The following is a 63,321-nucleotide window of genomic DNA, read 5'->3' on the forward strand; positions in this document are numbered from 1 at the left end:
CCTGCGCCCGCTGGGCGGCGGCTCCGCGCTCTCGTCTCCGTCCTCGTGCCTCAGCGTCACCTGCGAAGGAGAGGAGGAAAGGCTGCTGACGCGGCTCCTGCAGGCACCACCGGCCCTCACGCCCAGGCTTTAAAAATTAACTGATCTCAACAGGATTCACTCTTACTAGCATTCCTATAGCTAGCCCTGCATGTTGCTGACTGTCCATTCGCATTCATACGGCTATCTTCTTGTTGCCATCAGTCTCGCTATTCTGGTAATTCTTACCAGATATGACTTCAACAAAACAAGGCAGGGATAAGTGTGATAACTCTGCTTAGGGTACAAAATCTGTTCCAGTTGGGAAGAAGAGATTCTTCAGATAAAGAACAGCACTGGCACCAAAAAGAAAGAATATGCATAGGCCCGTCTAAATTTAGTCAGGTCATCAAGAGAAGGCTGGTACGCAACTAAGGCAACTGCTAATTTTGCAATTAAGTATTTCAGTTGGTGCAGCACGCTAAAACGCCCTGCTTTTAAGATTAACAATTGTATTTTTAAAAGCATTGTATGAGCTGATGCCTCTGACAATAGCAAAAGACAGAAGAATGTGGAGCCCTGCCATTCGCAGCATCCTATTTCGGCCTGACTCTTCCTGCAAACTGCTACATATAAAACTTAATTCTGTGGAAGTCAGTGAAGTGACATGGGTGCAGAGTTGATAAAGAAAATGGAGAATCAAATCTAGCAAATCCATTGCTGGACTTAGCCAAAGATAAAGTTGTTTCATTTCATCACACCAGAACATGAATTCACGTTTACATTACATTAACTTAATCCAAAACCTCCCCAAGTCCAGCAATTCTCAAAGTCTGAAAAGAGGCTAATTATTAAGAAATTGCATATCCTACCCTTATACATAAATACTTCACAAGTAGTAATGTTATACCTAGGTGGTGAATGTGGAGTCACTCCTTACTCCACTGCTGTGAACTGTGCACTGGTCCGGTGTAAATTCATAAACAGGGACTTTCTGGGTATTCGGCTGCAGAGCAAGTGGAATTTCTGAATTTGAGTTCAGCTGAACCTTTTTCATGAGCCGAATACTTCTGCATATGGAAAGAACTTCTACTTACTTCAGGATATGTAACTTACAGTCTAAGAAGTTTTAATTGCAGGCAGAACGGTCTCTAAGGAGGCTAGTAAATGTGCTGGTTTGCTTTGGAGTATGCCCCAGCTTTGGTATGAAATCCATTTGCGAGAAATGCAGCCATGTGCCACAGCAGGTCACTTATATGATGGCGTATAATACTTCTAGCAACCAGATGTTTCTCTTTTAAAATAAAATAGATAACCAAATTTCACCTAGGTTACATTCCCCTCCTCCTCTCGGCTTTGAAGTCTGCACAAGCTGTAAGATGCATAAAACAGGACATGTTATGTTACCTCATAAATGTTAAATTGCTCCACTAAGTCCAAGTCTGTTCCTTTCTTGTTCAAGTGTCTCTGTGAAATAGCTTCAATGCCTAGCTCTTCCAGACAGTCCACCACGTCGTAGAAGGAGTCTTGATCTGGCAACCCCAACAGCGTCTAAGAATCAAAGGAAAAATATTTAAATCTGTTTGTTTTGAAAAGAATTAAACAAAGGTTTTTAAAAGCAGGTGGCAAGTGGTGCTATGTATGATTTCAATAAAGTAAAACCCATAACGTGGGATTAGAGACACCGCTAGAAAATAAAAAACAAGTGTCACAGCTTTTAACAAACAACTCTGTGCCCTATGTAGAAAAATGAATAATTGGCAAAACAAATCAATGTTGTTATTTCATACAAAGAAGTATGGAAAAAGTGGGTCTTTAAATACACAGTTGGATTCTTTCTGGCTTCATTCAAGTACAGATTTAAAGAACTGTGAATGTTACAGCATCAAACACAGGGATGAAAGCAAAGAGAGAGGAAAAAAAATGGTTTGGCTAAAACTAGTGAAGCTGATTTCCTACTGATTTCTGTAAGTTAGGCCTTTAGGAGAAAAAGTCCAATGCACAGCTGTGTGAAGTCAGGACAGCAGGAAATATCCTGCACTATGTGCCTACTGTCCTCCACACCTGCAGCAGAGGTCAATCTCCCAGTGCACAGATTGTTTTATATGTCACAGATATTGGCTCCTCTCTTCCCTTTCTCCCTTTCAACTTCAAAAGTCTTAAAAAAGGTTCACTCCTTAACTCCTATAAAATGTTAAAAGAGTAACTAATTCCTGATTGTGGGATAAGTTGTTACCAGTGACACTGGACAGGAGCTTTTGCAGACTAGAAAAAAAAGAATGACAATAATAACAGCTATTGAAAATTACCTGTTTGAGTTCTGGACTTTCTATGGCACCTGCTCGATAGCCAAGAGACAGCACTTTTCTTACCACTTCCTATTTTTTTTGTGAATTCAGAAGACAGAGAAAAGGATGGAGGTCTTTCACAGTATACCATGTATACCATAGCTTGCCAATGCAGTGTATGCAGCAGGAGGGACTGAATCAAGCAACTTAAAGCTTTATTGTAGAGAGATGCATGGGAAGAGGACATGAGCACTGGACAACTTTGCTCAGAGCACAAGTGAACTTCACCCACCAGAGTCCTGCAGACATCCACAGAGGTAACAGAAAACACTACTATTCTGGCTTGCCACTGATTTCTACCCAGCTCGTGCTGACTTTTTACTGCTCCTTATGGATGATGCAGGAACATGACCGTAATCCTGTGCACGTGGAGCAGAAGCTGCTGAACATACTGTCCAGCCTACTTGCAGAGGAACACACCCCTCATCATAAGAATCAGTCTATACAGAGCTGTTTCTACTACATACCTGAGTGCAGACTGGAAGCAACACAGTTATTCTGGATTAGCTCACCAGAGAGACACTTACTCTGAAATAGTTTTCTCTCTCCTATTTAATTAGCTAAGAAACTTATCTATACTCCTAGCAGAGGTGAAAAAGAGCAAGAGATGAAGACAGCACATGCAAAAGGCCCTCTCCAGAAAGTTTCATCTTCTCATGCACTCTGAGAATACTGGTTTTTCAGAGCCTGGCTTTTCCAAAATGGCTCTGAGCATGCAAGTGCAGAAGAGAGCAGCCACTCTGGGGTGCATCCCTACGCCCAGCAGCTTTACACTCAGGAAAACTGGTCTGAATTATGTGACTAAAAAGAGAGAGGAATAGAGACCTCACATATTCTGCCTTGTTGAAGCACCTCCTTTCGATGAAATAAAGCACTGGAAAAAAAAAGCCATTGAGGTATTTTTAATTTTTTTTTTTCTTTATTTTTAACCAAACATAACATGGCAACATTTTCTTATTCAGTCACTTACAGGACTATTGTTTGATGTCTCATGAGGTCCACTGCAACAGGGATGTTTAGCACAAAAAGTAATGAACTTTGAGGGCTGTATGTTCAGGGTTACACATTCAGGCTCCAACTAAGAATTTATCTCTGCCCAGGACAGTATATAAGCCTCTGTTTAAAATCCACTGAAGATCATGAAACAAACTTTTTCCAAACAGTGTTGAAAATGGATACCACGCACATTTTGTTCCTTCCTAAACTGGTGCTCAGCATTGAGTAAAAAATTGAGAATTCAGTAAATGAAGATATAAATTCACTGTAAATTCAATGGAGCTTTAACAAGGATATGGAAATATTATAACATAAAATGATGTTTGATTATCAGGCTTACTTTTGCTTATGGAAGAAGTAGACAGCAACTACACTGACCTGAGTGTCTTCATGCACATTAAGATGTGATGTCTCATGTACAAAAAAGTAAACAAAAAAAATCAGACTAAGCATTTGCTTCCTAAAATATCAGAAAATGGTCTTAATGTTGATATGCAGATAACCCACACTCAAGTATAGCTTTTTTAAACTCGGAGGTGAGGCAGGCTGTAGACAGGGAAAACAGCATCACAAGGCAGTACTTACGAGCCACCTTGCTTTTGTCAGTAGCCTTTTATTGGTTAATATAATTTCAGATCATGCAGCAATGGAAATTCCATTTTTACTGCATGCTACCAGCCAGAACTGGGCAATTGAATGCTGAAGTACAGAAATTAAATATTTTTCCTCTGTTTAATGACAGTTTGTCATTAAACTCACAGATCCATTTTCAGATCCTAATGCATATAAAATTAAATTTCTAACATTACAAAATGAGATGCAAAAGGGCGCCACTGGTGTCACAACAAGGTCAGCTCAGTGTAGAACAGGAGAAAGATTTTTGCAGCAAGTAAACACAAGGGACACAAAGTACTTTCATAAATGAATGCTTAATTCTGAGTTGTGATATTAGAAAACAAGAGTGGGCCCCCATTGTCTTAGTGGTTTCATAAAAGAAACAAAAGCTGCAAACAGCAAAGCAGAGGCTGTAAATCGGGCAGGTCCTTTCAAGGTCCTTGCTCCCTCCCAAGTACCTAGTTAGGCTGAAAATGATAATCCAGTATTAAAATACACATACAAGTCCCAAATAGTTCCTCCTGCTCCGAACACTGAATTGTACAAAGTGAAAACCTGTCTAGAGAATTAAAATTTAGCCACTTGGAGAAGCATGTTTAAACCATACTCTGTCATTTGCTTGCTGAATTTTGTTACAGTCTCGCTGCTCAAACGAAAGCTGGGTTTTTAAATCTGAAACTCTTCAGAACTCAGGTGTACAAAGAAAGCATGAACATGAATATCAAGACTCATTCCTATGCCTCTATCCAGTTTTGGTTTGAGGAAACACCCCTGAATTAAGATTTGTATTTGTTAGTTGTGTGATTTTCCCAAATGCTTTCCCAAGCCCTTGCAGGAAAGCCAGTGCAGCTTTGAGTTTTTCCCTCTCAAGCATCTTCCCTCTCAAGCTTTTGGAATGGTGAACTAAATTAAAACCAAAACCCCAGCCTGAGAGTTTTGAGCTTGATATATCTTCTTAACAACATTTTTAGCAAAGTCTAAACAATGCATTTTACCTACCACGAGCTCTAACAATCCTGATAGAGAGGTAAGGAAATGAATGAAGTTTTATCGGGGGAAAAAAAAGTTTTATGGGAATGTAACAGCCAAATGTTTTACTAGATAATAAAACCTATTAGACAACATACTCAACTGGTCATAGCACAATAGTCTTATCACTACATAGCCTTAGTTATGTTTCTGAACAAAACCTGACATAAATCAGCGCTAGGCTATGCCTGGCTTCAGACTGAAAGTTTCTCTTTATTTGTAGTTTTTAAAAAGCATAGCCCTGGATGATACTAGCTAGCAAAACTAGCATGTATGGTGCCTTGTGTTATGTACAGAACAATCACAGTATAAAGCAGTGAGGCAGAGAGGACACAGGCAACAGAAAGTCCATTTGATGTGCAATGCCACACACGCAAGTCCAACCAATACAAGAGAATTGCTCTGGTTAGGCAACATCCAACAGACTGAACTTCACAAGAGGGCCCATGCACTAGACAGAGGGACATAAGCTAGACCTTTCATGCTATGGTGAGAAGCACTATATGGTAAATAACACATTACAGGGCACTAGCTAAGTTTTCAATTGCTTTGGGCTAGGAAGAAGCCAGCTGCCATGCTAACACCACATTGGCATGAAACAGCATTTTTTCAACTGCAGATGATGGACTGCTGGTGGGTGGTCCTCTAGGCTCCCACCAGTAGCCACTGGTGTGGAAAGTGGTGCTTAAATTCTAGTCTTATACTGGACCTGCTGAAAAACATTCGGTGCTTAAACTGACTATTCTAAGGTATCTTAATTTTTCTCTACCTTGTAATTATTTTACCTATTTTTTTTAAAAAAAATGTATGGTATGAGAGAATAAGCAAAATTAAATACAACTAAAAAGAAAATCAACAGCAATCTTCTAAGTACAAAGCTTCCAGTGTAATTGCAATAACGAGGAGGGTTTATAGCAGTTAATTAGAAAGTTAATTAAGCACAACAGAGAATTTTCTTTCTGTATTTGATAAGTAGGCTGGCTTTTTTTTTTCCTATACAAAGCAAATACAGAGGCTTTAATCCATCTGGAGTTCAGTAATAAAAATGAAGTAAGTAGAGCTTAGAATAAGATCTAACAGATCATAGGAAGCAACCAAAGGAAGATAACAAAGCTTATACCGGAAGTATCTGCATTGACATCAGTCTCGTTTAAGAGAGTCATTAATGCCTAAATCCCTCCAAATTGAGAGGGTTAATGAAAAGTTAGTGTAAGTAAACTGGTTATGCATCAACAAAAGAGAGGAAGAGGATAAAAGGATTGGAGCAATTCTTAGATCTGGGCAGATGTGTTTTCTGCTCTTGAGCAGGAAGGAAAAGAGTCTCTAAATGTATACATGGATAAAGAAAAAGGAACAGAAGTATGCTTCCTTAAGAGAAATCCCTCATGAGGACTCTGCCTGCACTGAAAACTTGGACACTTCCTTGCCTAGAGAAGCTGAAACCATCTGAGGCTTCTCTGTATTCTCTGTGGGGGAAAAAAATTACAACTGTGACATGCTGCTTGCTGTTTGCTCTATAATCACAAAAAAAATCCCATTAAAAACATCATAAAGCTGTCCATAAGCCAACTCATAATTATAAGTGTGGCACTGTGGGATTCCTCCCTTCCTTGATCTTCATAACTGCCTTGTTCCTTTGACTGCAAGATGCTTTTTCTTTTTGTGTGTTTTTAAAGAACTACCTCCTCCTAAAATAACTTTATTTGTAGTGAAAAACTCAGACTAAGGGAATCAACGATAGGATAACATAGCGTCAAGACAGAACAAAATTTCTGAAGAAGCCAAACACCAGGTAGATTACAACTGTGCAAATGATGAACCGAATTATTTCAGAAAGAGAAATCTGTACACAAAACAATGAGGAATAAGACAGAGACATTAAAAACTAGTCACCTTGGCTTTAGTAGCAGCTACAGACAGAAATAAAACTGGTGATGTCTTTCAGAAAGAGGACATCAATAAGATAAGGTGGTCTTTTAAAGTCAAGAGGAACCTTGCTGCCATGTGAGCAGGAGCAGGGGTGGCTCTAAGTAAGAGCTCAGTACCATCAGTGATGTTACCTGGAGAGGTTAGACCCTCTCAGGCATCTTTGATGGACAGTATCTGCCACTGAGAAATCATTTCATTAAAAAAAAGCAAAGCAACCCACGGCCCCAGGTGTGTAGCCATGAGCCCAATGAGCTGGCAGCTTGATTTATGACCAGCCTGGAATAAACTCAGGACCTGTAAATTAATATAATGACTAATAATAATATTCCATAGTACTCTGGCCAATTAAGTATAATCATAAAGCACATGGTTATTTTGATTTTCTAATAGTTATAATGACCTTCTGTGCTTTTTGGAAAAAAATCCATTTTTAATTTTAGTCATCCTAAGTTTTGTCTAGGACTAGACACTATTTTTTTAATGAATTTACACTAAAAAATTTCTAAATTCTGCAGGCCTTTCACTTTCTCCCTCCTCATAGCACAAGTACTTCAGATAACACTTGATTTTACTGCAAAACTACTACTTGCAATACAGGACACAGAAACTATAAAGAAAGAAGCAAAAAATACAACTTTTTATTTTTAAGCAGAAACACTCTTACTAGTACTCAGACATGTTAAATTCATCATATTTCATTTGCAGTAAAAAAAAAAAAACTAAACCAACTGAACTAGAAAACTGTGCACAATGTAAGCTTTTGTGAGCAAGTGATCTTTTCACCAGCACTTGCTTTCTCTCTCCCCTTGGATAACGGGTTGAGAGAGTTTGTTGAGTTTTGTTTTGCACTGCGTCACCAGCCCTGGGAGAGGAGCCATGTCATAACACATTCCCACACAGATGTAGCAAAACAGCAATTCTGCTCCCATCCTGCCTCTGGGTGACTGCAACACAGGTAACAACAGCGTGCTGATTGCTTACAGCTTGTCCTGCAATGTCTCCGGGACAGGTCTCCTTTGTCATATATTCTCAACAGTGAAGGTGGGTACATAACTGCAAATACTACCAGTATCTCCACCAGTTATGCTAACAAAGTATACTAACCTTGTTAACCAAGGTCATTGCGTAAACCAGTAGCTCAGTATCAACCCCATCCTTCTCCTCCAGGATCTCCATGATGTTAGACCATGGCTTGGCTCCTAGAAGAAAAGGAGAAACCATTGGCAGAGATGATTAAAATGGAAAGCTATAGCATCAACAGTTATCCAAGAAGTAGCACAAGTTGGAGTATATGGCCCATGTGGAATATGAAGCTGAAAGGTTCAGCTTCCTCTACAGTCTCCCCTCCTTCACAGAGGGTGAAGTTAGTGCACACCATGAAAGCTGCAGGGCATCCTAATGCAAGGATCTAAAATACGCCAGGTGGTCTTTCCCCAAAGGTACTGATTTCTCTCCCTTGATGATCAAGGAAACTTTGTTAACCTAGACTGATTGACAGAGAATTTCTAAAAATCAGGTGGGAGGAATTTTACCCTGCCAATCATAGGTTCACATAGGCTTAGATCAATCTTCAAAAACCTGTGTGCTATGCTTTCAATGCACCTGTTACTCACATTCCTAGTACTTACTAGTGAGTTACGCTGCATTAAGGTAAGTCCTGCTACCAAAACAGTGTGTCAGAGTAACACAGTTTTCTCAATTTACAAGCTGCCTCAGATAAAAGAAATCCTCAATGAGGAGAAAAGATTTTTACTGTCAATAATACTCAAATTATTTCACTAAGAATCTCCTCTATAGAACTTTCAGATAACTTTCTCATGTATTTTTACTGAGGTCAAAATTTGTCCTTCTAGTTACGATGTATTTCCTTGACTTGCACGCTGATTTGCATTTGCATGGTTATCTGATCCCTAAATCCAAGTGGCTTAGTGAGTCATTGTGTCAAAAATGTCAGACAGACAATGCCAGTCAGACTCCAGATAACCTCTTGGAAGATACCTTGTAAACCTTTCCATCCTATTTCATTTGGCTAACAGGAAGATGGTTGCATTTACTAAATTAAACAAATAAACGTACGTAACTATTTTATCAAGGAAACTGAAGAAGCAGTGTTTTGTTTGGAGTAAAATTAAAGGTGAGGAGGACAAAGCAGAAAGCCAAACCTAACCTAGAGATACTCAATTCAACTACACAACCATAAATGTGAGTCTCCATTTCAGAAGGAAATGGGCAGTGTATTCCAACAGCCCACATCCCTAAACACTATAGGGATGAAGATAATTTGAGTATAATCAGGCAGTAAAATGCAAACATTTCATCTCAACCACTTGTTGCTGACTGATCAGTGACCTCAAGGCTAAAATTCTTACAGTGGTAAGGATCCTTCCTTATTCATGCTGATACTATGTATATATCCTGGTGCAGAGACATTGAATCTCTGCTAACCAAGGATCTCTGTTTTCAGATGGGCAGTGGCAGTGCACTCTGTGGAAAAACCTGCCTACTAATGAACACAGGGACAGCAGCGTTTCTGCTTTCTCTCCCGCTCTTTTTGAGAGAGTCTGATCTTTACTACTGAATAATAAATCAGAGCTTTCTTATCTCGAGCAAAATCAAAGGAGGGAGGGCATCCAATCTCAGCTCTGCAGACGTATTCATGTGCATTACTAATTAAATACTAATTCAAATACATGGTTGTAAGGAAAATACAGTAGACACCTCATTACCAGATTCTCTATATTACCAGACATTTTGTGCAGTACATGTTCAAAAGACATGTGGAACAAATTCACTTGGCTCACAAATGATATATGATCATCAGGAATGATATCCTCAGTACAAAAATGTCTTCCTGTGGTTTCCAGTGAAAAATAAAAATGGAAGAAAATAAGAAAGAGAAACAAAAAGAGGAAACTATGCAAGTCTGATTTACAACATTACCATAAAATATTAATTACTTAAATCCACTGAATTATTCAGTGAGACTCCTTCTAGGGAAACATGACTTTTATTACACAGGCAGGTTTTATTCTTATTGGAACGATCCTAGTTTGTATTTTAAAGATAGTATCTCCGTGTTTGACTTTTTTACCTGAATATCTTTGATAACTTTGCTATCATCATAAAATAATATCGTCAGGATTATCTTGCTGTTTTCCTGCAAGGATTATATATAATTTTATTCTACCCATGCTGCTTCTGTATTTCAGAATACAATTTTTAAAAATTGTTCATCAGGCACACTTAATAGTAAGGCAGCCTGTAACAGCTCATGTGTCTTTCAAAGGCTTTACTGAAGTTGCAGCTACTAAACCTGGGCAATTTCCAAAATCTAGTCTTAAATTTGAAATGCTTCATCTATTCACTTACTAAAAACAAGAGGAGGCAGTACCATCAATTGTTTTGACAGAACAACTCCAATTTCTACAAGAGTAAACCCTTCTTTTCAAATGCTATTTTCCTCATTTTGATCTCAAGCTGAACAGCTAAAAAGTGAACATGGAAGTAGCCCTAAGGCTGTCTACCCCCTGGGGACAAGACAGTTCTGGTGTGGAAGTTGCGCCATGAACTTACTGCATTACTATACTTTGGTCAATGTCCATTGCTAACACATAAGGACGATCTATAGTTTCCAACCAATGATCTGGACAGCATGGGATACAGGCAGATCTGCTCTCATCCACTCTCACACCCTTAGCTTAGATTTCCAAATAATGCTGTTCCTGAAGAGTCACCACTTATAAAGATGAGACCACATGCTGGACACATCAAAACATCAGGGCAATATTTCTGTAATGATAGAACCACAGTGAAAAATCTTCTTTCAAGCTACATAGAAAAAGCTTTGTGAAAGACACTATGGACACCATACACTAAAAAAATGTTGACATTTCTAAACTCACTGTCTGCAATGATGCTCATATAACAGATATGACAAACATGATGTAAATTTTCGCTTTTCCTTGAAAAGGCTTTTTGTATTGTGAGGCATATTAAAAGCTCTCCGTTTATAGGTGGATAGGAACCTTTGAGGAAACTATTACACAGAGCTTTTTTGTGTAACATTCGGAATATACCACACCCTGAAAAACCTAAACTCAAATCTAGGTTTGGCAACGCATATGTATTTCTAGTAAAAAATGTAAATCCATTTAATATTTGTATATTATGGAGTTTTTTTTTTTAAAAATAGTAAGTAAAATCATTTATGTTTGTCAGTTCTCAAACAGGTTTACTTTCCTGCCCAACTCCTCCACCTGATTGTGATGAAGAAGAATGATGATATGAAAGAAAGATGACGTTGCATTCCAGCGATTCTTCTGGAAGCAGCCTGGGACATTCCCATACGGTTATGAATTCCAAGCAGGACTCGTGGCAAAATAGATGGGAGGGATGAAACAGGCTCACTGAAGTAAAACAGCTGAGGCTGAGCTTTGTGTGTGTTCTCCTGCCTTCTAATGGGTAAAATGAGAACTGCTCGACTGCCTTTCAGAGGCTTCTTGCTGGTCACAGCTCATTATTTTGGCTACTGTGACAGAAAGGCTGGAGCCTGAACCCTGATGCTACTTACAGCACTCTGAGTAGCCACCCATGGTGCATAAACATGCAGAGAACTATGAGGCCACAACAATTAAGCCTATATGAAATTCATAAAGCCTATTTATTGAATAAAGTTTCCTATCATTTTACAGCTCAGTCTTTTCTCAGCTTCCCCTTTAGATGTTTTTATGTATTTAATTTAATGCTGTCATTCATGTCTTACACAAAATCTTGAGATCACAACTACATGGGATGTGCACAGTGTGTATAAAGCATGAAGAACCTTGCATCAGGCCATACATGAAGACTGTCACCAACTTACAGAGTATCTGTCTTTAGTAGCCATAGGATGGAAAGGTAGAAATACTACTGGAAAGGCATGAATATATTGTACTCCTGGATATTTAAAAATGTGAACATCAAAGTTCGCATAGCTCAAAGCCAAGCAGCCCCAGGCAGCAGGAGTGCAAGGCCAGTTCCACTTTTCAGAGCTCCCACAGCCCCAGGTATGCTTAAACTGACAAAAGATAAAATTCCTTTGGGGCTCTGAAAAAAGAAAGGCCAGAAAGAGGGGGGTGGGCTAGACAGAAGTATAATTAGAAGCTTCTTCCTATATGATGAGAGTCATGCAATTATTCACTTACAGTCTGCTTGTATCTGAGAGTTAAGGCTGCAAATGAGCCAGCAGTGTGCACTGGCAGCCCAGAAAGCCAACCAGATCCTGGGCTGCATCAAGAGAAGTGTGGCCAGCAGGTCGAGGGAGGTGATTCTCCCCCTCTACTCTGCTCTGGTGAGACCCCACCTGGAGTACTGCATCCAGTTCTGGAGCCCCCATTACAAGAGGGACGTGGACCTGCTGGAGCGTGTCCAGAGAAGGGCCACGAGAATGATCCGAGGGCTGGAGCAGCTCTCCTAGGAGGACAGACTGAGAGAGTTGGGGCTGTTCAGTCTGGAGAAGAGAAGGCTCCGAGGGGACCTTATTGTGGCCTTCCAGTATCTTAGGGGGGCCTACAAGTAAGCTGGGGAGGGACTTTTTAGGATATCATCAGGTAATGACAGGACTAGGGGGAATGGGGCAAAGTTTCAAGTGAGTAGATTCAGACTGGACATGAGGAAGAAGTTCTTCCCCCTGAGAGTGGTGAGACCCTGGAATGGGGTGCCCAGGATGGTGGTTGAGGCCCCATCCCTGGGGGTCTTTAAGGCCAGGCTGGCTGAGGCTCTGGGCAGCCTGATCTAGTGGGAGGTGTCCCTGCTCATGGCAGAGGGGTTGGAACTGGGGGATCCTTGTGGTCCCCTCCAACCCTGACAGATTCTGATCTGTTTTAGCAGAGGACTTAGTAGTGTTGGCTTAATGGTTGGACTTGATGATCTTAAAGGTCTCTTCCAACCTAAAGGAATCTATGATTCTGTGGATCTCTGTACTGCAGTTTACATATGGATCTATTCTCACATGGAAGCCACAGGTGGGATTGCTTTGAAACCAAGCTGAGTTAATATGGGGGTCCTTCATGTTCATCATGTGTGGTACATATGTGGAGGAATTATGTCATATCTCATCACCTTGTACATACATGAAACGCTGGAATTCTTTCAAAGCAGTGCTAAACTTAATTATATACCTGCAAGACTTAAGATGTTTCAAGTTTCATGCTTTCTTCCTCTATATTTCTGTTCCATTAAATCTGTCATTAAAGGCAGGTATTCCTCAGCTGTAAGCCACTAATTTCAAAACATCAATTAAAATGTAGCACATCTACAGCTAAAAGTGAAGGGCTATTACACTGATGACCTAAAAAAAAAGAACTGCATTAAAAACAGGGTAAAAAAAACCCTTCTCTTGTAGAAAAGCACAGCGGCTTAATAATAATTAAAAAAAAAAAAAAAGAAAGAAAGAAAAATGGATATTTGGGGCTAAGTCATTTGCAAACAATTTGCAATCTGCCAACCCACAGGTATGAGAATTCCCATAAACCCGCTCCTCATGGTGCTAACATGTATCCATCTAACTAGACCCATAACTTTTTTTTCACAAGTTTTATGTTCTTACTTCAGTTGTTTTATTACTTCAGGGCATGTAAATGTTTACCAAAAGCTGTTCTCACAGATACAGAAAGAAATACAGAGTGCATGGTAGTGTGTTTAGGGTCCTCTCTCCTTCTCTTTTTTTGTTAATGAGATTTAGTAGCATGTGAACAGATGGCAATTTGAACATGTTGAGAATACCAGTGAGTTCGGAGAGCTGAGGAAATACTAGGAATGACTATAAAAATAAATCATTGCACTTACAATTACATGAGTATTGTAATCATGTTTCTGCTTATGGCATTGTAACTTTTATCGGTTTTAATTCAAAACAGAAAGCCAACCTGAAGCATCCACCAGTTAAAGTGTTACACTGTTTTTGAAATGCCCCTGCCTGCTCCCCTGCCATAAGAGACAATTCAGGGATTTTTTTGGTCTTTTCAACCCACTCATTCTGACATCTGAAAGCAAAATCTGGCTACTTTCTCCTAGTTCTGGCACCACCTTTTTCCCCATCCCCCAACTTTTTTTGTTTCACTTTTACCATATCAAGTTACTCAAACAAGTTCAGCATGGAGGCAGTTGCTCCACAGAGGGGATCTTGCTTTCAACCTCCATGTGTTTGAGACCACAACAATGGCTCTCTCAACCTCAAAAACTCTCCTTGAGGCAAAGGAATGTTTTGCATCAAGAGAGAATGCCCTGAGAGCTTAGCAATGGCTTTGTGGGAAGAACAAGAAAGAACCATTTCTGTTCTATTTATTTGCAAAAAATACAGCATACATATTCAAGTATTTTTCATGAGCCTGAAGGGTAACAGATTTCATAGTATACTATCTGCTCAAGGGCTTTATTTTAATGTAACAACAGATGGTTTTGCTTTTACTATAAAGCCTGTACTATCACTGACCTCGTATTTCTCTTCAAAAGGATTACACTGATTAGATATCATTTTTCTCTTCTAAATCAGGCTGCTGCTTCTCAGAAGGAAGTGGAAATACAGCCTGGCCCAAAGGAGCCCGCAAGGTCAGAAGATGCAGTAGGGCTTTACTTTGGCAGATGGGTGCAAGGAAGGGGCAATGACTGCAGTGCCCAGGGAGGAAGCTGAGTTCCTCAGCTTTTCGCTCTTCATTTTCCTAATACAATTCATTCCTCAAGACAGTCTTAAAATTCATGAATACTTAAAACATGCTTTTCATCAAGAAATGAAGGCTATTTGCACACGGTGGGCATCAGACAGCAAGGCTAGAACCACTGAAATCAGTGATGAAACGCCACCCTGACCTCAGCGGTGCTGGGATTTGCACCCCCCAGGTAAGGCTACTCACCTCTCTTTTCATCAACAGTGGACACTGCCTGGATTAGAAGCGGCGCGTTGGATTCAGCATACTCCACGAAGACGAGCAGCAGCTTCAGGGCTGTCTTTACCACCAGGCGGAACTGAAAGAAAAGAGTGTGACTTGTCATTCAGATGTGCTAAATGACACTGGGCTAGACACAAGCACCACAATCCAGACCTGGTAAGCATGCATGAACAGAAGAGATTAAGGTGTGTCAGGACCAAAGTAATGAAAGGTAGCTGGTGGCTGAAAATTTCAGTCACCAAACAGTGCTCCCCTAGGGAAGTCTCAAGAGTCAATGAATCCACATAAAAGCTTAATGCTGCTATGTGTACTAAAGGGTTGAATGTTCCACCCCGGTGTGCACCTATACACATCCCCAACACTGCTGACCAAGTGTGATGTACAGAGAACCTACTGAGCTAAGAACACAGATATTCCTCTATTTCTCAGCACATTTATTTCCCCCTTTCCCTGTGAGCTTTTAATGCTGTCGAACTGGTGCATGGTAGGATGATTTTCTTCTCATGCTTTCTTAATTTCTTATAATGTTAATATTTAATGCTTAGACTATTAAACAGATCATTGAACACAATTTCAGAGATAGTGTATTTAATGTCTGACTATCCCACCCTCTTACAAAATGTGTGATTTACCGGAACCTAACATTCTGCCTGGAAGTTTTCAAACTCAGCTTTTTGTACATCCCCAGTAGTGTGAGTTCAGGGAAGACTCAACATGGTAAAATGGACCTACTGGAAATCAATAGCCAGACTCTTATCGGTTTCATCACAGATTACCCATTTCTGAGGGCATCATTTGACAATTAGCTAATTTTCAAAGCACTGAATAACATTTTTTAAGGACTTGCTTGACATAATCCAGTATGTGAAAAATCAAATTTTTATTAAGGGAATATTGGAATTTTTTTAATAAAAGAAGATGTGAAAGATGAAGACTTTAATAGGCAATGCAATACAGGCCCAGCTGGGAAGCCTTTTACTAGAAGAATGGATTCTAGGTCAAATCTGCTATATCCTCCATCTAAAGCATAGAAGTAAAGCCACATAAAAGGTGATACACTGTTGGTCCCAGAAACACAATTTTCAACTTACTAAGATTGAATCAAGCTTCAGAAAAGCAGGTATTGGTAAGCTGATGGTATTCTTCTGCTGCCTTGTTCTGCAACAGATCTATTCAACAACGTGTAAGGTTTTTAATGAGACAGCTACAGTAATGTGGTCACTACTTTCTCCTTTGCCATTGACAAATTTTTAAATTCTGTTCCTGTAGCGATAAGCCATGCTCCAGAAAATCCCTATTTTCTGCCTCATTACCTTAAGTTGGTAGACACTCCGACATACAGTCATGAAAATGTCTCACCCAGGAGGAAAAAATAAAGTAAAACTTATCATACTGTATTGCTAAACTGTTTCAGGAATATATATATGTCGTTTCTGTTAGTATTTCATTCCCATTCCCTTATTTTTTCAAGCCCTCTCAGCACAACTCTTCTAAGAGGCAAATAATCACTATTAATCATTTCCCAGATGTACTCAAAGGCAGTGACTGTGTCTCTTCTAAAAAAGACTGCAACAGGCACAGGCCCAAGCCACTGCACTCACACTGCCACTGACAGAGCTGTACTAGAGCTCTCTTCAAGATAACGAGTGAAAATGCAGCTTGCTGCTACAGTCTAGTGACCCGGGTATTTCCCCAGCTTCTTGGGTTTTACCCACTTGTGCTGAACTGAGCTTAATGCACTGCAATGATACCACTAACAACGCACAATGTTCTGGTGTTGAATCTAGGCTCTTTTAGCCTTGATGTTATCATCAAATCAGTTACTTTCAAGGCTGACAGCCAGGAAATCCCAGTGACAGTCTTGACCAGGTCCCTTAAGATACTCAGCCTGATCTGCAGTTGTACTGCTGCAGTGATGCTTCACGGATAAATGGGGTAGTCGTATTAAAGGAAATTTAAATCTGATTACATACCAACAAATCACTTTCCCACAACTGCACTGGCCATCTGTGTATTTGCCTGTCAGGTCAATATCACAGTTTCTGCTCCTCAATGACACTTCTCTTAGCAATTGAAACCAATTGTTTCATAGACTTACTACAAGAATTTCTGACTAGTCTCCACTTATTTTGTAAAGCTGCTTTGTAAAATAGGAGTTACCAGATTACTGTAAACAATTCCAGCATTATAACATACTTCCCAGATAAGCACTTGGGTGCTGCGTCCTAACGTGATCAGAATTCCTTCCCTAGGGAGGAAATCCTAGATATTACTTTTGACAGTTCTCAAAACCTTAAAGCTTGGCCACTTGGTGACAACAGGATGCATTTACAAATAAGCACCCCATGGCAAAGTTTCCATGCATTTCCACTTGACAGAAATCAGCGTGGGACATGCTGGGTTTCTGTCTATTTTTGCAAATCTCTTTTTCTTCCAGAAAGAAGGACCTTTTGCAATACCTTTGGCTCTAACCATTGGCCGCTGGCCATGGCAGGTGCTGTACTAAGGAGCTATTACATTTTGGACCCGCCATGCTGCAAATCCTGTGAAGCCTCATGGCAGCCCACTGCAGTTGCACCAGACCAGTACTCAAGCTGGATGATTATTCAGGTGCTATCTGCAGGTGTCAACCTCCTGTGCTTAACAAGCTAACAGATGACAGCATAAGGAATAAACACCACCCAGAAGCAGTCCCAGAGAAAAGGAGTGATTAGTGAAGCCACATTTTGCTTACTGTTTGGCTAGCAGAAGGACACTGTCAGTTGAGTTCCTCACTTTATGGAAAATTCTGCAAATTTTCCTCACAAAATAGTCAATCAGCCCTGGGAAGTGGAGGTGTCTGTAGATGAAAGCACATACCATAGCAGCTTTCTGCTGGTAGTCAGCATGGCCACTAGCTTTGAGAAAGACTGTGTTTAAAACACACTGTTTGCTGCTCAATAGAAAATGGCAATTTGAGACCCCTGAGGGCACTCTAAAGTTGCTTTGGAAACCTGGGACATGTGCAAAACTGAAACATTGTAGTCTAGACTAAGCTGCACATTGCCTACACTGGGGTCTTACTAGCCACCTTCGAGCCACACAACCTTTGCACACATCTTACAACGGGGCTCTTTAGTACTTCTCTAACAGTACCTCTTGACAGAAGCAGGCAATCCTCAGGCAGCCTCTTGGAAACTGAAGTCTTCAGGCAGCCAAAGCCCCTCCAAGACACCTGATAGTCTGTCATCCCTAGACATAAGGACAGTCCAGAGCCTGAGAGGCTCACATTAAAAACAACTCTAATTATTCACCAAAGCACCAAGAAGTCTCTGAAAGGTCTGTTCTGGGGATACTTGCTGCCAAGACCCATGTGAACCATGATGCATTTTCTTATGTTGCCTCCAATGTGATGTCCTACACCACAAATAAAATTACTACATCTCAAAATTGGGAGAGTGCATAACAGGAAAGAACAGCAGCAATTCATCAACTTTCTTGCTTCTCTTTGTGAAGCCATGGGAGAATTTGCCAGTCTCTGGTATCATTTCATTTCACATGACATGCCAGATAGCACAGCAATGGGAGGGACAGAAACAAGTTCCATATTCCTTTCACGAGCAGGCGAATCACTGTTCACGAGAATCACCGTTAAAATGTTTATGAAGGTTTTAAGGCTGTTTCTGGGATTTACAGGGCTCACATTTAGGACTGAAGACGGGTACAACTGCTTTCTGAGTCAGCTTCAACAGAGTCACAGAACTGTTAAAATCCACTGGGCAATCACACTGTTGCTTCAGATAGGACTGGATGTCAAGGAGCAGTAAAAGAGGTAGATATGAGCAGTGCTAGCTCAAAAACTGTCCTGGTATCATCATTTTGCAAGCACTGGTTGTTGTCTTTAATTCCAAATTCTTACCCCAAATATTACTGCTCACTTAAAAAAGATGGCTCCTTGAGGCAATATACACATCCACTGGTTCAGTAAAGTGATGTTTTAACTATTTTGAGATTAAATCAAGATTATTAAATGTCAAAACACTGAAGTATCAAAATTCCTATTAAGTTAAAAAAAAGTCATATTGTGGTTTTGTATCATGTGTAAGCCAATTTATAGAGAGGAAAGGATGTTAGCATCTTCTGGCTAAATATAAGATGTAGCCAGCAATGTAAAAGGAAGAAGAAAAATTAGAAACCTTTTCCCTCTGACTCACTTTACATTATACAGAGGAGTCTGGCAGTCCCTCTCCTTTTTATCTCTTTATGTTTAGACAATCAGAAATGTGTGTGACCCAGTCAAAAAGACCATACAACAGGCTGCAAAAATCATGTCTCATGGAAGGGTTTGTCCCGGTTATTAATCATTTCAGGAAAGGTTTTAAATTTTACAAGGAATTTTGTCAGACAGCTCATCGACTCCTGATGCATCTGACCTTCTTTCACACTAGGGCACAGTACCAACTCTTGTTCAGATTCATATTCTCTGATTCAGAATGAGCAGACAGAATTAAATGGTGCGATGCCAAAAGAAATATCTGTAATTTCCCCTGATTTTTAAGAAGAGGTACCAGGACTTAGTACCCTTAAAGGGTAATTTTAAAGGAAGAATCACAGGCAAAAGATGAAGAGAGGCAGACATGGAAGATGTACAAGAAGTGTTAGTTAAAACATGTAATGAGAAAACTTAGTCCTAACAATATTCACCTAGAGCTTGCAGCATTACTACTAAGCTGCCAAAAGTCAGTACAGGACATGTTTACTTATCTATTAAAAAAGTTAGATGTGCATAAAAAAGAAAGCATTGAGATTCTCCTAGGATTTCTTACAACATTCCATGTTCTATGTATTTCTATATCTGTTCCTCCCAACCAGTCTCTCCTATTCAGACAGGGGAGTCAGAACCCCACAGTTTTGAAACTTACTTGTCTCTTACATGTCTCTGGATGAATTTCAGGAGGTGGACATGGATAAAATTGAGTGGGGAAAAAAAAGGAAAAGAAAAAGAAAGGAAAAAAAAAAGAAAGCTCTGTAGCAGAGCCTGATGAAAAACATCTTCTAACATTTCCAAATTATGATCTGGGATTCAAGCAGAGTTTGTATCCAGCTCTTTGGTTTCCTGTCACATTTGTTGTTGCTCATAGTTCAAAAAGGTTCAGCACCTGATAAAACCACAGACACTTCTACATATACAAATATTAGAAGAATATATACTAGAAGAAAACCATGTTTTCTTTATCTATCTGTTTGCTACCAGCTTACTATTTTGCTGTTGGTTTACACAGTACTAAAAGCATCGGGCTTCTGCGTCAGCATTACCAGAAACGGGCAACAAGAGCTGTCTATTCTGGATGAAAGAATGTTTGCCTCTGACGACTGCACAACAACTCTTATCTTACTAATGCCCTGGCATTAATGCTCTGTCTGTATTTTGTGGCAGCTCCCAGAAGCATGCCAGTTTCTTTGTTTGCTTGGAAGATAAAAATGCACCAGGAACACATCTGCCCTTGTTCTCTGAGAAACATCTAATCTTGAAATCAGATTGAAATCAGAACTCTAATACTGAAAACAGAAGATGGTGAGGAAGGACAACTGGTAATCTTACGTTGGCATCCCTTTGTATAGCATAGCTTCAGCAGAAATGAAGGTACTTCCAGCCCACAGAACAGGATGTGTCCAAAGTGAAAGCAGGCTGATCTCATTTCTCAGCCAGGTGGCCACTGCCAGGTACGTGCAGCAACGACATATGAGAGCCCTGTGCCAAGGGTGTGTATCTGTACCTGACACATACAGCATCCCAGTATTTTCTGATAAACAGGAACTTTCTCAAATCTCTGGAACAATGTTATTTCAGTATTTCAAAAGATGTTCAGCTGTATTTATGTAACAAGGAAGTCTCCGCTGTAGCCAGCACCTTACTAGACCTTTCCCACAATCTGCATGACAGAAAGTCAGCCAAGAACTCCAGCACTGGGTGCACAAGCAGAGAGAGCCACCTCTGATAAGATGACTAAAGACCAGCTATCTCAGAAGTATGCAGGGATGCCTATATGTGGAAAAGAACCTTAACATCTACTTCGAGAGCAAATAGCTTTGCAAATATATTGTACAGAGTGTTTATGTAACCTAGACAACAATATACCAGAATGTGGGTGTGGGAGTGTCAAGCAAGGTGGGGTAAAAGATTTTGAAACCTCTATTACTAGGATTTGCAAGTGCTTTACAGAACATAGAAACAAATTGGGTTTTTTTTTTGTTCTTAGACTCTTCACCAAAACTGATATTTGAGGTTGATTACTTCATTCCAAAAAAGAGTGATGATTCTAGTAATCCAGCTCCTTTCTATTCATAGCTCCTGAGTACAAGAATGATCAGAAGAATGAGATCCTTCTGTATCACCTGATCCAAGTGTTTCTAGTCAGCTTAATTTTCCATCTAAACTTCAAGATAGTCTCTTTTAAGGAGAATGATGAAAAATTTAGAAGTCTAAATAACCTCCATAACACCACAAAACTTCCCAAATTCAAAAAATCACCCTTCACCAGAAGGAAGAAGTAATTCGTATGTGCTAGGGCCTTAAAATCTGCTTTCTAGGCTGCAATAAAGATATGCCAATATCACTTTCTTATCAGAGAAGCAACAACTGCCCAAGACACAGGGTGAGCAGGGCACATGGAAGTATCACAAAGCTAAGAGGCATGGGAAGCAACAGATAAATACAGCACGCATGAAATATGTGAATAACCCCATCCCGGGTGCTGAATACGATGTACACTTGAGCGTTTTGCATCATGAGGGCTCTAATTATTAAACAATCTACATTTCTGTGGGCTGGTAAACCAGTAGAACAAATAAGAATGTGTGTGATGCCATCTCTATATTTTAAGAATTGGGATTTTTATTAATTGGAGTTTTTAATCTATTATTTATAAAAATAATACTAGACCCCATTTTAATATTCCGCTAGTTTTGCTCAAATCTTCAAAGAGGGATGCCAAAAGAAGGCAAATTAACAGCTGCTAAGTGCTTTGCAGGCTCAGGACTGAAGGTGCACACAATGCGGAAAGGAGAGTTAAATTGAGATAAAAACCTCTATATGCTTAGATGCGAGATGCTCAAAATTATCAGTAAAACATCAGTCTTTTAATTCTGAATGTTCCTTTAAGCCTTCCTCTCTGCAGAGTGTGTAATGCTAGGAATGGCACAGAAATGCATTTATCTACCATTCAGATGAATTTTCTCAGAACTTTGTAAACGTACTGGGTAAAGATTATATGGTCTGCACACTGTTATATATGTGGTGTGCTTCTGTCATTTATCTGCGGTTAAGATTTCTGACATAAAGAGAAGAAGGCCATTAAAAAGAAATTCATCTGGCTTACCAACAAAACACAGGGATGAGCAAGCAGTGATTAGTGACTGGTCAACAGGGAAAAACAAAAAAAGGCTCATGCCTGGAAATTATTATTTACATCATCAATCATCATCCAGAAGCAGAAGGGGGAAAATGAGAAAAATCTGTACACAGAAGCACGCAAATCACACAACAAATCAAAGCATATTATAGGCCAAAGCTGCTTTCAGATGAGTACATGCAATTTTGCCAGGAACTTTAGAAGGACAGCAGAAAGCAGCCATGTATTAAGCCATTTATAATGAACTAATGATGGAGCTGCATTTCTCAGGCAGTAATCACCACGTCATACAGACATTGCTTAAAAAACTAAGCCCTGCAGAGCCTGGAAATGAGACAGGAGATGCTACAGGGTTTTTTGGGCGTTCCTCTCTCCTCCTTTTGGAATATAAATGGCAACCTTTCTGTGACTTGGGGAAATGACTTTCTCATCCCATGAAATAGTCTAAAACAATGTTTCTCTTTGTTCTATGACAGGATGAATGGAAGACCATTCACAGCTTTGCAGGATGAAAGGCAAAGTGAGAGCAGTCTTGTCCTGGTTTCCACTCCTACAACCAGACCAATCCCCTCAGTTTCACCCAAGAGAACTGCTCATTGCATGAAAATCACATATAATTAGTCAGAAAGGAGGACGGGATAAGACCTGGAGATTATAGCACATTAAAGGATCAAAGTTCTTTAGTCTCAGGTGACTTTTGAGATGGTGTCATTGCACCTTTGTCAAGGACCCCAACCACAGACCTGTTAGTTACTCCCCAGTTTTGAGCACCTTTCTCTTCTGCTCTTTCAGAAACTGCTGAAACAGAAGGATTTGGTTTCAATTAAATTTTTAGCTTCTTCCATTGTAATACACAAAACAAAAATATTTCACTGGAAATTTGCCATCAGCCTGTGTCCAGAAGAGGAATTATGCTTCACTTGTAAAGATTTACACTAAGATTTGTTTTCCTCTTTCTCTCTTCAAATTGTGCAGTTTCTTTGTATTCAACTGTTGATGCTTTTATTAATCCTTCTCAAATGCTGATAGTTTCTGAAACTTCAGCCAAACAAACACCATCAGTATGTCTAGACCTGCCTTCTGTGTCTGGGCAAAGATTGAGTTTATATTATCTTAGATAAAGTATAAAACACTTCACTTCAGAGAAACCACATTAACGTGAGAAGCAATTTCTGCTGAAACTCATGCTAGTGTGCAACGTGTTATCAAACAGCTTTTGATAAGGAACAGACCTTTTTCTCCTTTTTTTTTTTTCCCCCTACAAACATGCATCTTGAATTATTGATATATAGCAAAGGTCTTCTAGCATTTTCCTCAATTTTCCTCATCACAAAGATTCTCTAGTAAAGTCTGTTCCTTTCATTAGATAACATAGCCTGGGTTGGGCACATGCTAAACTAGCCTTATCCAAAAAAACTCCAAACAAATCCAATCCTATGATGTCCATAATATTCTAACGCAGCTTAGCATCTTGAAACATACTGTCTGACTAGGCAGTTTTGCAGTACTTACTGAAAATACATGACCCCAAGGTCTATAGGTCACAGACAAAGTGGTTTAAGAGTACATCTCACTGTTTAAACAAGAGTCCTTAGGAATTAGTCATATGTCTACTAAATAAAATGTGCATTTCTGATGAGAATGATTGAAAAATAACCTTGTCTCTCTTAAACACTACTCTGATAATCTCTTCAGCAACAGATGTAACAGTGATATTTCATATTTTGGTAATAGGAAGATAAGTAGATAACAAGCAACAAGATCTGAAACCACAGGGAATTACAATTCCACATAGTAGATGAATTTGCCAACTAAAACTGATCACGAGAACAGAGTGTGTGCCTACACAGAAGAAATATGAACAAGGCCATTTCACACTTTTTTTTTGTTTAATTACAATGATAGAGTTGTGTGTTAAGCCCTCCCACCAACACTCTAGATTGATGTATTATGTTAGCCTTGAACTACACTGTCCTCAACAGATGGTCATTGGGCTGAACCTCTGGCAACAGGAAAGGTTTGGAAGAACGGAAGTTTCAGCAACTTCTTTTCCTTGGGCAGGGCCAAGTTTATATTTCCTTGTCTGTGTTCCAAAAAAATGGTAGAGGAAGAGTTTCCTTAAGCTTAACTGCAGACAGGACTTCATCTTTGCTCCCCTCTCCAAAATCCCCTTCATATTACACTATTCTAGCTTTTGTTATGCAGCTGAGTGACATTTTGGTTTGTCAAGGCATCTAATGTAATAGTGTCACTCTACTCAAGACAAAAGGCAATCAATTTTAAAGAGAGAAGGGATTAGAACCTGCCATTAAGGTAAATTACTGATGTGTTACTTATCTCATACAAAGCATTTAAGGGTCTGAAAGCTATCTACAGTTAATCAAGCTATGCAACAGTTCTATGAAGCATGCTGTGATTCATCACATTTTATAAATAGGAAAGCTGAAGTACTATGAACTTAAGAGGCAAATAGAAGATGTAACATTGTTATTTCCTTTTTCTAAGCCTTCAAGTAAGTATTTGACTAATGTGTGTTTTCAGAAATATTTTAAATTGCAAATGCAGTCTTTAGATTTAAGATCATATCAATAGTGTATAATTTTCAGGAGTGATTAGAACCTATACAGAAGGAACTCCTCTTGCTCCACATCAAATTTCCATCCCAATCCACTTGCTTCTGAGACCCACCTCATGTCATAGCCAGAGCTCTGATTTATACAGGCTTACCTGTAGGTGATGCAAAAAACAGTTTCCTCATGATGCTGTTAGAGAGCGCTTCACAAGCTTCAGACCTGCAGTGCATTTGATACAGGAGCTGTGTACAAAGCAGCATCTCAAAACTTTGGCATCTTCATGAAGTCAGTTTTCCTCCTGGCCAATACCCAGAATGGCTCAGGTGGGACTCAGAGGTGACTGTCCCTGACTGTGAAAGTCATCACTAATAAAATGTCTGCCTCTTCTGAATTATGGTCAAAGCCAGAGGAAAACAGAGAAATAAGGAAACTATCAGAGTACGATCTCTCAGAGCCTCATTACAAAATCAACCCCTCTCAAAGACACAAAGCATGAGGGGCACTCCACTTTCACCCTTGTTTCCTTAGACAGCTGTGCTGCCCCTCCCACTGTCCACTTGTAGACTAACTCTTCCCTGGCACTATGGGATCTGCTCACTGAATTCAGTTGTATTTGACAGCAACTGAGCTACATTCCTACTCAGACTGAAAACTGCATTACAAAAGAACCCAAGTCAGCATCCTCATAAGAGGAAAGGAAGTTTTCAGCCATTTTGAAAGGGAGACAACTAGAAAATTAGTCCTCCTGTAGCCTTTCACCAGGCATGCTGCAGGCTGCCAGTGGTACCAAAGACAGGCATGGGACGCACAGCAGAACTGATGGTACCAAGAACGTGTGGAATGGGAAAGAAAAAGCAAGGATGGAGAAGAACAAAGACAAAAAAATTGCTTCATTAGTTCTACTGCTCATGAAACAACTTGCTAGAGTTAGAGGCTTTGACAATGTCCTGTTTAAGTAATATCAAGGTTGAGTTTAAGGGCCCTAGGGGAAAAAACTATGTGAGTCTGCAAGTACAGTGGAAAATGACTCTATTACTACTCTGTGGTTTTATGCACGTGAAATTTGTTCTTTCAGCAGTTCCATTAAAAAGCACTCAAATACCAAAACTATGGCTGGGTTTAAAGAACTTCACCTGAAAATCCCTGTAAGTTTGATTATATCACTGGCAGTCCTTTCCTGACACTGTATAATCTCATAGACAATATTTCAACAGTAAAAGCTCAAAACCAAAACCATCTATGTATAAAATATGTGGAAATGGTTAAAAATAGCATGTTAACAAAGAGTCCAAACTATATTACCTATTGCAATATCTTTCTCAGCAAATAATTGTTAATAGGTTATATTTTTTTAGGCACCCTAAAAAGCAAGATACTAGTGCTTTGAACTGCTGCAATAACAAAACTGTTGAAAGAACAAGTATCATACATAAAACCATGGAACAAACCCACCACAAGCTCCTCTTGAAAGAATAACCAATAAAGTAAAACTAGAGAAAGCAGATATATATACCAATTACCACTAGGACAGCAAGAGTACTAGCATTTGACTGTATGTGTAGACTGAAGACTTTATTCTGAGTATTATCAGGCACAAAAAGGAACTCAGAAGCAGAGGTCTGATGGCAAAACCAGACCTATTTATGCACCTTTGGACAACCTGCCAAATAAAGTTAATTAATACAGCTGTTTTCTGAGGAGTACGTAAACACAACGGAAGTAGTCACATTTCTGCAGCTATCATCTATATGTCACAGCTTTCCCAAATCTGGAAAAGATGGCTATCTTCAAAACCAGCCCCTATCATCACTACAGTCCAGATGCCTTTTGCTAAATCCACAGGACTCCATGATGAAAACAAAAAAGTAAACGTCACCGAGTGCAGACACGTTCCCAGCTTCCCATGTGGTGGGTTTCTCAGCTGCGTGGCAGAATCTTCCACGTTATGAACCGGATTCATGGGGACACAAGTCACTGTGTTACCAGCTAAGGCACTGCTTCATTACATAGCCTGAGCAGTTTCACATTATTCTGACTCTCTCCTTTACTGAAAGAGGACAGAGATGGAGATACTTTAAACTTGGTTTTCATAAATGCTAGCAGGTATGAAACTTCTGCTGGGGAATGGGAAGATTATATTATATTATTATAGTAGGCAACGGTACTCTCATATCACAAGGATTTCTTAAGAGAGACAAAGTTCAGGGTTCAATGACATAACGCAATTCCTCTTATCTCAAGCCCCCTGCTTCCTCTGACTTGTATCAACCAAACTCATTACATCCACCCTTAATTTTATAACCATATAAACTGAAAAGACATATGCTTGGTTTTGAATCACAGAAAGGAGAAAGAGGTGCCAAGAGACCCCGCAGACTCCTGCTTGGATAATAAAAGTTAAAGTGTTTCTATACAGCGCTCCTTGTAATGTTGCAAGGGCTTTCCAAGCCCAATTTGAAGTTAACATGAATCAGACTCATGTTCACTTGTGTTCTAAAGGTTTGCAGATTATATAATGTCAATTTCAGCTTCATTAATGTCCTTAAAAAAACTCTAATATTCAGATTCATCACCATGTCCAGATCCAAACTCTAAATGCAAAGTCCTTTGTTGCAACTCATAAAAATGATCTAGCTTTTATAATTTTCTTCAAAGTATAAGGCATATGTATATGGGTGCCACTAGAGCAGAAAAAGGAGGAGGAACTTTGGGTGATTCACAGAAGGGCTGAAGTTGGAGGATACCTCTCTGGAAGTCATCTTGTCCAACTGTCTGCAAAGCCACCTACAGCTAGTTGTTCAGGACTGTGACTAAACGATTAAATGTGACTAAATAAAAATAGCTATATCAAGAACATGAATAAAAAAATGGAGAACCCTGGATTTTTATTTTAAAGGACTCTTCATTTTTTGAAGCCTAGCACCTGTAACATATCTTCTGTCTCTCTCACATATTCATACCCTTAATTTTCCCAAGCCCTTAAGCGAATAGCGAGTGGCTTGCTCACGAACCTCCTATGACTCACAGAATTTGTGTTTCTGTTCCTCAGCAGTAGCACAGTGATAGCAATCCACAGTTTCAGTCTAGTTTGGCAGCTGACTGAAATGGTCAGAAACGTGTTTTCTATACAGCAAGGTCCACACATAGCTATGACAGGTGTTCAAGGCTCAGAAACTCATTTTCAAAACTGACCTATCCAGCAGGGACATCTGTGCATGCAAAAGTCTCCTTGCAGCCTCCTTTCCTGGAAATCTGAACATGCAGCTCAACGATGAGCCTGGACTAGGTTCCTCATCTCCTATGTGAGATAACAGAGCCCAAGAAGCATGACAGAGCATCCCCCAAACTCACCTGAAATGTGATCACTCTATCCACAAGTCTAAAAATACTGCATAGCAACACAATAAGATAACTGAAATCAGATATATGCCTGTATATTCCTAGAAGCCTGTAGCTGCCATGCTACAGGCAGGTTTGCAGCAGGGATGACTAGGAGAGGGGAGCAGCCAGCAGAGCTCAGATTTCTCTTCAGTTGACCTTTCTCCGGTACTCTGAACCTGAGGACTAAACATTTTTGACCAAGCCACTGCACAGTCAGATGTAGCCTTTATTGTGACACTATTTAAGATGTGTTTCAGTTTCAGTATTATCAGAATGAAAACATATCTGAGATGTTGTACTTGAGAATTATTCAGCATCTAGGACATGTATAGTTTTTAGCCAAGTAATTGCCACGGTCATTCAAACAGCTGAACCCAGAGAAGAATGAGATCATAATCAGTAGCGATTTGACCTGCATTATAGATGGATTTTGGGCTCTTGTTTCAGTTCTCTGGAAGGAGGAGGACAGACAGAAAGCGAGAAAGAGAAGGAAAAAAAAAACCAAAACAAACCTGAACCACTTTCCTGAAGTAACCACAATAGATTACTTCCACTGTCTTCTACATTCATGAGTAACTGCAGGCAAAATCAGTAAATACAGTGATGTCCTAACGAGGGGCAGCAGTTCACAGAAGCAGTAAAATAAACCGCTGCAGAACATTTGTAACCCAGAAAACTCAACCAAAATGCACAGTGGTAGTTGTGTAATGTCTGATGGGAATGGTTCTTATGGATTTAGGCAAAGGAAAATGTAATTGAGATTTGACCATTTGACCTGTTCAACTCAATCCTATTTTTGAAGAGGTGAGTTTTTTAAGAATAGTAAAATTACACTGAACTCTTACTTTTGGTGTTATTTTGCCTACCTTTAGAAAATATTTCATGGTGGGTAGGCTTTCACAGCACTTGACAAGGTACATTTACTTCAACATCTAATGAGTTCCATACAAGAGAAGTCTCATAGAGCAACTGTGTGAAGGGCATGAAAGATACTATAAGAGATTATAGAAATACCAGGGGAAAAAAAAAAAGGGTGCTTTTAATTTTCCAGGGTACTCCACAGGCACATTTCCTTTAATGAAAGTAAAATGTCTCATAATACCTGAAAGAATATTTTACATCTCCACATATGAGTTTAGTTGTATAGTTCTTGATTCTAACTAATAATAATAACAACATTAATAACAATAGTAACCATCTCTACCATTTTCTTAATGGTACAGAGCAAATTAAGAGTCTTCATAGCCATTCTCTCACTTTAACCAGGAAATTAAGATCTCAGAATCTGGAAGGCACTGAATTTCAGTCTTGCTGCCAGAGATCTGCCTGTACTGCCTCTGAGTAGTAAAGCAGATCTGCCTACATGCGTAATGCCAAACTAAGAATCTTTGCAAGCTGGACATCCTACTAGTCTGTCCTATTAGTGACTTATGCTTTTCTAACACATATATCCACAGTATGATTCACAGGAGGATCAGCGCTACTCCAGTTCAGCACAACCAGCTACATCTTGTGCTCTGAAATCACCTCTCAAATTGCAACCCTGAGTATTTCCTTTGAGCTCCCAGACAGCCTCTCACAAGTGGGTATTGCCAGAGCCTTTCATATCCACCTGTTTAGGTTGGTAGGGTGAAGGCTAAAAGTTCAAGGTATGGAGATGCACAAGATTCATAAGTAACAAAGTAAAAGCAACAGGCTGCTATAGTATCATAAATAAATACTCTGCATTTGCAGCCCAAAAGCAAGCTTGTGTTCTGATCTCCCTAGAAAAGCAAACATGTAAAATAACTTTTAGAAATGAAGGCACCCAACAGCTACAGCTGAACTATTTTCTAACATGTCTTCCCCAGCCGTGGGGCTGGGACCAGGCTGTGCTCTGTGGGCTCCTCGAAATCCGTGCCCTGGCAGTACTCCCCCCAGCGCCCTGGACTGATGCAGACAAGAGCAGAAATTTCAAGACTATTAATGCCATTGCTCTGGTTAAACTAGGGGTGTTAAAAAATAGCTGGGGCCAAAGAGCACAACTGCAGAGTACAAAAAAAAAAACAGCCCTAAACTGAAGATAGATTTGATCAGGTACTACAAGGCGACAGCCACAGGGGGGAAGGACAGCACAACTCGGCTCCTGTTAAGGGCCAGAAGGGCTGTTCTAAAGCACAACAGTCCTGCTCAGCACCGTCATACTCCCAGCAGCATTGTGCTCCACTCTTGTCCTCAGCCTGCTTATCCACCTCCAGCCGTGCCTGCTAGGTGGTGCTGTGGGATGGCTTTGCTCAGGCAGGACAGCCAGCCTGCTTTTCTTGTTCCCTTCGCTGGGATTTTGTTCTTTCCACATGAGAACAGCTGCAGTGTTTTCTGCGTTCTGGTTGCATGAGATGTGTCCTGTCTGGTCTCCTTTTTAGTTCTTTACTTGCTGCAGGCACGCGGCGGCCACCACTGATGATGTTGTGTCTCCAGAGCAGTTGGAGAAAATGGGTGTTTGTCAATGTTCATCTGCATGCATCCACACCCATGCACAAAAGCAGGAGCCTCAGATGGAAGCAGAGGGTATTATTATCTACTTTAAAAAATTCCAAATTTTAATCTTCCTTTGGTTCTAAAGATACAGGACATTTAACCAAACTATTGACAAAGCACGATTTAACATTAAATCAGAGATACAAATTAATAGCATGGTTTCAAAGGAAAGCGGTAAGTCTGAAACCTCCTGAAGCTCCAGTGAGTAAAATATCTCCCTTTTTTCCTCTCAAACTGCAATTCATTTCCATGAGAAAAAGCAATCTACTGCAAAAGCTTTAGAAGGCAGTCCTCTGAAAGGGGAGGTAATGGGAAGGAGGCTTCGATTTTGTTCTGGAACTCAATGACTGAAAAGGCAGGATGCTGTTAGTGCTTTAACATCATATTATAACTGGTGCAGACTAGGATTGAACTATTCAGACCTGTCAGAACATGCTGTACTAATAACCTGTAGGTAGAGGCAGTCTGGTGATGTCCATCTGTTCCACATAACTTTGTGTCGGTCTAGCCAAAGATGACGAATAATCCTAACCCACCCTTCTGAGTAAAAGTGAAGAAAACCAAACTAACCCCCTAGATGAGTAACTGCAGTATTACTACACCAGTGATGACGTCAGGAAAATCTTGTGCTGTTTTCAGATCCTGTCCCATGGCCCAGCGCCTTGGGACACTCTCCGAGGACTTGCTGTTCCTACACAAAATCCATCCCAGTAAACGGCGAGGCTACCCTCGCTGACATACACTGCAATTTCTACACAGTGAGCTGACATCTTCTGTCTGACGCTCTGCTCTCCCACTGTCAGAAACCAAACCTGGGCATTCATGTTGCATCCCCATATCAGAAGGGGATGACGGGGAAGCCAGAAGGGACATTGTGCAGGCCTGCAACAAAAGTTGAATTATATCATGATTCTAAGTTTGGCACAAATCTCACTTATCAGATCCGCACCTACTAGAGATACCATCTGAGCAAATCACCAGGCAGTGCAGATCTGGAAGCAAACTTATCTTCAGGTGGTCTACCATATCTTTCCCTCTATAGCCACAAAGACTCCTTACCACAGGGGGCTCTACAGTTCCTCTGTGTGTGGAAGAGGGGCCCAAGAGACACCAAATATGAAAAGAGCATGTATATGAGGAAGACAAAAAGAAGTGGCCTGAGCACAGAACGCTGCAAACCACACAGTGGTAAAACACAGATGAGAAAAGAATATGAAGAAGTGGAATTCTGTTCTCTTTGTTTAAAGGAAAACAGGGTGAATAGAACCTCAACCCACATGGGATTAACAATTTTGAGGGAAGACCATACCTTAATGCCTGTGGGAGTATCTTGTCTTATTTTACTCTTTTCCCTGACATTCTGCAAGAAAAGCTGTCATAAGCAAAGCTTGACTGTGGAAGTGTTTAAACTGAGTTAGCAAAGTGTTGCATTTCCCTCCAAAATCATAACAATAAGATGCTTAGACAATGACACAGTGAAATTTGAAGTGCAGTGGGGAAAAAGTGGCTTCTGAGAGGATGCTTTCATTACTGAAGAGGGAAGCAGCTACATGCTGCTGGAAATGAAAAAGACAAACCACGTTTGCTACAGACCTGCATTTTTCAATAACAAGAAGAAATTAAAAAATAAACGGGACCAATCTATAAAAATTTCATGCTGGCCTAGATTTTACACAGTACTTTTTTTTTCTATTGAACACCACATTCTTGTTTTTCATTAATGTGGTCTTCAAAAAGGAAAATGGGGGGGGGGAACGAGGAAGCATCTGAGCTCCCTCTTCAATTGCTGTGATCAAAGAGGATCAGAATATGGAAAGAGAGAACACAGCATGTCCAGATGAGACTCATTTCAGTGAATCATGGGAACCTGCGGGTATGCTGCAAATTATGCTGAAAAGACTATATGGTATAAACTACTATTAGAGGACTGTGGAAAACAAAAAAAAACAACCAAACAAAAAAAACATATCAGGGAATCTTTCTTTTGATCTTCATCTTAGAAAAGTAATGGAAGTCCACACATTTTACCAGACATCTTCCTTCCTAAGGACTAGGCCTGTAACTGAGGAGACCAATATAAAAACTGAGGTAACCATGAGCCCTAGGGCAATAGCCTGGTGAGGAACCTGAGAAAGTTGCAACTCAGAGGTTCCTCAGGATGCACTACATACTGAATATAAAGCCATCATATATGTTCTGGTGGTTTCCAATTTTGATAAAGCGTATTTTTTACTGTTATCCAAATGCCTTCAGCTAGTAGCTGTTGCTTCAAAGAACAACTATATCTAAATGAAGGAAAACAAGCATTTTTGAGTGATGTCGAAAGAACCGACATGGTAACAATTAGTATTAGGTTCAGCTTTCACCTATGTTTCTGTCTTCAACACGTATAATCTGTCCTTCCACTCCCTCATGTTCTTCCCACAGGGCTCTAAAATCTAAATACCAATTTTCCAGATGAGGGACTAGGACACAAAGGAATTTAGAAACCGGTTCAAGAATGTGCCTGGAAGCTGGATTCAGCCTGGGTCTCCCAATGTATGGACTCCTTCCCTAGCTGAGCCATTCTTCTAGGCTAAGCTACAAGCAAACACTGGTATACTAACTGCTGTGCTGGCTGAACTGTCCTGGAACTGGTTTACATGACACTGTGGAATATGCTGGATACCACCTTCTTTCCTGCAGGCAGGATTCCACTACTGCACTATATATATGACAACCATATACATATATATGACAGAGACTAGTTTCAAAAGAAAATTAAGACAAATTTAAGCAGAAAAATAAAGTTAATGTAGTATTGACTAATTCCATTTCTGTTTCAAGAAGATCCCAAAAAGACAGTACATTCAAATTTGAATGGACTTTGTGTGGAATTTCATCTGTTGTTTCCTCACAAACTGTGCTTGCATTTCTTCAAGATTCTGTAAAAAGGCTCCACAACAACAATGCAGTTCTTTTCAAAAATCTTTAACAAAAAATCAGTCAACATCAAAGTAAGTGAGTAAGGAAAAAGCAACTTGGCAACAAAGTCTGAATCTCCAAATGTTTACTATAAACAGTATGGGAAAATAATGCAATTAACAAAGCGTCCTACCCACATTCTATAAATATGTAAGGCAAGTCCAAAGCTCTGTTAAGATAAGGAAAGATTACCTACATTTTTCAAGTCTGACAGAATAAGTAAAAATTAACCATAATGTCCCCTTAACAGTCAAAAACCCCCAGAACACTGAAGAATGTGAAAGGCTGACCACCTCCTTTCTTCCTACAGAATTGCAGGAACCACTTCAGCACATATTCCCTGCCCCTGCCCCTTTCTGCTGGCAGAACAACCAAAATCTCTGTCAAAAAGTCAGGACGTTTAAGCCTCAGGAGACTGGATGCCAGGTTTGGTTCTTAAACTGGTCTGCCTATGCAGAGACAAGAGGAACAATACAACAGCTTGGCAGTAAGTACAGCTTCAGGTAACACATTCACTACAGCGCATTTTCTTATTTTTCACACTGGTCTATCTCATGTATCACAGATGGACATGGGTCCAGCTCCCCATAATTTAAGGCCTCATTCCATAAAAGTATATCCATTGACCACATCTGGAGGGGCTTGCCCAGTGGCTTGCTGAAATGGGATAACAAGGACAGATTACAAAGGATTACAATTTGCTATTGACATGAGCCTATGGCTTATTTTTGATACCTGTGTACTGATGAGTGTAAATACATAAACCAGAATCAGTCATCCAATAGACCAGCACAACAGCTAGTTTAAAATATAGCCGTATTTGATAATGCACATGGCCATGTAAGGCTGGAAATTACTTCCAAAATCAGCTTCCAATGTCAGAAGCCATCATGTTTGGCAGCACAAAGTATTAGTCTCGGTAGAACAGGCCTCAGGAGAGCAAGGAAGGATTGTCAAGTGGCTTCCCACCAGGATGCCTACACTTTAGGGCACATGAAGGTGCCTGGATGAAGAGGCGCTTACCTGTGCAGTCGGCATCCTGGTCCTGGGACAGCACTAAAAACCTCACATGATTGGACATCAACAGGAGTTAGAGGGGACCGGACCAAAGGGAAAGGATTATGATTAAAAAAAAAACAAACAAACAAGAACATTCAGAGGAGGTACTTCAGTGTGAAGCATTACTTGGACTTTTCACATACACTTATTTTAAATAGATTAAAAAACTACATCGCTTGACCTTGACTAAAGGTCTGAGCTAACAAATTTAAGTCTGGTGTCACTTCAATAACTATGCACCAGAAGAGCTTTTCCCCTTTTCATAAAAACTTTCTAAGAGCTCACATGCCCTCCATCAAGCATCAGGGCCACTGCCAGAAAAGATACAGCCTTGTTTCACCTAAGAGGAACAGAGATCCAAAACCAGGCAACCCTGTAACCTGAAGCATTATGATCCAAGTTCATGAAACAGTGCTTCCAGAAAAGGCTCAGCTATAACTGCTTATTTTCATTTTAAAACACTCCTTAAAATGTAGCTTACTGAGCTCCCCACATACAACTAATGATAACCTGCAAAATAACTTAAGCTATCCTAAAAGGTTTGTGGCATAATGACTGCAATGTGCTTTATACTGGCCAAATTGATTTCTGTGTTTAGATATGTATAAAAATCTCAGGTGTGTACTATAAGCTTTGAGTATAACAATCTGCTTTTTATCCTTGGAACAAGTCTTCAATATCTCTTTACTTTTTCCATCTCATGGTTGAAAATTTTCTGTTTTTCTTGTTCAGACAATTGAGTTTATAGTCAAAGATCTTTCATGTTGGCAGCTTCAAGCATGCTGGAAAAAGTAGGTTCCATTTTCTTTAGTCTCGTCCCTCAATATAGACCAACAGCACCTCTCCTTTCAAAGGAATCCTGGACATAATGTTTGTTAAAAAACACTAGTAGCTAACAGAAAATACTAACAGCTAGAGCCTGAAACACAATAATTTGCTCACAAATGGGAATGGTAGTAGATCTGTGACACTGAACTACTGCAGTGAGAAAGACTGAGGCAATTCTAAAAGTTAGCACTGACTTTCAGGTTGTTTTTCAGTTCTCCCCCTTAGTTAACTTCAAGTATAACACCTGCTTTTTTTCTTTCCTCATGCCTTTCCTTTACAACAAGAAATTTCTGTATCTGCATAGATGCATGGCATTTTCTGGAAATAGTTGGACATATCTCATTCACTGCTAACAGGATATTTGGTTATACAGATTTAAACAGATGAAACGGAGTGAAAAGTTGGGCCTGAACATTTGCCACATTGTTGGCAGTTAATCATTACATTCTCTCATTCTCCATTTCAAATGATTTGAAATCAGATCTCTGACACGATGTCAGGAACTGTGTGCTTTCTAGTATTGCCTTAAAGTACAAGAGTTCATTTTGAACATCCCCTCAAAATACTCAGAAGCGAATGCAAGAGATGGAGCTACAGGAACAGCTATTGCTGCAGGACTGGACTACTGCAAATTCTCAAGTTTGATGGTACGACTTTGGAAGCTACCTACAAATAAGGCTGGTAAAGAAAGGCAGCACTCGTACCAGTCTGCTGACTTGGACAGGCCAAAGCGAGGTGTATGCTGCTCCAAGTGTATTGCAACATCCGGATCCTTATCTTCAAAGCACTCATTACAGGCAATTCAAAATAAACTCTGCTCAGGCAACTCTGCGGTTATGGTTTCTGAGTGGAAGAAGAGGGAAACCCTCCACTGACCTGGCTGAGCATTGACTCAAGCCCTAGAGAGGCAGGAAGTAGGAAAGTTCCTATAAATCCAGGATTTTTTTTCTCTCTAACACAACCGTTTCATAGTAATAATTCTAATGGCCAAATGCATAGCAGATTAAATTTGAGAGCCAGCTGCTAAGCTGACATGAATTTTCAGCATTTCACTGAACTCAAAGCAGTTGTACCTGTTCACCACAGCTCAAGGTCTCAAACATAGGGCAACCCATGGGTGAGAACATAGTGATTTTAGGAGCTCGAGGGGAGATCTCAGCTTTGCTCTGAATCCTTCCATGAAGTAAACGAGACTGAAAACCTGTAAGACTGACACCTAACTGCCATTTCTACCTGGGCTAGATCTGAAAACAGAACAAAGCCACAGGCTTATCAAAGTTGTGGCTGGAGGTAAGAAACACAATGCAATCTACATAGCTTCTGTGTTAGCCTGGGGGTGTGTGTGTCTCATGGCAGCTCAGAGACTGCAAAAGAGTTTGTTAACCACCAAGGCAGCAGATTGGGAGAAGACAACATATGACATTAATCACAGTAGGTCTCCAAGCTGTATAATTTTTCCTGGAAGTTTAATTCTTTTTGCAGGCCAGCTTTTCTAGATTACCTTCCAAGCACATTAAGAATAACATGCAGGACAGCTCTACAGCACAACCGCCTGCTCAAAAAAATCAGGCACGTTCCTATGTATAATCGTTCTCATCATCCAGACAAGGTTAACGCAGAACAGGTCATCAATACACACAACAATTTTTAAAATATACCACTAGAAAAATTAATAAGATGCAAATACATTTTATTTCCAAGATGCTCAACAATGGAGTATACCACCCAGTTTTGATGGTGATCTAATTCAATATGCTTTGGGCTTTAGTACTACTACTGCTACTGTTTTAGTCCTATTCATATCTGCTAAGCCCCTTACATTTTTAACTTTTTCCATGAGTACAAACCAGTTTTCAGTATATCTCTTTAAAATCCATTTGCACAAAATTTGGCAAGAAATTTCATGAGAAAATGAAAAGCACAAATTTGACTTATAGAGTAGTCTCTGCTCTGCTTATGACTTCAGTTGAGCACAGGCATAAATGACACACAAAGTGGAGACTCATTTAATCATGTTCTTAAATTAAGTGTTTATCTGTACATACTTTAAATTATTCACTTTTAAAACCAATTTTAGTGTTTTTTGTGACTAAAAATATTACTTATTATTTCTCTCAAAATCTCAAGAAGTGCCTTACCAACCATGTGCATGTTTTAACATGTCACTGGCACCATGCGGGAAAAGCAGCCCTACTGCACTGGCCTTCTGAAAACAGCAAATGCCCCCACTATGACTATATTCCATTTAAATGTTGTGGGTTTTTTTCCTTTTGCTTTCAAAGAGATTTTTTTTTTTTTTTTTCTTCTTTTGGATTGAATTACATTTTAAAACATACAAGAAGTCATTCCTTCAATACCAAGGGAAGCAAAGGACTCACATAAGGCACATGGAACATCTTGCTACTTAAAGTTTATATTTAACCTTGCAATTTAGCACCGAGGCAGAAGCAGAGTAAAAAAGGAGAAAAGAAAAAAGCAAAAAAATTAAAACAAGATGTGAGATAGGAATCTTTAATCAACCTCGTTGTATCAGCCTGGGCCCAGCATTCCACCCTATCTTCTGAGGTTACCCAGCACCACTTTGAAAATGGATTACTTTCCACTGCAAACAATGCCAAAAAGGGGCTTTACCTACCCTGGGGGAAATTAGAACAGCCTGGATCATCAAATGGGAAAAAAAATCACTATCAGTAGCAGTCAGAAATGGGGAGAAAGAAAAGGTGAAAACAGACTCAAGTTTTGGACCACTTAATGCCTTAGATGTGTGACTCTAAAGATCAAGGTGGAGTGACAAAAACCTGTGCGTTTGTGATGCTAAGGAACATTTGCTTCTCTAGCAGATGACATACAGATCTGGGGTTTCTCCAAAATGTTTGGGTCAGAAGGGTATGTTTTGTAAACACTCAGTAGCTAGTCTGATATATACAAAATACTGATACAGTATTGTACACTATTACCAGCTCAGAGGGAATACCAATGTACATGAAAATTAATACATATATATATATAACCTCATACATGCTAATAGATGAAAAATACAATATAAGGACTTAATACAGCTTAGTGCATGTCTGTCTTTAACCTGGTGTCCCTTGTTCTTGGTAAGAAAAATTTTCCAACAGTCCCTAACATCACCATCAACCTAGAGGCTCTACCTGCAGGTGATCCACCATAGAGCTCTACAGGGCTCTGGGGTGCCAGCGGCCAGCATGAACAGGTATCTCAGGTCCCTTTAAAATCAGGCTAAATACAGCCTGCAATACAATGCAAAAACTAATTTCAACTACAGCAGCAGCAACATATAGCTGGCAGAAACACTGAGAAAGTGGTGAAGGAGCTGTTCCTAGATGCTCTTAGGTTGAAATACCTGCATTACGGAACGTGGTCAGGTAAGGCAGCATCTTTGACAGGTTAGCTTACTCACTTCAAAAACCAAGTGAAAATTAAGAAGCAATTCTGAAATTCTGAAAGCACTGTTAATTCACTGACTCCTAGTTTTCTCTTTTAGAAAGTTAACTCTCATGACTGAAAGTTCCATGCTACCAATGAAAGCTAAAAGAAAACTTGGTTGACAGATATTTCCTATTTACATACCTTCCAATTTATGTGAGATGGTCAAAGCCTTGGCCCTGCTATAGACCTCTTTTGCACTCCCGCAGCAGTAGACTGCTGACCTCAGCTATGTATTAAAGCTCTCTGGAAGCCAACAGCATGTAACCATACACCTATAATTAAGTACATACTTGAATGCTTTGTTAAACAGGGAAAGACTGATGAATGGCTGCCTATGTAAGTAATGATCAAACAGCAGTAAAGTACAGTTAAACTGGGATTATGCTGTAATTTTTTTAAATTTTTTTTTTTTTTTTGCCCCCCCGGGATGTATTAGCCATTGATGACCAGAGAACAGTCTACAGCCAGCCTGTGAAAGGCCAGTGGCACACGCTGATGTGGTCACAGATTGCTGGATGTGCCTTGCAAAGAATCGGCAGTGGCCCCAAGTCTGGGATATGCTGATAATGTGCTTCTCTTTAATTAATATGGCCAAGAATGATAATTTCTAATCTAGTGCCTATAGAATACCAACTTGAAAACAGAAGTTTCCTTCTGCCCACTAACAAACAAGTCATTTAGAGATGAACTTTCTTCCTGCTTTTCAGTTCCTCACCCTGGCATTACTGGTGCCTTTTACCCAGTGTAAAGGCAGCAGCACCAGTGCAGTCACACTGTTGGAATTTTAACCACCTCTCTAGTAACTTTACCTAGAGCAAATTTAGACAGCAGCGGTAAAATTATCAGCAACTTCTGACAGTCCATCTATATAAACATCCACTGATATTCAGAGGGGCATACTGCAGCAGAACTAGCAACAGGAAGGAATATAATGTCAATAAACAACCTCCCCTGCTGAGTATATTAAACCTGGTTAGAGCTTCTGAGAAAGCAAGGAACCACGTGTTGCAGCTGTGGCAATTGAATGGCTGTACTCCTCCTGCATCCTATTAGAGGGATTTCTCCCAAGACTTAATTGGCAATTTCACTACTCCTTTCTTCGTTCAGCAGTGTTAACATATTTTTCACTGCTTTAGCTGCAGAGAAGGCACCAGCATAGCAGGGCTACAGATTAGACCATAGGTGCATTGCAGATTCCAGGGGTTCATTTTTCACAGAAAGTCAAAACCACCTTGAAGTGCACAAAGCAGCCGTGCCACCACACTGACAATAAGCTTGCCATACCTTTGGTTAACTTCTGGCACACAGACAGGGACTTAGATCTTTTCCAAGACAGTCAAAGAATAATGAAAAAGCAACTTTGATGCTACCTGAAACCAAACTACTCAAAGCACATTGCCTGCATTCCTCAGAAGCAGGCATTGAGCCAGGACATGGAGATACTCATTCGGGCTGGCAATGGGGGAGGGAGAAACGAGCTTAAGGACTTGAGAAAAGAAATTTCATTCTGGTCAAGAAAATCTAGACAGAATTTAACCTGCAAGGCAGCAATACAGTTGTGCTTCTTCCGCATTCCTCTTCCATTAGATGCATTAAACAATTGAAATAATCATGGGCATGGAAATACTTTTTTTCCTTTTTTGCTTGTCTCTTATCTGTTCTGCAGCAAATGAGGATTTATGCCAAGCAAACCATTTCTCTCACATCTTGCGCCGCTTTTCCAACCATGGCTAGCATTCCCTGTTTCAAGAGGGCAGAGTGCCTGGTGTAATGCTCAGACAAGGGCTGAATATTTTACATGGGGGAAAAGTTTCTCGTCTTCTCACAATCACGAGCCATGCCTTATAAGTCTGAGATCTGATAACTGTAATTATCTTACTTTTACATATCTACCACTAAAGGTATGTCCACCCAGAATAAATCAGTTCTTTCAATACTGCAGCATCTGTTCTTTGACTTGATAACATGCTGCAGCAGTGAAGTTTGCACACTGTAGAAAAAATTCTGTAGTGGTGAAAAAGGACCCCTGGAACATTTTTTCTCCTTCTGTCATAAAAGCTGTCAGGGAAAAGGGGGAGAGCAGTAGCATCTCTGCGTTACTGCAGGATCCAATAGCAACTTCCTGCAGCTCAATCACTTGAGAAAAAGTTCATGGAAATTCCTCAGTAATTCTAACTATGGATTCAACTCTGTCACTTACAGGAACTTTCGAGTTGTTAACAATAGCTAACATCTCCTCTTCTAGCTATTATGTCCTGCACATCTATCCCAAGCAGGTCTACACGGGAAGAGCAGCAGCAGCGTTCCCTGCAGGCCTTAATAAAATTTCTAAAGTTGGAGAGCCAACAGACTGGAGAATGGGGTATTTGTAGTTTTACCTACCCTGTGGTCCTTCAGGATGGCTTATCAGCAACATCTGCCTTCTATTTCCTTTTCACCTTCCATCAAAGATGGCTTTATAAGTGGGTTGTGCACTGTATAAATCACTAGTCCACTGGAGACGACCAACCCAAGCATCATATATTCTGCCCTTCAGCTTTTGCTTCCTTGTATTTAGGGACAAACAAAGAATCCCCTGTAGGCAGGCACCAGATTTTGTCTTCTAGGGCTCTTCATGCACATGAAGACTGGACATCAGGAAGCATTCTTTACAGAGAGGGTGGTCAAACACTGGAACAGGCTTCCTACAGAGGTGGACAACACTCCATCCCTGTCAGTGTTTAAGAGGCATCTGAACTATTAATAACATGCTTTAACTTTTGGTTAGCCCTGAAGTGGTCAAGCAGTTGGACTAGGTGACCACCATAGGTTTCTTCCAGCTGAAATAGTCTATTCTGCAAAGGAAGTAATCTGAATTGTACTCCCGCAGTGGTCAGCAAAGCTGAGCAATATAGAATGGTCAAACTGTAGAGAAGGATTTGTATTAATAGAATGGAAAGGAGAAAAAAACACCCCAAAAAGTGGTTCCAAAGAATGTCTTGGGAACTACAACTGCAAGACATGCATTTGTAAAAAGACATGGTTTCCATGCAGTGTTATGCAATCATGTAGAACCTAACACACTCTCTGTTTATACCCTAAATGCATATGTGATGCAAATAAAATGCATATAAAAAATACCAAAAACATCTAAAATGAGAATTTTGGAGTGTCTTACCTTTGACCCAATAAGTGTGTACAGCCATTGGATGGTTTCATTATGATTTATTACTCCATTCATGCCATCAACATAGAGCATTATCTGGCCCAAAGCTATTGTAAAGAAAAGAGATAAAATACAGTCAGATCTGGTGAATACTTTTTATAATTCTAGGCAATGCTGGCAATTTTCTGTAAGAAGGGTTTTCCAGAGACATGGGGAGCTCAACTAATGAAAGATATTTGGGGCAAGATCGTGCTGGACAAAAACCTGGGCAACTTCAGTAACTTTACTGACTTCATCTGGATGATATAAGCACAAACTTCATCCAGGAAGAAGCACAGGCACCTGTTCCTTCCTCGAAGATGCCACAGTTTATTGCTCCAAAATCTGCAAACAGTATTTAACATAGTGCTTACTATTGCATTGACAACGTGTCTATCAATGACAATGCTTTACATATGGTGGGGGAAGACTTTTACCAGTTGTTTCAGCACCATATAATGTTTGGAATTAGTATATTTGGATTAAGCTGACTGTTCCAGTGAATTCCAGTAACATGAAATTAAAGCAAGGTAATTAACATCAATAAGGACAGCAAATATTCACCATTGCACAGTGTTCCCTTGCAAATGAGTTTTGTATTTAGTGAGAAAGTACAACGAATAAAGCATGGTTAACAAAGAAGCATCTTTATGCATTTATTTTAAAGAATTTAGAGTAACATTTCAAAACATGCTAGTAAAAAAAATTGCATGGCAGTAATTCTGTAGTTTGGAATCCTGATACGAAACTTTCTAGTGACAACAGCTATTAAATCTTTCCTGATTGATAAAGACAGACATTTTTTGTAAGGATTATGAAAAGTGGATTAGCAAAATTCATCTATCATCTTCAAAAGTTTCCACTGTTAGATCTTCTGCTTTATAGCAGGAGATCAAAGCACAGTGGGATGAAAAATAAATCACTGATGTAACACCTTTCACCACAGCCTGTTGGCTTAACAACTCAATTATCTAATGCACAACCTGATGAGCCCTTAGCAGACCGCCTTACGGGGGGAAGAAAAAAGCACAGGATGAAGAAAATTATGACTTTATTAATCTTCCAAACACATTCCAAACGTTTGCTAACATTTGCACAGGCTGTGCACAGTGCAGCATCATTTTCTTTGAGGGCAGATTTTCAGAGACATGAATGCTAGGCAAGCAGTGAAGTACACCTACAGCTAAGCTGCCAGTTTTCTCTTTTATATTGTCTCCTCCTTTTTCCTTTGCTCTAGCTGGTTGACTTACAGTTAAAAAAAAAAATGAAGTACTAATTTTAGGTACTTATATTCCTTATCTAATCTGTTACACTAAGTTAGAAGCAAAGTCACCCTACACAGCCAATGCAGACGGAAAAAAAGCAAGCAAGAGGGGCTACAGCAAGGCAATAGCTCGTATCTTAGGCAGGCTGCAGGGGTGTGCCCAGCTCTCTTCACTCCTCCTCAGGAAGCAATCATTCACCACTCTCTGAAGACATGTGTCTCAGGTGAAAAAAATCAGGTAGGATAGACACAGGCCTAAGTGTTAAAGTAAAATAAAAGATGCAAGGCAGTCAGGAAAAAGATAAGAATTACACTGCCTGAATAAATGGCTGCTTTGAAGCATTTCTTTGCAGGTAGGGGAAAGAGGAGAACATTACTATCCTAGTGGTAATCAGAGAAAGTTCTTAATTCTTGTTTTTACTTCCTTTCAATGCTAAAAAGATTTGGCCCTTGATCAGGATGAGATCCAGTCATGATAAGCTCATCAATCTCCCCTGGTGGTGGGTTGTTTTTTTTTGGTTTTTTTTTTTTTTTTTCTTCTCTTTTTTTTTTCTGCAGTTTCTTCAGTTGGGGATAAAGGGATTTAATTTGAAACAAATGTGAAACAAATTTTACTCTTGGTACCTGCTTTCCAAATTAATATTGAAATCAAAGACAGCAAGAAGTCTGGTTTTAAAGGGAAAACATGCACACAATACAAAATTACTCCACTGCTTATACTTAAGAACAGTTAGACTGGATGTAAGTGAGAGGGATCTGGGATGCATTAGACTCTTAGATGTGACTCTTCTTAACAGCAACAGGTTAGAGCAAATTAGCATACTAGAAAGAAGACAAAGAAAGTCTTAGGGATTCCTGACAATTTTCATCTGCTAGCACTAATGTTGATCCCGCAGTCTCTCCCACCACTTCTTTTTTTTTGTTGCCTTAAGTATCTGGTAGTATCTGTATTTTTCCAGCAACAGAATAGGTCTTTTGGATATAGATGAAAAATAAGTAACACACGAAAAAAACACTACTGCTGCCACTTGAACAAGTGACCAATAAGTTTCACAGAGCAAAGAATTACAACGGATGCCATGAAACGACCAAGATGAAGATAGGTTTGCTATTGACTCAGTCATGCTGTTCACATACAAATCATGACTCCAGTAATTATCTGCCACACAAAGTTATCAGCTGCTGACAGACCTTGGTGTGTAGCTTCATGTTTCTACCTCTTGTCTTCAGGAGTCAGAAAAATGAAAGCATGACATGATGGGCAGGGCTGAGGAGAAATCAGCTTTCAACGTGAGGAAGAATAAGTTTGGGAGAATCTGCATAGACTTTGTACAAAGCTGATGCCTTATAAGTTCTTAGGGAAATAAGTCCACGAGAAGACCTAAAAGGAGGAGAAATTTGGTTTCCATACCATGCAAAGTGTCTGTGCTGAAGAAGATAAAGGTACCACCTAGTGACCACACAACAGAGCAGCAAAACAGAAGAAGCCACCAAAAATGCTGGTGGACGGCAAGTTTCTCAGGCTTTCCCTGGGCTCGGGTCTGGCTGAGCAGGGCACACCAGTTTAGCACTAAGTGGAGACGGACTAGCCTCAGAGAACTCTGCACCACTTTGTATTCTTTGTAGTGTTTCCACCCAGCTGATAGCCCACCTCCTGGCCCACGACCGCAGTCTGCCGAAAGGGCCGCGGGTACAGCGCAGACTCGGGTGCCCACCTCCCCGCACGTGCGCGTTGGCACGAACAGACAGCCACCACCAACACCCAGGGCCTCCCCAGGACAGGGCACACTAATTTGCAAGGCAATCTGAGGTTGCCCAGAAGACCAGCCTAGCCCAAAATCATTCAAGTTTGCATTGGTAAGTGCTTTCAACCAAATCCCTTTTTTTTCCACTGAAAAACGAGGAGGTTATTTAATCCATTTAATCCCATCTCTCAGCTAACTGGAATTCTTTTTGGAAGTATATCAATACGCTACTTGCACTAGGAAAGCTTGCTATTGTGCAACAAGGGGGCTGGGAGAGGCGGGTTTAAATATGGAGCGGGCTTAATTTGGAATTCCTTTGTTCTCACTACTCTTGTCAAACCCTTCATCTTATGTGAAAGTAGTGTGTGAGTTTACCCGTAGCTACTTTCAAGTGGAAAATTGTTGGATTTCTTAGGAAAGGCTTAGGCTAGGAAAGGACAGACCATCCAGAAACTTCATAGTTTTCTGTGAAATAAGAGGTTTAAGAAAGCCTCTAAATACTTGTCAGTATTGGCACTGATACTCTCCTGGGATCCTTCCTATATAACATTAACAGGACCAAAGAGAAAAAACTCCAGCACAAAACATCATCACAATGAGCATCACTTTAGGTAAAAGTCTGTTTTTCCCAGAGTATCAAAGGTTTCAAAGCTGTCTCTTGCCCACACACCTGCTTCTCTAGTCTGTTCTATCTGCTTTGTATTTTACCATAAGACTAACTCAGAGAAAACTAGAGTACTGAATGAGCAGAAACACTATTTTCTTACAGCTTCCTGCAAGTCAACCCCTTATTCATCACATTAAGATTTATGTCAGGGATAAATTTTGTGATTGCATTTGTTTCCATCAGAACAAGAAAAAATGCAGGGTGAAGCAGGCCAAAGCCAAACCCTGTCACCACAGGTTTCAGCTCCCCAGGAAGCTTCTGGTCCAGCTTCATCAGGCACTTCATAAACAGAAGACGTGGTACACGTGACACACTGTACACAACAATGTGTGAATGTGACTGACAGAACGGTGATGTAACTAATGGGGAACAACCAGGTGCTAAAAGCAATCTTTCTCATTACTAGTTAAAATCTTATCACCATCAATGAGAAATCAAGGGTATGTGTGATTGCCTTCATTCCATTTGAAAACAGATTACTAGCTTATGTATGTTATCCTGGGCACTGAAAAGGCAAGCTCCATCAAAGTAAACAACTCAATCAAGAACAAAATTTCAGCATCTGTCTAGGGAGAGATCTCAGGAGGGAGGCAATAAAGCTATGTAGTAGTCTCTTACAAAGAACTAGGTGATAATTCTGAAGGAAAATAATCTACCTCAAACTTCTCTCTCACTGTTTCTTCCCTAGAGAGAGGCAAGAGCTCAGCTACCACGTGGGACTGCCCTGGACACAAATCTCCAAGCTCAGCTGAGCTCTGACAGGCTGGATACTGGGAGCTTCTACTGTTGCTTGTAGCACATTCCCACCAACAGTTCTCCCTCACAGACCCCCAAGGAAGAGCCTATTGTCTTCATAATATCCAAGGATATTGGATAGTCTTTTTGCTGATGAGAAATCATTATGAAATCTAATTTTTGGAGCATTCAGCTACTTGAAAACTGACAAAATCACAGTGGACCGCCTTGCTTCTAAGAGGTGATGTCAGATAAAAAGATGACCAATGCTTCTGAAAATGATCTTGAAAAGCAGCACTGTGCCAAACCTTATGACTCACACTCATTCCACAGGGCTAGGACCAGCTAAAATTTTTAGGTTTGAGATCTTGTTTTAGTTTTCTTTCTATCAGTATTCATATTGGTTGGTCTCAGCCTCTTCCCATTTCTTTACTCCCGTTGAAGGTATAAGTGATGCCACCTAGGAAAATAAAGCCAATCTTATTCCTGGCCAAAAATGCATGAATATTTTATTTCTTTTAAAAGTTTCTTTCAACAACTCTTTTCTTAATCTTGTATTTTTATCCTCTGTTTGTTTGTTCTTTCCATTCTCACATACATTGTGGTTGAAACACACTAAGACATTAATTTTTAGAACTCCCATATTAACCATGCACTTGTATTAACAGCATTAACCACTAACTAAACTATCTCTCAAAAAAAATACTTCTCAGAACTGATGTTACAAATTAAAACTGTAAAGACAGTTCTGTACAGATGTAAATGTACTACATTGCGAGTGTAAATTGAAAGTTCATAAGCTCTTTTTGTAGCTGACACTATTTAAAGTCTAGCCTTTAGTTTTAGTATTGTCTCAGTGCATTAATAGCTCTTAAGTACTGGGAAACTTCTGACTGCTAGTTTCAAACCTAAAGTATTATTCAAAGTTCAGATCTTATGTTTTTTTTCCATCTACTTTAATGGCAAAATATACAAAAATAGAATAAAACTCACTTGTATTTTAATGCTGAAAATGAGTGACAGAAGTGATAATGAGAATTTTTCCTTGGATTACAGGCTCAAGGGAAGCTGCTGTCCAGAAGTCACCCTGAGCAAAGCCAAACCAACCAGGAAGGCTGGACATGCCATTCTCCTGTGCAGTCAACATGGCTTTCTGCAGCACACTTGGGCCCCCCAACGTACACGACTGGCTGCAGTTATAACCGAGCAGCTACAACAGCAGCCATGCTGTAACTTGCTCTTAGAAGTACATCTTATTTAAAAGTCAAGGTCAAGCTCACCAGGAAACAAAAAGCCTTTCCTCACTTAGTGGCTAAAAATGTACCTTTGCTGTTATTTTAATTCTGAAGAGACAGAACGTGTATTTTGACGATTATTATCTTAATCAAACTGCTAAAACTCCACGCCTAATGCTGGGCTCTTAAATGGCACAGCCTAGAAATGGTTTCCACTGTCCACAAAAGCCCACAGGAAATACTGGAGGACATTTACAACTCTGACATTCCTGGCACAAAGGAGAGACCATTAGATCTACATTATTATTTTTGTTAATAATAACGATAGTATTCCACTATACCTAATTACCCATCCTTAACACTCTAGTTTTAATGAACATGAGGAGCTGCTAGCAAGGACACACTCTTTCATTGTTGACTACTGCATGAGAAGAAGGGGAACAGGCCGCCAGCCCTGGACTTGGTGCAAACCTTCAAGCCACCAAGAGTCTGGGAAAACGTGTCAAAGTTTTGAAGCCTCGATGACATTGACAGTCACTAGCGCTTGCAGGTACTCAGAAGTCATCCACAACGAACACAGACAAACATTTTTGTACCTCAAAAACTGATTGCTGGTAACACCTCAGCAATAAAGCAGCTGTAGGGACCACAGAGCACTTACAAGCCTAATTATTCACTTTAAAAGCAGGTTGTGATCGTGGTTTTGGAGTCTGCGCGCGTCCATAACTCTCTCATACCCATACACACACCTTCTGTCCCTAAAGCCTACTTCCCAATTGTTTGCAGCATCCCCAAGGTTCAAGTGAAGAGAAATGCAGCCCTTCCCCAAACCATGGCCAACATGTGGCAAGTCCAGGACCACAGAAAACTCTTTACAGAGGAAATGTTCTCTATGTTTCCTCTGCCATTCCTCTACCACTCTTTTCCTCTGGTGTTTCTCTCTTTAAAAAGCATCACTCAGCAAGGTCACAGGGCAACTTCAGTCATCTCAGGTGTTTCAGCAAAAGCTGGTTCCTTATACACAACATGCAACACCTGTGGCACTGCACAAGCTCCCCCAAAGGAGCACATCACAGCTGTTCCTTTTCCAGTATTTCTTTTGTGGTATTTCTTCAATTTATTTGAGCGCAAAGAAAGGACAGACTCACTTGACTCACCCGCAGTCAACATGCTGAAAGCCTTTTTATATAAACAAAAATCTGGCTTACACATATGCATTATGAAAGCTTTGCATAATTATTCATAATTTTTTAAATAATTATTTTACATTGCAGCCCTCACATTTTAAATGCAGCATATTCCAGCATGCTTTACAAGATTAATAACACTTATCAATGTACAACAAGCTCTGTAGAGCTTACCTAGTATGAGGTAAAAATATTTCCTTGTTAAAAAGAAACTTGTAATTAAAATAACTCATTAATATATGAGCAAGTCCAGCATTAGACCACTATTTTACAAGCTGACTGAAAGCATGAAAGTATGAAAAAAAGGAAAGAAAGATTTAAGGAAGAAAGGAAGATGGGAGAAGGAAGTAGAGAAAAGGAAAATTAAAAAGAAAATATTAATTAGATGATTTTAAAAGATGGCTGTTCATCCTTGGTGCTTGATGGAAAACGAGAATGTGTGGTAGCCTTGAATTAAGATGATATGTTATAATGTACACATATATAGAGCGGAATTAAGGCAGCTGCTTCTTAACTGACTCAATATAAAGCTGTAATACTGAATAATCTTCCAACATGTGTATGAAGTTACATATTCTTCCTTAAGAATTTACATTTCTAGAATTTTAAAAGATTTTCTGAGGAAACTTCTACACTGGCACGCAGAACTTTACTTCTGAAGGAGCAGGGTGCCATGGTGAAACTGCCCCAGAGATTTGCTCACGATATGAGGCGTTCTGCAGAAGCCTCATTGCAGCACAGGACATTGCTCATGGAAATCCAATGGGTGTCCACCCACCTCCCAGCTATGATTTCTTGCACTAAGTACTGATGCTGCAAAAAAGAGAAGTGCTTTGGTTTCAAGGCAGTGTTTTGCCAATGACCAGGCCCAACAAAAATGATAACACCAGCAGGGAGATGAACCAATACACAGACTGTATTGTAGACAGAAATGTTCCTATATGAATGACCGCCGGGGGTACAAACAAGTCAACAAGCTCGTACATGATTGATGCCACCCCCAATGATCCCACAAACAACATGACCCGGCCCACAACAGGTGGTACAAACAGTGAACCGAGGTTGCCCACAGTTGGCATGGGAAACAGCCAGCCCAGCCAGTTAAACACATGAGAGAAAGGTGCCCACATGGCAACTCTCTGTCCACATGGCAACTCTCACCCGATTGACCTGCATTTGCCAAGGCCTAGACAGACCAGGGCCCAGCTCCAGGGAGAGTCAGGAGGTCTGCCCTGAACCAGGAACCTCTGTGGAGTGCCCTCCACAGACAGACACTCCTGACTCCCTGCAAGTGGTCCCAGCTTTTATCCCCAAGCAGACACCTGACCTTTGTCAACTCAATGCGGGACCCCTGGGGCTCATTTCCCTTCTGGCTCTCCCTGCAGGGCCGGCCGCACCCTGGGGGGAAGCTATAAGGCAAACTCACCCCCTCTTTATGAAGGGCTGTGGGAATCACCCATATGTCAACCTTAATTCAGGGGCTCGGGGTTCAAACCCCAGCATTTCAGGCAGAAATTAAGATTTATTTTTTTTTTAAGTATTAAGTATCTTTGCCCTTCTCCAATAAAATAGTTCACATCAATTTCAGGGAAGACTCATCCTTACATGTATTTTAAACTTTTTATAATGTATTTATCATGCTTAGGCAGCCAAGCGCTGTACAACATCAGTAAAATTGAATCAGAGAATCACAGGCTGTATGAGGTTGGATGGCACCTCTGGAGACTGCCTAGTCCAAGCCCCTCCTCAAACAAAGGAAACCCAGAGCAGGTTGTTCAGGGCTCTGTCCAGCTGGGTGTTAGATGTACCTACACAGGTGAAAACTGCACAAACTCTCTGGGCAACCTGTGCCAGTGCTCAGTGCCCCCCACAGTTTATTTTTTGATTGGTTTTTAATTTTAAATTTAATTTCTTGTATTTCAGCTAGTGCCCATGTCCTATCTCTTATTTTTTCATTATGCACAATTTAAATCTGGCTCTGTCTTCTTTACTCCTTCCAGTCACAGTTTAGTCGCTTCCATTACATTTAAATTGAATTAAACTGATTTTAAATTGGAGATTAATCCACAGTCACAAGACAGTAACTACACTGAACTAGAAGCCAAAAGAGAAAACTTACCTTAAATTTAGGATTAAACTAGGGAAACTTATCAAGACTGCCAAGTTAAGAAGTGATAATTTAGCCCTTCGATTAGGGAGCTGATTGAGTAATTTCATCTGGTGATACACCAGATTTGCGATTTCAAGGCCTTTCCCTCTCTGTTAATCATCACTAACATAAGCCTTCTGTCTGTGTAAACAATACTAATCCTGACTTTGAAGGTACGAAGAGGGGAAACACAAACCAACCTTTACAGAATGGAAAAGATAATTTCTGCAGCTCCGTTTCTTGAACTCCTCAGACAGCTATTTACCCTGCACAAAGAAAGGTCCCGCAGGTGCTAGCTGTCTTTTATCAGTCATTATCAATTACATACAGCACATCAGTTTGGAATTCCAGCATCTTTTACACACCAAAAAGTTAAGTCTTGTGAAAAAACTCAGCATTTGGACTGGGAAATACCAGAGAGTCAGAAATGTGTTTGGAAGAAAATGCAATTGAGAGTCACTCTTAGCAAAACCATCTCACTTCGACTGTCAGACTCTGTGAGAAAAACCTGAGGAATACGAACTTTTTTCCCCCCCCTATTATATGCCATTAGGATCTTTGTTGATTGCACACAGGCACTTTTACAGTGATTATAAAAAAAAAAAAAAAGCACATGCTATCTTGGAGTGCCTGCCCTATGTTAGAGAGAATCAAGGAGTAAAACAGTTGGGCTGCTTAACAAATGGACTAACACTAGAGCAGAAAAAGGCCATACAGTAGGGTAAAAGTGTTCACCTACCAAGTGTTTTTAGTCATCAACAGTATTTCTTGTCAGTGGAACAGTAAACCTTCCAGGATGAAACCTGTCAGTTTTGAAGAGAACAAATGGTAGGCTCTCACTGACTGCCTTTTTTCCCCCCCTGTTTTTCTAAAAAAAAAAAACCCAAACCAACCATGCTTGCTAATATTTACATTTTTCCTGAACAACAAGAAAGATTCTCAGGAAACAAACTCAAGAATTTCCAGCATTACTGTATAGTATGAGGAATAAAAGAAAAAAGAGAACTTCCTGTTGAAACTTCAAACATTAATTTAAGCCACAGAAATAAGCACAGTCTTTGTACACACATTGATCAATGACCTTTTGTTGTCATGTATTAATGTGTTATTGCTATTATGAGGGCTAATATTTCCCAATATTGCAGCTTCTGGGTTTTTAGGCTGAACTTCATCCCCCAAAAGTACTACACTAGGCATGTAAACATGGGATCAGTTTAGCATCCTGAAATAACAGCGTTACAATTGGTAAGGTAGCTAAATACACTGAAACCAAACTTTGGCAGGGAGGCTTACAGACAGTCAAAATCATTTCAGTGGGTATGTAAAATTACTTCTGCTACACAAATACCAAAAGCCACTCTCCAAAGTTAACATATTGTGGCATACACTCAATAAACATGCATTCTAAAAATGATACACACTATATTCCTGAAGAACGGAAAAGCAACGAAAGAAAGATGAATGATAGTCACTTGAAAAACACTAATCCTACCACTGGTCTTTCACACCACTTGCCATGGAAGGTTCTGCAGGAAACAAAGCATGCTGCCAAAAGTAGCCATCTAGTTTTCAGTAAAATTCAAACGCTCTTTATTCTAGCTGGTAGCATTAAGGTGTGCTTGGGGAATACCATGAAAGAGCTATACTAAGAACAAAAAAATACCAGTAAATGTCTCCAGTTATATTCTTTCTATATTAAGCTGGGTTTTAATTCTTACATAGTTTCTTCACCTGGAAAGATATTCCAAAAGGTGTCCCCGCTTCTCACAACATAAGGGACCACGAGTGAGAAAGTTTCACAACAGAAGCAACATTATTTTAAGAAGTACTACAAAACCCTTCAGGTATCACTTCCAACACTGCTCAACACTTGTCGCTAAAGTGACAACAGCTACAAGATTTTAGAAAAGTCTGAAAGTTCTTATGAAAGGATGCATTGGCTTTCTTCAACTCAACAGAAAGAAACGCAACAGGTGAACAGGCTACACAGTAGTATTAAGATCATTCTGGGATGCTCGAGTAGTGTTTGAAATATTAGTGGTTCTTTAAAGGTAAAGAGGCTTTGCTTTAAAAACTATGCTTTTCAATATAAACTTCAGAGGTTTTCAATGTTTTTGTCATCTTGAAACAAACTGATTTACAGGGCACTGCAGAGAAAAACAGAAAATCACATTTTCCCTAACTATATTCCAAACCATCCAAAACCAAACGGCCTGAAGATAAAAGCTGACTGAATCATGATCTCTGTATATTTGTCTATTGACAGCTGAATCCCAAAGGAAAATGGTTTTATGAAACAAAAAAATGCATCTGTCACTTTTATTCACTGAGCTGCCTTAAAAACCAACAGTGAGTATGTCCTTCTAATTTTCTTCAACGTACTTACACCATGATGGATGCCAAAACTGAATTCCTGATATGCTTTTCGGATATTTATTGCTCTTCAGCATGCTCAGCCTGTGTCTAATATTTCGGATAGACTCCACCCTGCAGTAATGTGCGTGCCATTAAAGAATTCACTTTCATCTTCTGAATTTATCTTGTTAGGGCAAATTATTGAAAGACTCTATTCTTTAAGTACTTGCTAAACAAAGCCAAAGTCAGCACTAGAAAGCAAACCAATACAACACTTCATTAAATGTGCTTTTTATTCTTTTTGTTTCAAATATGTCTGCTGCTATGTGAAACTTAGGGTTATACAGTCTCCTTTCAAATCTCACAGTAAAGAATGTTCTCAAGTCATAAGTTCATAGGTCCCATTTGAAGTGGACTTCCCATGAGAAAAAGGTGCAGGGGAGAGACATCATTACAAATCCCTTTAAGTACAGCGCTCACACTCTTCCAAAACATTGATTGAAAATGTTGTTTTGTGCCTCTGCTCATTCATCTTGGATAATGAGCAAAGATTCCTTCCAAATTAACTGTAATTCTCTTCTAATACCTCTATTCTTTTTTTTTTCCACATCAGCACAGTGACAGTGAGAACTCCTTTGAATACTGAATCCTGTCTTATTACAGCAACTCAAAGATAAACATAACAAAATCATCTTCATCACTGTCATGCTCAGACTTTACTCCTCTCTGACTGAATATAGATAGGTAAATAGCTAAGCAGAATGCACTCCAATCCCACTTCTTCCCCTTCTTAAAATTCTCAGGCAAAGGTATTCACAAAAACGTATCAAATCCTGATTTCTGATCAACAGAAAGACAGTTTTCATAAAAAAAAAAAATGCATAAAATTTAGTCAGAACTCAGAAGATAATATTTGGGGCCATAAGCTTCACCTGACCTAAAAATCTAATATCTGCCATTGATGACTATTTGTCACCTGTGTGGTGCAGGTAGAGACAATCATGTACTGACTGAACATGAAGATGATTTATTGAAGTTTGACAGTCCATATTTCTTATTTATCAATAACTATGTAAATGAAAAACACAGCTGAACAATCACATTTCATTTTCAAAAAGATTTTTGGGAGACTTTATTCCATATTGTTGATATCACAGTTCAGTGACCACAGCATTATTGGCAATCCTCAGTATGAATGCAAGAGTGTTTTTGTGACTCTATTATTGGTCAGCATCCCATTGGTGGTAGATAGGACTGAGATCTCAGGACAACACTAACACTGAAGAAGATGGTGGGGAGGTCATTTGGAGACAGGGGAGTTTAACAGCTCCTTGTGTTAGACAGATCAGAGCAAGGCTGCTGAGGTCTGCTCTGTGAGCAATAACCTCGGGCTCCACATCGAAGCAGCTAAATTACTTCCAGTCTCAAACCAGTCCTGTAACTATCAGAGACACTTCTGCACAACACTCCTTCAGTAAGTGATGTGGACTGAACTCAAACCATCTGTGCATAACCGGTGTAGGAAACCATGCCATCTGTGGTATAGCTAGTCTATGACCAAGACAAATCCACCATGGGTATTAATTAGCGGTCTCTGGCACTTGGAGAGAACCTGAAGGAACGTTAGATGTACAAAATTCAAGCACTGAAATTTAAGAAATGACAGAAATAGGATTCCTGTAGAAAACTTCATTCAACCTTTGTGCACAAACTTAAGTACATCAAAATAAATTCCAAGAAACATTATTCCTGAGCTTCACAGTAATACCTCATTCAAAGGAAGTGCTGGAAAATACTGTCTAAAAAGCACTTTCTCAGTGTGTGGTCGTAGGAAATTTTAGTGCAAACCTCCTGTGAAGACAGAATATTTCATTTCCTGCAGGGTTCTCTATGATGTTAATTGATATAGGGAGTGCTTCACAGGTCTGAATACATTTTCTGCATAGTACACTGATGATGTAACAAATGATTCTGTTCTGTTCTTTTAAGAAGTCAGAGCTTCCACTGGCTCTGGACATCACATCTGAGACACCTGATAATCTGACTTTTGAGAATACCCTTTGATACAATAGTACTTCATACATGTTTGATATGAAAGTACTTTAAGTATCCTCAGAAGAGCTGCAGCCAAGTTTAGGTTCAGGTCTGTGCAATATGGTCTCAGATTAGCACCCCAGAAAACAATGAACATAACGGTATTTTTTTACAAGCGGAATCAAAATTGTTTGCCTACAAGTATGTAATCATACTAATACTATGGCAGAGGTTCAGTTAAAGTCTTTCTCCCCTCATGTCAGGGACCTTAAAATGAGTAACACCACAGTTCTTCCCCCCCACACCCGCAGCCTGAACTTTAAGCACTGGCAACTATTTCCAGTGTTTGGAGAACCTGGGATTACAAACATTACGTTTTTTTACTTTATTAATTTTTTTTTTCCTATTGAGCTGCCATCCTTGTTTCATTTTAAAAAAAAAGGGGGGGGGGCTGAAGTGTAAAAAAATTCTACATCGTGCTCAAGTAGAATGAAACTGCTAGATTCATCACACTGTCTTTTGCCATTTGCTTTAACAGAGTAAGCACTTGTCCTATTCACTATTTATACACCCTAAAGCAAAACAACAAACAAATGTACAAATCATCTCCAGTTTATAACAGAAGTCACTCTGTCAAAAATCAGTTCACCAGACGTCATCCATCATGTGCAGCTTGGACATCCTCCAATCTATTCTCTGTTTTGAGGGCTCCTCCTCTCTTTATCGCTGCTTCCTCAATAGCAGCATTGGTAAAATATGAAATGAGATGGGCAGAAACAACAGCCCTCTGACATCCCCAAGGCTACTGTTCCTCCAGGCTGCTGCTCCTACGGACTCCCAGCTGCCCTGGAAGGGTGTCTTTAGATCCAAGCTAAACAAATAGCTCACCTTGTTCGGGGGCCGGTATCCTTACTTCTGGAAGGATGTTGCAAGCAGCAAGTGATCATTATTGATCATCGCTGCCATCCAGAACAACTTCTGCTTGTGAAACAAAAGGCTGTCAGACAAAATGGGGTATTTATTTTGTCCACACAAAACTTAACTACGAACTTGGTGTACACTGTCTTCAGCTGAAAGAATTCTTGCTCTTCACAAAATGATCACTACTACCTCTAGGGCTGTTAATTTTTGTTTCATTGTTGTAACTGGGAATTAGTTTTCACTAATTCCATCCCTCAGGGAAAAAGGGTAGTCTTTCACTTTTCATACACTAAAAATAATGCAAAATTTAAAGAATAAATAAATTACCTGAGCTGCTTTATGTTCTGCCTTCTAACCGGGACACTTTATTGGTGAAAAAAATACAGTGGAACTAAATAATACTTATTTAGATGCACCGCTTGATCCAAAGAAATTTATGTTAGCACAAACTGCAAAAGCAACAGAGAAGCTCAATAGTCAGTACTTCACATTTTGAGCTCAAAAGGCAGAAAAAATAAGTATAAATAGTAGTTACCAGTTAAATAAGGACAGCTGCTTGCTACTGCATATGAAAATCTCAAAGAACTTTACAGAATCAACACTGCAGTACTTTAACTGATCTAAACCTGTACAAAAATATTCACAACCACTGCATAATAAATGTTACTAAACACTTTTACCTCTTCTCAAAAAAGGTGTTGAGACTCCAAAATACTACTCTATGTGAACCTCTGAGAGCTCCATTTTTGCCTACTACCTTGTGAGATAGCTTTTAACTTACTTACATAAATAAGTTGCCTATAATACATCCAATCCAAGTGACCTTACAAAAAGAAAAAAAAAAAAGGAAGTGGTGAGAGAAAGAATCAACACTGCTGGTACAAACATTAAAAAAATAAAGTCTATTCTTTCCCACCTGCCTTAATCTCATTTCAAGTTTAACATACAGAAAGGCTCAGAGCCAGAATGCTTATCCAAACTCCATAAATCTCTAGACAAACTCTCTAGACTATAAGGCCCTGTCCCCATAAAACCTCCTAACTCTTCCCAACACTGCTTGTCAGCAGGAGAGGCTAGTTAGAGAGCTATCTTCTCCCATCAAATCTTCAATCAATCTTTTCCTGCCACATCTTCCCTTCGAAGAACGAACCTCCTCCCTTGCAATATATTTCTTAAATCAAAGGGGAATGAAAACCAGCCCCCAAACCTGCAGTGAACCCTACAGCAGCAAGGCACCCCGCACCGCTGCTGCGGCTGGCTCTGAGAAAGACCCAATTAATTCCCTTATTCCCTTCCTGAATTCCTGAGCGGGGTCAGAGGCAGGGAACACCATTTACCACCATGCAACCTTTTTCAGGCAGCTGGTCCAGCTTATAATGTAAACATGGTAACACCTTGGGAAGGTCACTCAGAGGAATGGTAGCATTAGCAAAGCAATTAATTTTGGGTTGACCACATGCATACTGCCCTTTCGCTTTAGTTTCCTCCCTTCCTTCCCCCACCTTGTAGAAGGAAACACAATGAGCATTTTTTTACTCAGAGTAGAAATTTTCAGAAGTTGAGAGAGGATCTTCTTGAACGTTCAGTCAAGAATATCTTCTCTTTTTGGGATGATCTCCAGTATTATATTTTATTTATCTGTTGCCAAAAGAAACACTTTATAGTTTTCTCACTAGTCAAAGGGCTTTAAGACCATGCTTGAAGGAAATGATCCAACTAACAGAACAAGCAAAAGCTTTCCATGCACTTCACGTGCTCCAAGAAAAGCAGCTGATTCATGAAACAGCACCTGTAGAGCTAACTGTTAAACCTGTGGCGTGTTTACCATCTCCTTAAAAATGCTTATTCCTAGATACATATGGAACAGTTGTAGATCCTCTATCTTCAGACCACTAAAAAGTGAAATTCAAGGAAAAGGGGGGAAAAAAACCCCATGTTTAAACTCATGAGATTCAGCAGTCAACTTTCACTTCTTTGTGGATTTAGTTACATGACATTTCATAAAGCTGGAGAGTAAAATGTAAACCAGAGACACAGTGAGGTGCTGGAGCCCCAGGTGGATTTCAAAGGTCACACTCGGCTTGCATGCCCTCAGAGCCCTTGACAACTATAAAGCTGAAATCAGATATTGCTGCATTTACCTCCCCTGTCCTCTTTCATCACCTTTTTTCTTAAATCTAGACTGCCAACTTTAACAAGCCTTCTGTATACAGCATATAGTGTACACATTCCTCATCCAATTTACATGAAGAATAGAGTGTTTAAAGAAAATAAGAACTCAAGGCTACATTTTTAGCTATATATTATTCTCTGTGTGATTCACTGACATGGTGCTTGTACCCTCTCTACTGCATGTTTCCTTGTACAACCAATCACAAGTACTGTGAATCTAGTCTATCAAGGCCAGTCAAGACTGGCAAAGAATTGTGCCTTCCAAGTAGGATAATTTTCTCTTAAGTTTTCCAAACCCATCTAACATTAGCACCTACAATTATGATTAAGCAAACAAATTTCAGAGAGCTAGAAGATAAGGAAATCTCCAAATGTAGATTAAATGTATTATTGCAGTACATATTATTTCTTCCAGGTCATTTCCACAGTCCAGCAATGGTTTTTTTTGCCCCTTGCAGTAGCACATATTTGGTCTTGAGTATGTTTGTGCATGTATTTTTGCTTATAGAAATATGTTGTGTATACAGATGTGTATCTGCAGATAAACATATCTAACCATATGTATCTGCATTTCTACACCCCTCTCTCAAAAGTCAAATCTCTCAGTATAATAAAAAAAACCCCGTCACTTCATGACAAATGCTTTCATGTGTGTATAATTAGTTTAAAAAAGGACTGCTATTTATTTGTACAAGATCTTTGAAATCATGTCTACAAAGCCCAGGCCTTCACAGGGGTTCCAGAATTTTATTTTTACAACAAGATGCACGCTACAAACTATAGATGGCAATGCCTTGTTTAGGGTTCAAGGTGAGAATGTATGTGGAGAGAAAAGTTTGTTTCACACCACTTTCATTACTGATTTCTAATACAAAATCATTTCAGTGGCTGCAGAGGGAGATCCCAGAAAGCTCAAGAAAACTTGATTAATAAACCTAGCCTTTTCCCACCGATTTAGAAAGATTTTCCTTTTTTCTTCCTACTTCGATAAAGTTTAAAATTAAACTTGACAACTTGGTATTTAGTGAAAGAACAAAGGTCTGCTGCTTTTCAGTGTTTCAGAGCAAGGCATCTTTATAGCCTGAATTTTCAAGAGCAAAAGGTCATTCCAATCACAGTCATAAGTAATGTTGTCATTCTTAGAAAGTAATCGACAGTGGAACTGCCACAAGAAGTTTCTGAAGCCAAATGAAAGAATATGAAAACATGTGAGCAACATCTGTGATCTCTTACTTTAAACAGGGCTAACTGATGGGTTTTACCACACAACTCTTTCTGTAAGCAGGAAGAACACAGTATGCAATGATCTCGTAAGAAGCAGAAGGTATGATATGCGTCACTAAAGAGCAAGAGAACCAGGGAACAGAAGGGACACTGGAAATCTGAGTATTTCCACTGGTGATAGGCACACATACAGAGAAAGGAGAGACTACAGAAGATTTTATCTGATTAGGAGAATGTTTGAGTCTATTAGCTAAAATAAACATCTGATTAATGGATGAATCCTTACAGAAACAACAGTGAGCAGAAAACAGAAGTAACGCACATCATCTCCCTGTTCCTGACTTCTTGTGAGTGACTTACAGAATAGCTATAAAAATATAGCTATAAAAACCCATAAAAGCAATGTCAGAAGTGTAAATAATATGAGTCTACTGCTTCTTACTAAGTTTTATTTTCAGGAGAATTACAGTTTCAGACATAGACAACCTGATTTACCTAAATCTATTAATTTGTGGCAGTCTGTTAGTACAGCAGAAAACTGTTCCTGCCAAAGAGGGACAGACCTTTCCTTTCCACAGTTTCCAGCAGTTCTGAGCTTACGGCCACTTCTCCCCACCAAACCTCACCAATACCAGGCAAGCAGGTTCTTCCACTGCAAGTCACACTTTTTGTGACTAAATTACCTTCTCCCTTTCGTAAGACAGAAGTTTCATTGATTAAGGACAGAAATTAGCTAGAGCACCAGAAGAAGCAGTCACTGCAAGAAACCTTACCTAAGTACAGGCAAATAAATTTCACTGAGAGCACTGATGAAAAAGGGCACTGTCACACCTGGGAATGCTAAGGATGCTCCAGTGTTTTGAGGTTATGACTAAAATGAAGAGTCCCAAGCTCCATTAATTTCAGAAAACAGCTTTGCAAAGACCAGCCCTCTTCTGCTTGTTGGTTTTACTAATGAAAGGGACAATCTAGTTAATGAAGGCAGATTTTCAGTTGAGTACTCCAGATGCCACTTGAGCCTGTTGTTTATCCTTCAACATGAGATATCAAGTTGACATGATATTTGAGATATAAAATACAGTAATTCTGCCAGAGAACACCCAGTCACACACATATCCTTGAAGAAATACTCCAGAGCTCTCCTGCCAGTACAGTGCTATCTGCACCATGCTCCAAAACAAAACTACACTGCAAAAAGGTAGGAACTGATAGACCCTCCACTGTATTTGTAATTCTCACAAGACAAAAAGTTTCTTAGAAGGCAAACTGAGTGCAGGTGGCACCTGTCTGAAGGGATGGGATGGGTTAGGCATGGTAATCAGGATGGCAGGAAGGAAATTTTGTCTTCTTTCCCAGCCAACATACGTAATGCATTAGAGAACTTCACTCTCCTTCTATTTTGGATCTCAAACACACAAGTAAAACTGTATTCAAAAAAAGGATGTCAATTCTCCTTTATCTTCAGCAATGAAATTCCATTCAAATGTCAATGTTCCTGAATAAATTGCAGAGAAAAGAGTTAAACAGCAAATAAAATGGAACCTCACTTTCATGTCTCATAACACGCACCATTAACTTTTGGACTGTTATGCTTTAGTCTGATACAGGAAAGCAACCCTGTAACAACCTTAATCTCACTTCATATATGTATACTAAGAAAAAGATATATGAATTCCTTTGGGTATCCATCCCACCCTCTTTGACACACTCTAATACAAATATTAATGACTATTATGCATTGTGATATTATTTTGAAAGCATTTACAGGTTCTTTGCCATGCTTTAAAGGAATTCCACACTTTGTTCCCTGTCCATGTCTATTAAGATATCAGCTGGCTTTATGTACCGAAGTGATTATCTGGCTAGTCTCCCAAAGTGAAATGAAAACTGAGCTTTGCTCTGCAGGGCTCTCTGAGAAGTCTGTATCTATCCACCACCCTGTGGCCCTAGGGAAATGATCTTCTCCATTCCACCAAGTTAGGTGTCCACTGTTGAATAGCACAAATACTTCACCTCTATGGTTTTTTTTCCAAAGATGAGAAGAAAAACATTAACTCAGACATTCTCCTATCTTTCCTTTCTCTATCCAGTCTCTAATGAAAACAGTGGCATCTTCTGAGAAACAGCTCAAGAAACATAGTGACCGCACATACACCCACGTTTTGAGCACTTTCCTAAGGCAGCAGACTAGTAGAGGAGTCAAACAGCCACAGCCTGTGGCTTCCCTGTGCTAAAAAAAGCCAGTCTGGTTCAGACTGCTGAAACAAAATGAAGAGGCAAGGCTGAAAGGGTGGTAGTTACTACTGGAGATGTATTCAAGCAGCAGGAACCGCCTGATGCTCCCCTCCACCTCTTTTGGAGCAGCATCAAATAGAGCTCTTCAGGTCACTTTACAGCTTTCTCCAACTTAGCCCTTCCCATTTGTGTCACTACTGCTGACTCCTCCTCCCGCAGAAAGGGCCCTGGTTCTTCTGCCCTCGAGCAGCATAATCTAATTCTCATCATTGTGGAGAAGCCTTATGTCTTCTCCATGCATTTTTGAGAAAACGCTGTGAATACATAATTTTTCTCATATACTTATTTAAAAACAGTAAATGTAGCACAAGATTTTACAGGTGGTCAAATTGAAACAGCTGGAGTCAAAAATGCCTTCCTTAAGATCAACCCACAGGCCAGTAAGAGCAAGAAGAAAACAAAGTTGTTTCAGTCCAGTCACTGAAGCAAGAATTTCACTCATACTTTGAAAAATCCAACACCATCACTTGGAGACAATGGCCCTCTCCTGCTCAGGGGAGCTGCTTTCCCTTCTGCTGCTGCAGCTGTTTACACATTCTCATGAATAACTGGATCAAGAACTGCAGGAAGTCAAACCAGACCACCAAAAAAAGGTAACCGATTCATACCAGCTCCATGTTCCAGACCAATGGAGTGGATGGTGGGTGACATGCGGATAGAGTAATAATAGTGCGGAGGACAGGGAGGAACTGGCCTTTTATTCTGCCTTTTTTAATTTTTTTTTTTTTTTGAGCAGGAAACTAACTTCTAACTTCTTCCAGCTAGATTAAAGAGGCAGCAGAAGTTATCTTCTCACTGACAGATATACATAATAGCCTACACTGTTGCAAAATGATGCCAAAGAAATCTTAACACCTGATAAGCTGTCTTTATAATTTCGATTTGCCGAATCTTATCTGCTCGCAGTAATGGTGTAAAGAACATGAGAATCGTCAAGAAGAGGAAATTAAAAACTCAGGAAACTTGGAGCTTGGGGTCCAAACAGAACCCAGCCCGTGGCTGCGAGGAGAGGAGGCAGCAGCCTTTGCACTCTCTGAAGGGGGAGGGGCAGAAAAAACCAAACCAAACCAAACCAACCACACAAACAAATAACATATATATAAAAATATGGGGAGAAGGCAGTTACTG

General features: G+C 39.8%; 1 protein-coding gene across 1 annotated transcript; it reads right to left on the reverse strand.

Annotated features, from left to right (window-relative positions):
* Nucleotides 1-7: 7 nt before the first annotated feature.
* LOC103776683 (FH1/FH2 domain-containing protein 3-like) lies at nucleotides 8-42,278 on the reverse strand (the record flags this gene model as incomplete). The annotated part of the gene is made up of 5 exons (XM_008944208.1): nucleotides 8-60; nucleotides 1,426-1,569; nucleotides 8,040-8,134; nucleotides 14,825-14,936; nucleotides 42,184-42,278. Coding segments are annotated over 5 exons (499 nt in total), but the record flags the coding sequence as incomplete, so codon positions are not given.
* Nucleotides 42,279-63,321: the final 21,043 nt, after the last annotated feature.

This window comes from Merops nubicus, unplaced genomic scaffold, assembly GCF_000691845.1.
Source record: "Merops nubicus isolate BGI_N331 unplaced genomic scaffold, ASM69184v1 scaffold45570, whole genome shotgun sequence".
Taxonomy (NCBI): domain Eukaryota; kingdom Metazoa; phylum Chordata; class Aves; order Coraciiformes; family Meropidae; genus Merops; species Merops nubicus.